The 71,511-nt window shown below is 47.7% G+C and overlaps 1 protein-coding gene and 1 long non-coding RNA gene across 2 annotated transcripts; one reads left to right on the top strand and one right to left on the bottom strand.

Annotated features, from left to right (window-relative positions):
- Positions 1 to 41,150: 41,150 nt before the first annotated feature.
- On the bottom strand, positions 41,151 to 54,137 carry LOC144139469 (uncharacterized). The gene is made up of 2 exons (XR_013316221.1): positions 53,954 to 54,137; positions 41,151 to 41,446 (listed from the first exon to the last, which is right to left on the bottom strand). It is a non-coding gene; the product is annotated as an uncharacterized LOC144139469 (long non-coding RNA).
- Positions 54,138 to 57,307: 3,170 nt separating this feature from the next.
- On the top strand, positions 57,308 to 59,035 carry LOC144139955 (uncharacterized). The gene is made up of 3 exons (XM_077672175.1): positions 57,308 to 57,394; positions 57,876 to 57,984; positions 58,578 to 59,035. Exons 1-3 carry the CDS (start codon positions 57,308 to 57,310, stop codon positions 59,033 to 59,035), a joined length of 654 nt encoding a protein of 217 aa, XP_077528301.1.
- The last annotated feature ends 12,476 nt before the right edge of the window (positions 59,036 to 71,511 follow it).

The following is a 71,511-nucleotide window of genomic DNA, read 5'->3' as shown; positions in this document are numbered from 1 at the left end:
CATGATTCGAACTACGACGCCTTTTTTTTATTTGTACCACGTGATTCCCCTCTTGAAGACCGTAAATTTGATACCCTACACTCCCTAGCGGGGTCACTTCGAATTTTACCCCAATATAAGACTCGCCATGACAATCTAATGGTTATAACCAGGAAGCATTTTTGTATTTCTCCCACGTGATTCGGCTCATCAAGACCATTGATTTGATACCCATCACATCCTAGCGGAATCAATTTGAACGTTAAACCAATCAATGACTAACCATGACTATCTCATGATATAGCCCTACCACATTTTTGTCCCACGTGATTTTCCTTATCGGAACCTTCAATTTGATACCCCGGACACCCAGTGGCATCATTGTGAATTTTAACCTAATTTATGACCCATTTTGACTATGTCATGATAATAATCAGGAAGCACGTGATTACCCTCATCGAGACCTTTAATTTGATACGCCCTAGCGTCATGAACTTGAATTTTAACCGAATCTTTTATTTACCATGACTACGTCATGATATATCCATATCTCATGTTCGTCCGGAATGATTCCCCACATCGAGACCTTGAATTTGATTCCCCACATGCCCTCGCAGCGTCATTTTGAATTTTAACCCAATCTATGACTCATTATGACTGCCTGATGACTACAATCAGGAAGCATTTTTTTTATTTACCCCTCGTGATTCCGTTAATCCGGACCTTTCATTTGATACCTTACACGCCTTAGCCTCATCAGTTTCACTTTTCACCCAATCTAATGTGGTCATTATTCTGTCTTAAGGAGCGCTGCCCAGTCAATTCAGCTAATTCATTTGAAATAGTAGAAAGGACAGCCCCCGCCCCCATTTCCCCCCGGCTCTCACCTCTTCCTTTGTGACCCCTAGTATATCAAGCCGTTAACAGTAGCAGGCGAACAACCAGCACGCCAGCGCCGCCGTGTGCTTTCCCACCACCCTTTCCCACGCTCTTAGTGGATCCGTCAGGAGGAAAAGTTAAGACAACCCTTTTTTATGACCTCACCAGTCAATTATCACTCACGCGCCCAGCCGCGAAAATTAGGTATACAGCAAGTGCTTATGGCCATAAAAATTCAACAAGAAACTAAAAAAAATCAGACACCACCTCCCTCCCAACCGATCATGCAGATCGCGATTGGTGCCATACCCGCAGGTAACTTGAATTCCGAGCCCACAGTGACGCATGAAACTTAACAGCCAACCATAGCTGCCTGCTAGGCTACTCATATGTACTCAAACTCCAAATGGACTTAAAACTCCTATTTACTCTGAACTCAAAATGTACTCAAAACTCAATATGTAATCAAACTCAAAATGTGCTCAAACTCAAAATGTACTCAGAACTCAAAATGGACTCAAACTCAAAATGTACTCAGAACTCAAAATGAACTCAAACTCAAAATGGACTCAAACTCAAAATGTACTCAGAACTCAAAATGAGCTCAAACTCAAATTGTACTCAGAACTCAAAATGAACTCAAACTCAAAATGGACTCAAACTCAAAATGTACTCAGAACTCAAAATGGACTCAAACTCAAAGTGTACTCAGAACTCAAAATGGACTCAAACTCAAAATGTACTCAGAACTCAAAATGGACTCAAACTCAAATTGTACTCAGAACTCAAAATGGACTCAAACTCAAAATGTACTCAGAACTCAAAATGGACTCAAACTCAAAATGTACTCAGAACTCAAAATGGACTCAAACTCAAAATGTACTCAGAACTCAAAGTGGACTCAAACTCAAAATGTACTCAGAACTCAAAATGGACTCAAACTCAAAATGTACTCAGAACTCAAAATGGACTCAAACTCAAAATGTACTCAGAACTCAAAGTGGACTCAAACTCAAAATGTACTCAGAACTCAAAATGGACTCAAACTCAAAATGTACTCAGAACTCAAAATGGACTCAAACTCAATCGGACTCAAACTCAGTCGTGATCACTCGGCTCAAACTCACTCAAGCTCAAACTCACCATGCCACACTAGCCTCGCGCTCACTCAAACTCAAACTCACGCGTGAGTTTGAGTCCAAATGAGTCTGAGTGAGTGGACTCATGAGTGAGTTTGCCGACCTCTGGTCAATACACATGAAGGAAAAACACTCTTTCCGTGGTCTGCGGGACGCATAGATCGCATCACCACCGGAGAGCCTTCTTGATGTGGCTTAGGCAATGTAGTCCAAACCCGCTACTGCTGCCAGTGTATACAATTTTACCTCTCAGCTGTTTCGCTAGTTGTGTAAGTACCACGTCGGACTTTTAAGATTTTCCCAGATGCCCTTATTTACTCGGACCAAGGATGTTTTGATGTGGGCTGAAGGACGTGCAAACAAACCCATAATAGTCTTGTCACAGAGTCTGGTTTTATCAAGCAGGACTGCAGGGGCCATTAGTCTATAATTTATATGGTTCATATTTCTTAGCAAGCCCCGTTGGGATGTCTTTTAACTTTCGTCATCTTCTGTCTCACTCATTTCCTGGAACTCCTTCCGTAAAAATCGGCATGCCACAGTGTAAGTCAGTAAGCTAACAGTAGCGCCACAACCCACATACTTCTGCCTGTCTTGTTCGTCTTTCGCTCTTTTTCCCAAAAAGCCATTTCGAAAATTCATCAATAAACATAGCAGCATTGCGATTCAGTCAGTGAAACAAGTACTAAGTAGCTTTTAATAATTTTGAAATATTTTAAATGCAAGTATATGACTAAGCATGTTCATTGAGATCCGCAGCGTGTTTTGGAATCGAAGATATAGGTGCAAGCAAGTCCGCCTGCTGAAACAAGTATCGCACTTTACTTGCGACTAGTTTTGTTATCCGTATGGCAAAGAGTCATTCATTCAAAAGGAAAAAAATAAATACATACGGTGTCTGTGTTCTGCTTGGCCCACGCGGGAAGAAAGAAGGAATCTGAAGTCATTTGGCTCAGAAAAAACTTGGGCATCCAGCATTACGAAGAAGCAACTTAAAGCTATGATCCCTATGTGAATGCAAGAACGGCGTGACATTTTCAACTGGATGATTTAGAAACGCGGGAATGTGCAGCTAAGTTCTTGTATATTTGAGTACAGGTGCAGCACAACCCTTGTTTTGCTAGTTGGGTTTCTGTGGCCGTTATAAGCTTCTACAATGCATCTTTGTTCGGCCGGTATCTTTGCGCTTCAGCATGAAAAAAGCTTCCATGAACAGTGGCTCTAGGGCTATTTTTAGAGCTGGTTTGTTTTTTTAAACTGATCGATCGATTGCTGTTCGGCGGAGAAAAAGAAAGTTCATTTATTGTTAAGAGTTCTTGCGTGTGCGATTGTGACAGCAGTACAATCTGTCAAGCTATGAGGTTTTCTCAGTCTAATGGGAAATCTGCCGTTATTATGCGATTTGCAGTTTCGATGACGTAATTTAAAGAGCAAATAATGGGGGAAACCAGCGCGTTGGTTTTCAAATTTCTTATGACGCACCGTTCCTCCTCACCATTGTCGGTTCCGTTACGTGCCCAATGACCCCCGCGTTGGGCCAAACCGAACGGCAGCCAAATGGCTGTGGTTTGGCGCGTGTAATGAGGCAACCACTAGGCATGTCGTTCCTAAACCGGATGTGGAGCTCTTCAAAGGAAGCTTCAAAAGTACTTTGTCTTGATGCTCTAGAGTCTGTGATACCTCGTAATCCTCGTAATTCCCGCGATGATGTGCTTTTTTTAAAGTGAATGTTTAGTGTTCTCGCTGATGGCGTCTGTAACGCGAAAATGCCCTGCAGGAAAGCCAACTTTCTCTGGCGAAGATGATAAATGATCGTGGGTAAAGTGAAGGAAAAAAAGCACACCAGTAACCAGTATCGAACCTGGGTCTCTCGCGTTATGAAGCCGGCGTCTGTCGTGTCGCTCCATTTCAAGAAGGTCGAAACTAAGTTCAACCTCGGACGACAACCAAAGAATCCGCCACGAGAAAGCTTCGCAATGAACCATCGTCTTCGTTAGATGGAGGGATGCATGATTCTGGACGAAGCAACTTTCTGTACACGTCAAAAGAACAACACGAAGAAAAGAAAACTATACGACAGAAAAATAGAAAAAAATTTTAACATGTGTTTACCTTAGTGCGCTAAACGAAAATTAGTGCACTCAAATATCACTAATTGTGGCAAGACTATTTTTCAGTAAAAGGGAAGTTGCATGCTGCATTCATCGTCCCTTTTCTCTAAAATTTGGCCATGGTTATACTGAGGTGGTAAGGCACGAAAGGTGCCGGGATCCTCAAAACACGCCCCTCGCCTGAGCCAGTGGGAAAGATGTACCGGTGATGAAGACAGAAGTACAAGTCCACAATACGAAAGAATGATTGTTTTTCTATTAGATAGCTATAAATGTCCATGGCTTCCGAAGATCCTCTTCTTCCTCGTCTTCTTTCTTCCGACGACCGAGGCTGCCAACTTTGGTCCGTCCTCCTCTTCATCTGCGCGTAACCTGCGGCTTAGAATGCAACATCTTCCCCAACCCAGAGATAAATGAAGTTGAGCAGTCACCCTTGAATACTAGAACCTAGAGGCCCTATGAGCATTTGTGCCTGATACAGGTGAACCTACATGCTTTGAGTCCACTATCTTGGCCCTGGTACACCACCAATACTCTGTCTATCTTCGTCGTCTTGTGAAAAAACTGATTGTCCTTGCAACTACCACTTTACGCACACAAAAAGAACGGCGCCTTTCTTGATCTGCTTTCGGTCGCTTGTCCTTGCTTCAACAGCGATCAGTCTCACTGCGATGGCACCTTGCTCTCGGAAGCGGGTATTGTGACTCACTTAGTGATATAGGTTCTTTCCTGCTCTTCTGGTTTCTTTTCCTCCGTTCGCAAGATGAATAAATTGGTTCTAGATTAACTTTGGCTTCAGTAGAATGAGAATAAAATCAGTCTGGCGACGGACAATGAGTCATACTCATCTGGGATTTCTTGTGATTATGTGAGGCAGATACATCTGCATCTGGCCTAGGCCGTGTAGAAACCGAATGGCATTCTTTTGGCAATGTTTTCATGTCTTTTCTTGCCGCTGATGAGACATTTGTTCGCGGAGGTGATTCACGGCTCCAATTTTGGCTCAGTCGCAACACGCTGACATTCGTTGCGACATCTGATAAACCTAGTACAGACAGGGGCCCCTGAAACATCCAACCAAAATAGAGTTGTGGGCGACCATGGTGTTCTTTCTGGGGTGACGGCGCACCTCTTCTATCATGACCTTTCAGATGTGGTCAGCTCCATTCCTCAGGCTAATCCCCGGTACAACAGCCCTGCTTGGGTGAAGCTTGTCCACAATGGGCGGAGGCTCTGCCGCCCATTTCTCTCATAGCTTCGGCTTGCTTTCGTAGGCTATGCTTACTTGAAAGCATGCCTGATTCTGCTTACGAAGACTCGGAGCTCGAGCACCTCCGGTACTCATGGAAGTGCTGTATAAGCCAGTCGCGAGCTTGCGAAGTCACCCTCACTCGCTTTCGCTGTCGCGTGCCAAATTTAAATTATTACTTGCACCGGTCTAATCTGGCCCCCCCGCCGCTATGCGCTTTCTGCAAAGAACCAGAAACGATCGGCCATTTCTTCTTCTCCTGCCGACGGTTCTCCTCTATAAGACGAAGATGTCCAGGAAGCACATGCAGCCGGCTAAACCTTCCGCTGTCTGCTACACTTATTTTGTCATTAGGGGCGAATGAACTGGGATTCTGCCACGGGGATCTTTGCTGTGCGATGCACTCATTCATACTCGAATCAGGCCGTCTGCCGTGTTAGACATCATTTGGCCCGACTGGATTCCCCTGTCAAGCAAACGCGCGCCTAGCTGACTGCTTCGTCTGTACCATATTCTGTCTTCGTGTTTCTTACTTTCAATTTTTATTCAATGGTGTTCGTTTTTACCTTTTTATTTCTTTCTCTAATCTCCTTACTTTTATTTCTGTAGTCATCTACTAATTCATTCTAGTATTTAAATAATTTTCTTTCTCTACAAAAATTACATAATTTCTTTCTGTAGGGCGCCCATTTCCTTGCCAATCCCCCTGAGTGGGTACGCACCATTTTACTGGTACCACCACCACCACCACCACCACTGTCTTAGAGAGATAAAACAAGTGACTCTCCGTAGGTACTTGCACGATGTCCTTGCAAATGAAAGGAACTTCGATCGCTTCAAGAGAAAACAACGCGTCACTGTAATGACTCCGTACAAACACTTGCACAAGGCGGCATTCTCTTTTTGTAGACTCATCCAGCCCGAACGCATGAAGGTGAACGTTTGTCTTCCCTATCTTCAGCCGACGAAGCGTTGGACAAACATCGTTGCGGATGAAAGCACGCTTACTCCCCTCATCCACGATGCCACGGATGTATGCACACTGCTGATTTCCCTGAATTGAGAACCTAGGAGTTGGAGTATTTGCATGTGTACAATAGGTATATTGCTGTAGTGCAGGCTACTGGCATACAATTTACTTATGTTGTCTGTTCTATCAATTCCTCTGTGCTACCAGGTAAGATCCCAAACCGATGCTACATGTCGCCGTTTGCAGTTTCCGCACTTGACATTGCGGCGACACTCGTTAGAAAACTACCCTTTCATAGTGCAACGAAAGCATCGTCTGTCAGTTGCCAGGAAGGAAGGAAGTAAGGAAAAAAGCGAACGGAAAGGCCGAGAGGTTATCTTGGCTTAGTGCCCGGGTTGCTTCCCGGCACTGGGGGAGGGGTGTTAGGGGGTGAAAAAGAGGGCAGGCGAAAAAGAGGGTGTAGGAGTGGGGCCGCGCACACACTTTAGTGCCTTTGTGGTCAGTATAGTCTTTCATGTAATCCTGCGTCCTTGGTTTCCAACTTCTTCAATCTATCCTCATGATAGATGTTCCCATAGAGTAGCCCCGTATGGTGCTGGCCTGAGTTACAGAATAGGAACTTGGTTTTTCTCGAGGCATTAAAACTCAGCACCGCTGGAGTTGGAAGCATGCACAACCTTCCTTGTCACCTTATAATTTCGGGTGAGCTTGCTCTCTTCTGCTGTCAATCCTGCTATGTTCACGGCACTCAACATCGATCATAAGGTGGGACAAAAGCACTTGAAGCACAGCGTCAAAGGTTGTCGGGACGCAGCAACTCCACTAACGGAGGACTCTCCGCCTGAAAGGCCTGACCTGTGCAAACTGTGCGCTATCTGTCGGCGGTAAGCAACTGCGATGTCTGACGGGAAGGCTCTCAGATGCACGTCCGTCATCATTGTGGAGTACGTGTTTGAATAAACCCTCAGGGCTGGCAGTTCACGCAGGCGACACTGCACGTGGACCAGTAGTCGTTGGAGCCCACCAACATCATTCGATGACACCACCAAAGGGAGCAGATATTCCTGCAAATGAAGGGAGCGAATCTGCGCCAAATGTTCCTGTATAATCCGGCGTTTGTTATGGAAGCCACGCGGAAGAATATCTACGGTGTCAGGATAGCATTCTTCCCTCGTTTGCAGCCCACCAGCCGACTTTACGTAGCCGAATTTACGGAGGTCGATTTAAATCGTCCACTGGGATGTTTCTAACCGCAGAAAAAAATTTACGTAGTTGCTAACGTATAATATGAAGGCAAACCTAGTGGGTTAGCCAAGATACAGGAAACGCCAATTAATATTAGTCAATACAGGTCCCATGTCGACATGTCGATCTTTGGTGTACAACTCGAAGGACATCAGTAACGAAAGAAATAAAGCTACTCGCACGGGCCTGTCTTCATACAAAACAATGGCAAGTGCCCACTGAATACCTCTATCGCACGAAAAAAAAGCGTTCACAGAAGATAACAGTGCCGCGCATCACTTTTCAGGAGTTACGAAGCACAGCACTATACTTGGCGTTTCACGCGTGTTGTTTATATAACAAATGCTTACCCCCCCAACACTTGCTTGGCACAGCTGGCACACTAAATTCCAATTCACTGACACCAAGTAGACAGTTTACCAAGCAGTGAAACTAGAAGTCTGAAGCAGCACAAACTAGAACGGCGCAGAGGCCACCACTGCTTGCATACCACCGCACACAAAAATCTCGTAGCACGCATGTTAACGCAAGCGACAGTTTCGTAAAAACGTAATACATTCTTATTAAAAACCTTACGCAATTTAAAAAGAAATCAAAAGTGTCTTGAAAACCAGAAAATTGTACGATATTTCAATTAATGAAGAAGTTCGCTCACTCGAAGAACGCGAGAAAGAGCTTCGCTGGCGTCAGCTTTTAATTTAGACCGGAAGGAAGAGCTACAGGCTATTTTTAATCTTAAGGAATTCCTAAAAACATTATTGGGTGTATTCAACCAGTGGAGGCCTTTTACGCTTGATTAGCCTGCAGAGGACAAGCTTTGTGTGATGCTTGCAGAGCGGATGCGAGAACGCAGTGCCACTCTGCCTTGGTTGGTACAAAACATAAGCGGTGGTGTGTTTGGGCATACGAAATATGTTTGCTCAGGCGTCGAGCTCGCCGTAATGCTTATAATATCTCTCTCTCTCTCTCTGTCTATATATATATATATATATATATATATATATATATATATATATATATATATATATATATATATATATCAAAAAGTAGAGTCCGACGCAAGTCTCAAAAAACAAAAACAAACATGTTTACTAACGTTTCGACTGGTGGTCCAGTCTTGAATTTGGATCTTTCTTTCTTTCCAAATTCTTTATCTATTTCAATGACCTACCACATCCTCCCCTTTGCTTTCCGTGGTTTTCGGGACTGCCAACTCTTATTTCTGTGTTACTTTCAACGAGCCCCTCATTTCCTATTCTGATTCGCTACATGCATAGCGAGGGCCTCTGTTCTGGCAGTCTTGGTGACATAGGAAGCTTAAGAGGGTTTAACGCCGGTCGACCACTCTCGACATGTCGTAGACACTCGAGTCACGGCCCGGAGGTTAAAAAGAAAGTCCCCTTCACCCCGAGTAGTCCGAGTGGCGCTGGCTACCACTCCCAAGCACAGGAAACGAAAATACCTAAACATAAATACCCCAGAAAGTGGAGGGGAAATCGCCCCGCCGGTAGCGTAGTGGTTATCGCACCAGACCGGTATTCTGGAGGTCGTGGGTTCGGAGCTCACCTGGCGGGCATTTTTTCTCCACTTTCATTCTTTCTTTCCAAATTCCCAAATTCTTTATCTATTTCAATGAAATGACCTACCACATCCTCCCCTTTGCTTTCCAAGGTTTTCTTGACTGCCAACTCTTATTTATATATATATATATATATATATATATATATATATATATATATCACGAACACATAAAGTCACGCAGAAAATCCCCTGACGATGACGTGGACGACCGCAGGTTCGGAAAGTTCGGCGGGGATTCTCGCGCGGTGTGTCCGCCTCTCACAATGCAACGGTTTATGAAGCACACGGCGCAATTTCATTACAGTCGTGACCATCCACACAATGTAGCAAGGGTTTATGTGGTTGCACAGGTCAGAGTAACTGGCAATCCGTCCAGCCCCAGCGGATTGCCTAGGCTAGAGCGTGACTTGGCAATGTATACGGGCGTGAATTCAAAAATTTGTCGGCGCCTAACAAAATAATCTGAAACGCGCATATGTTCCCGTGGAGCTGTTTAGAAGGTCAATAGGTAACATTTAAAATTTATTTGGGACAGCATGACCAGGAAGCCCTGATCTCTCGGGCGAGAATGGCATCCGCGGCACGCGGCCTACCGTAATAGGATGGCCACCCATCCGCTACCCCGTCCCTGTTGTTTCAATAAAAGTTTTTTTATCTCTCTCTCTCTCTCTCTCTCTCTCTCTCTCTCTCGCTCCCACCGAAAAGCGCGTAGCGGATGTGACGGCTGCGGGGCCTCGATGTCAGAGACGTCAGTTGCCCCGAAGGCCACGTTCGAGTTGGATAGTGGACGAAGCGCAATATCGCTGCGGGCGCCGCTAGGCACTGACAACAAATCATCCGTAAACAAAGCAAAGAGCGTGGTTCTCGGCAATATTAGAAAGTTTTAGCTGACCGTTCATGACTTTTCCCTGCACTCCGATGGCAAGCGGAAGCGCCATTGCGCATGCGTGGTGCGGTCCGGCGCAAGGAGCGTTACTGGAGCGGAAACACGCTGCGCTAGGTGGGCCCTCTGAGCGGACCGTCGGTGCAAGGTCAAGCGACTGCACGGAATTTTAACATGGCTGCCCCCAGCGAGGAGAGCGATCTACTGCGATTTCTGTTTCTTCTGTTGAAACTTGAGCGACGAAACCGGGAAAGTTTTTCCGCATAAGCAAAGGTGTCACGCACCTCAACAACGTTTACAACGGAAGCGAAAAACGGCGACCGAAGCGGGGGCCCACTTTTATGCAGCTCCCACAAAGAAGCCTTGTTTTGGGTATTCGACAGATGCTCAGATTCTTTCAAATATACAGTAAACTCCCATTTGTACGAACGTCAGTTTATCGAACATTTAAGAATAACAAAGTTTAATAAAATCCCCAGCGGTTTCCTTGGAAATTTAATGAAACTTTTTTCAATGAAAGGAATGTCGGAATTGTGAATACTTCCGTTGAATGAATTGGATCAGTGTACACGCCTCATTCTTGAAATCAATTCAACGAAGTTCTGCCCTGGGTAGCGCTGGCGCAGCCGACGCCCATCCCCGCCGTTGCTGGCGCAATGTAGCTGACGCCTTGGCTGGCGCTGACAGCGCCGTTGAAAGGAGCGTTAAATGAATGGTGGCAGCGCAGCATCACTTGTGCTTACAGGGAGACTACGCAGATTGCTCGTTTTGTTCGTGCATGGTAGTCCAGGGGAAGTGCACAAAACATTCCATCTGGACGGCTCCTTTTTTTTAGCAGCACATAGGGAGCATCAGTACAACTTGAAATCAGAAATTTTTAATAGCAGAGCTGTTTAAGCTTAACTTGGTCCCTTGGCCTTCGAAGAAAGAAAATACTTCCCCTCCTCATAAAAACACTGGGGCGAGGAGCCCGGCACGACCCTCGCCCAGCCGCACAGGCGGAGTCAAGCCTCGCCTAGCTATGACGTCATCGCGCGCGCCAACACCGCTCGCTCGACTTTCGAGAACACTACCCAGCGTTTGTGGCACAATCTCTCGCGTGATGTTCTCGTCGCCAATTCACGTGCTTTTGCGCCCGAAATGGGGAGCACAGACGTCCATTTCGCGATGCCGGTTGCCGCGGGTGCTAGTGAGGGTTAACAGGGTCTACTTTGGGAGATATGTGAAAGCGTGCGGACAAAACGATCCGAGCCTGCCAGTCATGGTGAACTTTCAGAGCTAGTCCATTAGTTTTTCTCGTGTCCTTGTTTCTTTTCGCGCTGTAGAGAGCGAGAGAGAGAGAGAGAGAGAGAGAGAGAGAGAGGAGAGAGAGAGGGTAATTTATTGAAGGGGAGGGAAACAGCAAGGCCGGCCTGTTCATATAGCATCTGTGTCACAAACTCGAGCGTACGACGTCTAAAAGTACCGTATAAATTTTTCATTTTATTGTACAGCGCCTAATTCTTCTTACACTCTTCCGATTCATTCAGTTCGGTTCTATTCGCCCCGAGACAAGGCTGGAACTTTCGCGAACGAAGAGGCGGTAATACGATCACCCGCCGGCTCGCCGGCAAGAAAACAACAAAAATAAAACCCCCGCCGCTCCGGTTTCGTCGAAGCTTCCAGTACTTTCGAGAAGGTGCGCGTGGCCTTGCCAGCTCTAAAGAGCGGCGATGATTCTAGAAGGGAGAAGAGTGAAGTTATACGCTGACGGCGGCGGGCGCATTGTGTGTTTTGCTCTCCCTCTCCACGCCGGCACGGTTATAAAAAGAGAAGCCGCGCCTAAGCAAACCAGCTACGTTTGGACGTCGTGATTGACAACTGCACCTGCCAGTTTGTACATCACACCATCGGCGACCCGCGCACTGGAGGACTCCAACGTGCTCCCGGGCCTCGAATGACCGTGATCGTCTCGGTCGGCCTGGCCTACAGCGAAGCCACGCTTCCCAGGTAGCCGACTCGCCTCCGACAGCGGTGCATCGTCCGGCCCGGTCGGTGAATATGCTGGGACTCTGTCTCTCATATGCATCGAACTGTTCGTTTCTTTTCTTTTGTTAACTGCTCCGATTCGTAATATTCATTTGTTAACGCTCCTGTTTGTATCATTTTGTCGGATTGGACTGTTTCTTGTATTTGAATTCCATCTAAGTTGCCTGTAATCATCGATCCGTTACCTCGTGCTTGTGTTTGTAACTTGCCTGTCTGAATATAAGTCTTTGTGCTGTTTTTTTGTTCAAGGCTCTTGCTCATTCTTGCCGCTCTGGTCGGCGAAAGCCGCACATCAGACGGCCACCCCCTTTGTCACCTGTGCCCTGTGGATTCGGTGGGGTTTGTTGGCTCTCTGGAGTTGACTCCCCATATCTTCTGACAGTGCACCCTAATTTTAAGGAAAGGGGTGACAATTTCTGGCGTCCGCGACAGGACGTCTGATGTGAGCGGTAGGGAGGAGAAAGAGCCTAGAACTTTTTTGGACATAGGCTGCTACTGCCTTTATATGTTGGTGCTCTTGTTAACTTTCTCTGTGTAGATATTCCTAGCTAGAGGCTAGGGTATCGTAACTCGACTGCGATACATTTGCAATCATGGATTTAGAGAAAATCGTAGCGTTGGGCTGTCAGCTGGGCCTGTCAGGGGCCGAACTACGAAAGTGGGTTGCGCAGAAAGAAAAAGAAGAAAACGAGAAGGCTGAGAGAGCAAGGCAGGCAGCCCGAGAAGAGACAGAAAAAGCACGAGAAGAGGCTGAGAGAGCAAGACAGGCAGCACGAGAAGAGGCTGAGAGGGCTGAAAGAGAAAGAGAAAAAGAATTTCAGAGACAACTTCAGTTGGAGCGAGTGAAAGCGGAGCGAGAAGAGAAAGCCCGCCAAGCAGAAGCCGAAAGGGAGCGAGCGAAAGCGGAGCGGGAGGAGAAAGCACGCAAAGCTGAACTCGAGATTCTAAAAAGGCGACTCGAGATACGATGCTTGAAGGCGGAATCCTCATCAGATGAGGAAAATGCGAGCGAAGGGTATAGTGGCCTAAGTGTTAACCCTGAGACGATAAAGGAACGCCAGGATAGCTCCGGAGGCGAAGAGGCGGAAGTATCCGCAATCAGCAAGGAGGAAATACCTCCAGAATTGTGCGAAAGCGCACCACTTCTGACCTGGAAGGGCGATGATCCTACAGGTGATGCGGAGCTTGAGGATGGAGATAACATCCCGGTTGTGGATGTCATCACTACGTCGGGGCCGAACCCTCTAGACGAAGGGATACCCGATAGTGCGGGGAGAGTGCCCGAGGAAACCGTTGTCTTTCCGAAAGACACGGGTAATTGTACGCTCATTGTGCAGGAAGACCCAGTTCGAGACTGCGAACTCTCTGGGCAGACTAGCGCCGCGTGCGTAACTGACAGCTCGAGGAGCAAAGAGACTGACTCTAAGGTCAAGTTTGAAACCCCCGTGCGAAGCGGAGCCGCACTCCACCGAGGGAACTCGCCGTACCTAAGCGTCGGCGACGATTCTCTGACTTCAGCGGTGGGAGGGAAACCACCCACTGTTTCGAAAGAACAACCCCGATTCGATGCCTCGGAGAGAGGCAAAGCCGTGCTCGTCGTAACGCGAGCACCGGCGAAAGCGAAGCTGGCACATTTCCGGCGCCCAAAGTCTTCGGCTCCTGCGATGGAGCCGCACAGAGGGAAAAAAAGTGCCGAAGGTCGTGGAAAGAACAAACGTTGGAAAACCGGCCCTCAGAAACTCGGAAAACAGCCGGGCTGCCGAAACAAAGAGTGCAGGTTTGGGCGCAAGCTTAGGAGCAAACGTGTGGGCCGGCATTGCAGACAGCGGACAGGTGTAAAGAAGCACCGGTCAGTTACTACAGGAGGAAAGGCGAGGGAAAACAGAGTCGCTAGACGCTCCGATGTTCGCCAGAGGAAGGCCCAAACACGGAAGCATTTTCGCAGGCTCGGTATCAGGGCGGACACGAAAGGGTTTGTCGCGAATTCGCGCGACATTTGGAAAGGATCTTCTCCGAATAGAAGAATTCCGCAGGCGCAGTTGCGCAAGCGCCCGATAGACACGGGCTAAGCATGAAGAATGCAAATTTAGGTATGCGCGTGGGATATGAGTGGAATTGTGTAAGACAGAGTTGTATTTCCACGTCGAGTACTGTATACTTGAACGCTGTATTCATTGTTTCTCTGTCGTACTGCACGCGAAACTTGTACTTATTTTGTCACTCTGGCTGTACAGTGTATATTCACGCACTAGTTGCTTCTTGCGTGAACGCTCGTATTACCTATTGTACAGTACATTTGCTGTGTATTATTGGCGTTACTAGTGGGAACATACGTGAACGTTGCGGTTGCATGTTATTGTTTGTGAACAACATATTAGTTATGGTTCTGATGCGTTTTATTGTATCAGTGCACTGTATGTATTTCTGAGTACTGACGTACACACATTGTATTTGAGCCTACGAGACCTTCGCACTGGAATGCACGCTGTATTTTCATGAATTTCGCACTTGTAATGACTACTGGTCAGACGTTTATTAGGGCCCTGGCTTAATTCGAATGCTATAACTTTATTGTTCTTAAACATATTAGTTTTCCCTAGGAAGTGTATTTCTTGAAAAATCTGCGCCAAACCGCTGTTCGGTACGCGAATTCTGTACCTGTCATTATTATTATGATGAACATTGGGCTGTACTTTATTTTGTGTTCGTAGGCACAACCTCTTTTTGTTCACTAAGTGTGAACGACGCGAACGCACGACTTTGTGAGTTTTGAGAATATTATTGCATAATATTCTGAAACTGGGGGGCTGTGTCACAAACTCGAGCGTACGACGTCTAAAAGTACCCTATAAATTTTTCATTTTATTGTACAGCGCCTAATTCTTCTTACACTCTTCCGATTCATTCAGTTCGGTTCTATTCGCCCCGAGACAAGGCTGGAACTTTCGCGAACGAAGAGGCGGTAATACGATCACCCGCCGGCTCGCCGGCAAGAAAACAACAAAAATAAACCCCCGCCGCTCCGGTTTCGTCGAAGCTTCCAGTACTTTCGAGAAGGTGCGCGTGGCCTTGCCAGCTCTAAAGAGCGGCGATGATTCTAGAAGGGAGAAGAGTGAAGTTATACGCTGACGGCGGCGGGCGCGTTGTGTGTTGTGCTCTCCCTCTCCACGCCGGCACGGTTATAAAAAGAGAAGCCGCGCCTAAGCAAACCAGCTACGTTTGGACGTCGTGATTGACAACTGCACCTGCCAGTTTGTACATCACACCATCGGCGACCCGCGCCCTGGAGGACTCCAACGTGCTCCCGGGCCTCGAATGACCGTGATCGTCTCGGACGGCCTGGCCTACAGCGAAGCCACGCTTCCCAGGTAGCCGACTCGCCTCCGACAGCGGTGCATCGTCTGGCCCGGTCGGTGAATATTCTGGGACTCTGTCTCGCATATGCATCGAACTGTTCGTTTCTTTTCTTTTGTTAACTGCTCCGATTCGTAATATTCATTTGTTAACGCTCCTGTTTGTATCATTTTGTCGGATTGGACTGTTTCTTGTATTTGAATTCCATCTAAGTTGCCTGTAATCATCGATCCGTTACCTCGTGCTTGTGTTTGTAACTTCCCTGTCTGAATATAAGTCTTTGTGCTGTTTTTTTGTTCAAGGCTCTTGCTCATTCTTGCCGCTCTGGTCGGCGAAAGCCGCACATCAGACGGCCACCCCCTTTGTCACCTGTGCCCTGTGGATTCGGTGGGGTTTGTTGGCTCTCTGGAGTCGACTCCCCATATCTTCTGACAGTGCACCCTAATTTTAAGGAAAGGGGTGACAATCTGTCTTGCTGCTCTGTGGGGGGGGGTGGAGGAAGGGGAAAAAGCATGGATAAAGAGAGTGACAGGTATGATGATGGACATAGAGGTCATAGTATAAGTATATACGAAATGCCTATGCCATGTACTGTACATGTTCAATTGTTCACCACAACGGAATTGGGCTACAACCTAGCTGCCAAAACGCTGCTTTTTAAGAATGCGAGCACTGCCTTGAAGGCCTTGTTTGAACATTGCGGTTCGGGCCAGGGTCACAGCACGACGTCCTCAGATAATGCCCGATTGTCTAACCGTGCAAACGACGTGAGTAACTTTCCAAGGCAATGCACGTAGCAGAGACAGTTGCACAGTACACGCTCAGTAGCCTCCAATATGTGACAAAATTCAGTCAGGGTCACTCGAACCACCGATGAGGTGTTGGTAGCGATGAGTAAAAGCTAATCCGAGCCACAGTCGATGGAAAAGTGACAAGTAGGTTTCATGATTCCCTGGGGGCATTTGGAACCTGCAATGAAGGTCCAGTCGATGGAGCCTTCAATGGCGGTGGCCATGGTGGGCCCACTAATTCGTCGTGGCGTCGCGGAGAACAACGGTGACCAGAGCAGTGGTGTCTGGTCTTGCGAAGGGACGGCGCACGAATACTGCGCCTGCTGAAACCCATTTCGCCTCCGCGTCAGCCCATTGAGTGCCCGCCAACCCACAGCGGTCTGGGACCCACTGAATCAGAAATACATGGCCTTGCTGCACCGCAAAAAAGCATAGCCCCGCCACTCCTCCAGCAAGTGCATAATACGGTCCTTACCTCATAACACTATTGAGCACCTGGAGCGCTGGCTTGGCAGTACAAAGTAGGGTCCAAGCTTGAGGTGATTCACAGGAGACTAAAGCAAAAGCCTCCCTTATGGCAAACAGTTCTTTAGCAGCAGAGGTTGCCTTGTGGTCGAGTGCGCAAGGTCGGGTTGCTCCCAGGCATTGAATCACCACAGCCGTGGTTGACCTGGACTCAGTCACAGAAGCATCGCTGTAGAAGTGTAGTTATGCCATATGTGCTTGTCAAAAACGCTGAAGTCCACTGCTTGAGAGCCACTTTGGGATAACAAGACTTATTGATAATTTCTCGGATGGAAAGGCAGATTGAGGTCTTGATAGAACCACAGAGGATTCTTTGAAACCCCCATTGGGGCGTAACCAGAGGGAATTACGCTTTGATGACAGGCGATTGCTGCCGCAAAACTGCTTCTGGAGCACGTGGCGGAAAGAAGCGATAATGGATGGCGTGCATGCTTCGTCAGACACCGGAGGTAGACGTGGAGTGGTGCGCACAAAAGGAGTATATCTATCGGATAGACACATGCTTCGGCAATATTACCCAGAGTAGATGTACATCGCGGTAGACCGAGACATGCCTGTAGGGCTTTTACTTGCACGCTTTCTAATGCGCGTGTACATGAAGCGGGCAAGTTGGAGATTGCTTGCAGGCTATAATGATGGCACTAAAAAAAGTTCGGTATATCTTCAGAAGGGTTCTCTCAGATGGGCCCCATCTCATTTCTGCCACGAAACGGTGAACGTGCACAAAGCTTGCAAGTTTTGTCTTTAGCATCGTGATATGTGTTCTCCATGAGAGCCCGCTGTCTGAAACAACGCCCAGAAATCTGTCGTGCGCAATGTACGTTTTTAAAATGGCATCAGTAGTGATGTGGTATTGGACCATTGACTTTCTGGTGAAGGGAAGACCAGCGCATTTTGCTGGAGACAAGCTGAGTCATTGATGGTACAAATACCGCGATGTGTTCATTGCAGCTCGCTCTAGATTCGTTCGCAACCGTGGTCGAGTTACACCAGAAGCTCAGATGCATATATAGTGAGCGTACGACGTTACTCTGAAGAATTTCAGCATTTGGTCCACGAGGCCGATAAGTGTAACGTTAAATAGGGTAGGCTCAGTGCTCCACTCTGCGAGACACCCCGACTGATCTGGTGGGGCCCTGTCTTGCCAGAAGCCGGGGACATGATGATTGTGCGGCCAGTGAGGTAACTCGAGCTCCACTTGTAGAGTCGGCTGCCCACACCCATGGTTTCTAAAGTATACTTAATAGCATCGTGGATAACATTGTCATAGGCACCTTTGATGTCGAAAAACAGGGCTCATAGACACATTTGATGTCGAAAAACAGAGCACCAACAATTCGGCAACGGCCTTTTTCTTGCTCTACAGATGACAACAGCTCGAGGGCACTGTCTATGGAAGATCGGCCCCTTCGGAACCTGTCATGATATTCGGACAAATATTATTTTTCACCACAAATCATTCGTTGGACCAGCTCCATTCTGCCAATCATCTTTTCAATGCAGCTTGCCGATGCAATCGGTCTGTATGAGGAGAGCTCCAAGGCGGATTTTCCTGGCTTCAGTAAGGCAACTACACGACTGCATTTCCAGTAGTTTGCAACACAGCCAGATGTCCTCGTTGCCTTGCACTATGATAGGAGGGCTTATCGCTCTTCACTGAGAAGGCTTCGCAAAACGCAGTATTGGGCGCCATCAGGCCGGTAGCAGATCAACGGCGGTGGCATGAAAGGGCGTATCAAGCTCTTGTATCTTGAAAAGAACGTTTAGACGGTTGTCTATTGTATGCAGCGTGGGCCTTTTACTGGTGTCAACGGCGTGGGATGCATCAACAAGCATTTTATAGTATGCCTAGAATACTTCCTCTTCCATTTCGGCCAAAATGGAGCGCCGCACCCTGAAATGGGTAAAATTGTTTCGGGTTATGCTGAAGACCTCGCTCCACTTGCTAGATCCTTGGAAGGAGCTTGCGCGGATCTAACTACAAGCAAACCGCCGCTAACACTCTCTTCGTAGTTTTTCTAAGTGACGTCGTATTTTCCACTGGGAGCGGCGACATTCTGGTAGATCAGCTGCAGCTTGAGTCATTCATTACATTCTATCTGCGCACCGTCGTATGGCACGTAGTCGTTCGAAGAAGGTATCAACGGGTGTTCGGTTGTTGAAATACTGACAGACCTAATGCTGGTCCTCATTGCAGAAAACATTGTCATGGGACATGGCTGACAGTGCCCTATGGGGTCCTGACCCCCCATCCGCGACAACGACGACGACGACGACGACGACGACGAAGGAGTGGCTGGTGGGCAGCCTACGTGCGCTCTGTCATCGCCACTTGTACATAATGTAAATAAATCATCCATCATCTGCCATGGTTCCTCTCGTTTGTGTCCTGCCGCCACGTAACATTTTGGTGGGGTGCTGGGTGTCGATCTCCATCCTGGCCCTAGACTCGCCTGGCCTCGGCTCTTAACACGAAGAGACCAGGACTCTTGGGAAACGTCAATCCGCCCCAGCTCCGCTGAGCCATGGACGTGATTATCCCCAGCCAATGATCCGTCGAGACCTGGAGACATGACCAGCCCGTAACAACAAGCCGATGCCGATCCCCTGCCCAATTCTCTGGCGTGACTACAGGAATGTAGGTGTCAATGACCGAAGCGACCCGACGCTTGTGCGTTAGAGACACAGAGGTATATTCATTTCGGGCATGCGCGGAAACCGTATGTCTGACGTGGAATGTGCCCCGACGTACGCACATTAGTACCTTGTTGGGTATTCCACCTTTCTGCGACAACTTCTGAACATAACCGGAGAGACGAAACGGGGAAGAAATGTTTGGCTCACGTATCACAACAACCCGGAATTTGTACTTAAACATACGCTGCCGAAATTCAGAGATATTTCCTCGTAGTCCTTTTGCGTGCCCCTGCGTCTCAAAGAAATTGCGGAGTCTCTCCTCAGATAATTCTGGGCTTGTTTGTCGCGCCATGAGAACCCACTGAAGTACCTGAATGAGGGGCTCCAATGCATTTAGCACGTGCATGACGATTCTGGCAGGTTGGCTTTGCAAACTAGAGATCAAGCTTCACCGCATAGTATTTCATCACCACCACCACCACCACCACCACCACCACCACCACCACCACCATCATCATCATCATCATCATCACCATAATCATCATCATCATCATCATCACCATTATTATTATTATTATTATTATTATTATTAAGCTCCACCCTGGCATGGTGCACAGCTGTGAAACTTCTGAGAATGACCAGTAAGAACGACACTCTAGACATCTATTATCAAAATGCTCGGGGTCTACGTACTAAGTCCTCCGAATTTCTTAGAAATGTTGTGTGCTCCAAATTTTCTACTATTGTTATAACTGAAACTTGGCTTTGCGATGATATCTCATCTTCCGACTATTTTCCTCCGACCTATGAAATTTTTAGAAGTGACAGAAAGTTAACTGGGCCTAAGCAAAAGGGTGGCGGTGTTCTCATTGCCATCGATCGCTCAGTGCAATGCGTGCGGCGTGCAGACCTCGAGACTGAGGAATCAGTCTGGCTTGAGGTAGGCCTCAAGAGGGGCGAGAAGCTGCTCATCGGTGCATTCTATATAACCCCGGATATCTTACCTGCTGAATATAATCTCAAGCTCACATCTATTGAAAATGTTTCCAATTCACACTCCAACCATAAGCTAATTATACTTGGGGACTTCAACACCCCAGGTATTCACTGGAACAGTCTTTCATTTCAGCATAAAAACCATTATGCAGCGCAGAAATGCACCATGTTATTAGATTTTCAATCATTCACCTCCTTGCAGCAGTTCTGCCACATAGAAAACTTCTGTGGTAATGTCCTAGATGTGTGCTTCTCGAACTTGAAAAACGTACAAGTGTGTGCCTCCGAAGTATCTCTTGTACGCCCCGACAAGTTTCACCCCCCTCTTATTGTCTCTATCTCTGTCGCTGCCCAGCATTGCTATGGTGGTGTTGACGATTGTGCAGTCCCGCGATATGCTTTCAAGCGTGGAGATTATGTTGGGCTCTATCACTTTTATTCATCTGCTGAATGGTCTAGTGTTTTTGATGTCAATGATGTTGACGAACAGGTTCGACGTTTTACCGAAATTGTCAGGAGTGGCATGGAAAAGTACATCCCTTTTTATAAGCCTGTTCATTCCAAATTTCCCCACTGGTTCTCTAAAGAACTTCGAAGTTCGCTTAAACTTAAGGACAGTGCCCACAAAAAGGCCAAGCGGTCTGGGCTTGACAAGTGGAAAGCGGATTTTAGTCGGTATCGCTCACTTTGTAAAAGCCTCTACCGGCGTGACCACCAGCTCTATATAGAGTCGTTAGAGGCTTCTGCGTCTCAGAAACCGGCTGACTTCTGGAGGTATGTACGCGGCCGTTCTAAGGCGTCTAAAGAACACATTAGTCTGATTAATTCCGATGGGGAACAGGTTGAGGATGTCGCCACGAGCTTTGCTCAGTACTTTCATTCTGTCTTTCAACTGCCAGATGGTCCCGATGAACGCCTATCGTTTAATTATATGTCTAATTTTAGTACACTTATGTTCGATGAAAAACTTGTCAATGATAGCCTTAAACGGATGAAACCGTCATTTTCCTGTGGTGCAGACGGAATTCCAGCAGCCCTCATGAAGGCTTACGGCAACATTTTTGTGCCTGTCTTAACTTCCATTTATAATAACTGTTTGCTTTTCGGCAAATTTCCTCGTGCATGGAAGATTGCTCGAATTTTTCCAATATTTAAGTCTGGTGATAAGTCAGCGGTTACCAACTATCGCCCAATCTCACTCCTTTGTGTCGCCTCAAAACTCTTTGAGTCAGCTCTGCACAACGTTCTTGCTGCCTGCGTCAAGAACGTTCTGATACCAAATCAGCACGGCTTTTTCTCGGGTCGATCGACGGTTACAAATCTTGCAAGCTTCATGACTCAGGCTTCGGCTGCAGTTTGTGAAAACGGCCAGTTGGATGTAATTTATTTTGACCTCAGTAAGGCGTTTGATGTAGTGAACCATAAATTATTAATTAAAAAGCTTACTATGTCCGGTGTTGATGCAAGTCTTGTTGCCTTGTTGTCCAACTATCTCCTTGACCGGTCCTTTTACGTAGATGTAAACTTCAAAAGGTCTAGTGTTTACACTGCAACGAGTGGTGTACCTCAGGGTTCTGTGCTGGGTCCACTATTGTTTTCTATCTTTATCAATGATGTGTCTACAGTGTTAACAAAATCTTCATTTCTTCTCTATGCTGATGATGTCAAACTATTTAGGCACATTAGCAGTTTTCAGGACTGCTGTGCCTTGCAGAGGGATGTGTCGGAATTATCGGTCTGGTGCAGCAAAAACTGTCTAATTTTAAATCCAGCTAAAACAAAGGTTGTCACGTACAGCCGGAAAACCCATCGTCTACTGTTTTCCTACAGTATAGCGGGAGCTCCGTTGCAAAGGGTTGAGGAGATTAGGGACCTCGGGGTTCTTTTCGACAGTACCCTCTCTTTTTCTTCTCATATTAGGCTCATCACCCGGCGAGCGCTCCGAAGTCTTGGAAATGTGTGTCGGATTACAAAGGAATTCTCTTCTCCAGATCCATTTCTAATGCTATACAATGCAATATGTATCCCCCAGTTAGAATATGCTTCTGTTGCCTGGAACGGCATCTCCAAATCTAGTAGTGAATTAATAGAACGTGTGCAGAAGAAGTTTTTATCCATATTTAAGCACCGTCATCACAATCACAGTTCGGGTCCTGATTCTGACTTACCCATAGTTCCTTCCATTCCTTCGTTGACCTGCAGACGTATGCGTGCAGACCTTACATTTCTTCACAAAATTGTTCATGGTGACCTTTCTTGCGCAGACCTGCTTAACTGTTTAGAGTTTAGTGTTCCACAGAGACCCACCAGGTCGCATCGCCCTTTCTTGACCGCTGCGCGCAACTCCAATCATTCTCCTGTGCGCAGAATACAGAATTGCTACAACCGCTTCTCTGAACGCCTTGACTTCTTTCAAAGCTCCTTTACAATTTACCGTACTGCTTTGTTGAACACAGTATGTTAAACATCTATGATATCTCTGTCGTTCGTTTTTCTTTTTTTTTATTGCTGAAATTTGGTTTCTCTGTGGTTCTGTTTAACCAATATAGTTGCCTGTTTTTGAAACTGTTTACTTATCATGCTTGTCTTATCATTTGTCTCTATACTTTGTCATTGTTTTTGTCGTCTTACTGTTAAACTTTGTTCTCTGCTTGTTGTGTATTCATTACAATAAGCTGAGCCACAAAGGCATCTTCTTTTTCTTTTTTACCTGTACCCAGGCTCCGCCTGTGCTTTATTTCTGTAATTTTCGCTACTTCAATTTAAGTGTGTGTTGTCGCTTGTTTGTTTCTTTCAATATGTTTCTTGTATTTTGTTTTCATGTAACTATCCGTGCGCCAGCACCCAGGCCTCTGGCTGTTCCTGGGCACGTAAATAAACATGATTGATTGATTGATTGATTGATTGATTGATTATTATTATTATTATTATTTTTATTTTTATCATCATCATCATCATCATCATCATGATGGTGATGATGATCATCATCACCACCACCATCGCCATTGTCATCTTTATAATCATCATCACCATCATCATCACACCCTTTCCACGCCCACTGCAGGGCGAAGGCCTCTCCCATGGATCTCCAATTATACCGGTACTGTGCTAACTACCACAAATTTATCCCCGCAAACTTCTTGATCTCATCTGCTCATCTAACTTTCTGCCGCCCCCCGCCACGCTTGCATTTTCTAGGGATCCACTGTGTTGCCCTCAATGACCAACGATTATCTTGCCTTCGCATTACATGCTCTGCCCACACCCATTTCTTCTTAATTTCTACGAATATGTCGTTAACACGGGTTTGTCCCCTGACCCCCTCCACCTCTTCTCGTCGCTTAATGTTACACCTATCATTTTCCGTTCCACTGCTCGCTGAGTCGTCCACAATTTAAGTTGAACCCTTTTAGTGTGCCTCCAGGTTTTTGCCCCATAGGTAAGTACCGGTAAGACGTATCTCTCATACGCTTTCTTCTTCAGGGACAATGTTAGGCTGCCATTCACTATCTGATAATTTTTGCCTAATACACTCCACCCCATTCTTACCCTTTTAATTATCTCTGCCTCATGGTTGGGATCCGGGGTCACTACTTGGCCTAAGTAGATATATTCGTTTACCAGTTCCACTGCCTCGCCACCTACCTCAAGTTGCTGTACTCTCCTAAGGTTATTTATTTCTTTAAGAAATACTGTAGGCCATAACCCCGAGCAGGAAGAGTACATACATCACGCGCGCGCGCACGCGCACGCACGCACGCACGCACGCACGCACGCACGCACGCACGCACGCACACGCACACGCACACGGACACGCGCACACGCGCACGCGCACACGCGCACGCGCACACGCGCACGCGCACACGCGCACACGCGCACGCGCACACGCGCACACGCACACGCGCGTGCACGCACACACACGCACACACACACACATACACACATGCACACACGCACGCATGCACACACACACACATACACACATGCACACACGCACGCATGCACACACACACACACACACACACACACACACACACACACACACACACACACACACACACACACACACACAAAACAGCAAAAACATCTTGTGTACATACAGAAAAGTACACAAAATGAGCCAAAACATCAATAGTATCAGTAACTCACTGACAAAACATGAGAAACAACAATGGGACAGAACAGTGAAGAAATGCAACAAAGTGGTCAGTAAACAATACGCAGAAAAGCGGTTATGAATGCATGACAGGTATCCATTTTAAACATTGGGTTCAGAGCGCTCTACTGATAGCAGGTCCTCTACAGAAGTGTTATTCCAATCGTTGACTGTCCGCGGGAAGAAGGAAAATTTGAATAAATCGGTCCGAGGAAAAAACGACGGGAGAGATAACGCATGTGAATGACGAGTTCGCCGCGTTGATAGAGGGGTTACGAAGTGGGAGGGGTGAATACCGAACCTGTGGTTAGTGAGAGAATAAAGAAACGTAAGGCGAATAGACTTTCGTTGTGATTCCAAGGTAACAATCCCACGGTTTTGCATTGTTTTAGTAACTGAGACATTTCTACCATATAATGAATATATGAAGTGCACTACACGTCTCTTAATTTTCTCAAGTGAGTTAATGTTCTTTTTTGTATGGGGGTCCCAGACAACGCACGCGTATTTAATTTCCAGCCATATGAGTGTGTTGCACGCTAACAGCTTGACCTGATGTGGAACTTCTCTACGTTTATGCCTTAAAAGGCACAATTTGCGAAAAGCGGAGGATGCTACATTATCAATGTGTGTATTCCAGCTCAGGATGTTTGTTACCGTTATCCCAAGGTATTAATATACATTACTTCAATTAAAGGATGATTTGAAACGGAATATTGAAACGGAAGGGGCTTTTTTTGTTTCAAATTCTACGAAAGACCGATTTGTCCAAGTTAAGTTCCATGCCCTATTTACTACACCACGCAAGAACATTGCTAAGCGCCGTGTTTAGAGCGAGCTGATTATTTTGGGATTGAATGTTATAAAAAAGAATGCTATCGTCAGCAAAAAGACGGATTTGGAATGAGTCATGTGTACCATCCACTATATCATTACAATAAATTAAAAAAAGCAAGGGCCCCAGTACACTACCCTGCGGGATTCCGGAATTTACAGGAGGAAGGTCGGAAGATCGCGCGTTTACGTCAACATACTGTCTACGGTCCCTTAAGTAAGCCGCTACCCATGCAATTAGGTAATATGGAAGTCCGGTGAGCTTCAGTTTGTGAATAAATTCATCATGGGGAACACGGTCGAAAGGCTTGCGGAAATCTAAAAATATCACGTCAACCTGACCAGCCTTATCAAGGACAGATGCAAAGAAATGAACAACAGTTGAGTGACGGCAGAAAACTCTTTTATGAAACCATGCTGAAATGGTGATAAGATGTGATGTTCATCAGAAAGTTAGTAATGCATGTTGCAATTATATGTTCCAACATTCTACAGCAGGAGGAGGTCAAAGAATTCGGTCGATAGTTCGGAATAAGTTGCGGGTCCCCCTTTTTTAAAATCGGCAAAACACGACCCAATTTCCAATCAATTTGCAAGAATGCTGATTTGATGTAACATTGAAATACCACGACTAGAAGCTTAGCCAGAGTTTCTGCATAGCGCCACAAAAACGCATTTGGTATGTTGTCTGGGCCAGGTGAGGATTTGACTTTAAGTCGCAGGAGCAAATTGAGCACACCATCCTGGGAAATGAAACTAACGTCTGGAGATGGACAGCGAATTCCCGTGGTTTGGGGGCAGGAAGAAGAGGAAAAAACACTATGGAAATGTTCATTAATTGTTATGGAATAGCGTCCGGTTTCAATATCATGCTGTCGTTCACGCGGGCGCAATCCAACATTATCTGGCATGAACTGTTGACTGTTGCTACAGGTTGTCGCATTCGCGTACGCAATCGTACTACAACTATTGTAGGTACGTTTGCATATAATTGACACAAAGATTGAAAACATAGCCGTGTTTCAATTGCTAGTGGCAGCCTTCTCTATCAGCTGTTGACAAACAAGTTCGAGTGCCTTGACGATCATGGGGCAGCACTGGTACGTTTTGAAAAAGGCAGACACGTCGGCGAGCATGGCGGGGTCATGTCATAGAGGATTGTTTTATCAAGCTGGACTGCAGGTGCTTTACCCTATTGCTAACATATCCCCTTCCCATTTCTGAGCCACTCTGGTAGAGATGTCTTCTAATTTGTGTCTTTTCATATCCCATTGACTCCTGCATACGAACGTTTTTGTAAATGATGTAAGTGAGAATAAACCAGCTATTAGCCGCGGCCGGTCGCACATACATTTGCGGGCCATTTGTAAAGTTATTTAAAAAGAAGTAGAACGAAAGTATGGTTTTTATTAGGCGAATAAGCAGCTTGACTGAAACACGTATGATCGTTCAGAAATCGCTCAAATCCACTGGTTGAAGGAGAAGCTTCCTGTACGTGTTACTAGTTTTGTGATGCGTTTGGCGTAGAGCGTTTCATAAAAATCAAAATAAAATGCACATACACACGATGTCTGCGTTCGACTTGGCCCACGCCATTTCGTAGAAAGAATACTAATTGATTGATTGATTGATTGATTGATTGATTGTGGGGTTTAACGCGCCGACGCAACGCAGGCGATGAGGCGCGCCGTAGTGGAGGGCTCCGGATTAATTTTGACCACCTGGGGATCTTTAACGTGCGCCGAAATCTCGTACACACGGGCGTTTTTGCTTTTCGCCTCCATCAGAAAAGCGGCCGCCGCGGCCGGGAATCGAACCCGCGACCTTGTGCTCAGCAGAAAGAATACTAATGAGTCCGCCGAAGTTATAACTTAAGCATTCAGCCCTGCGATGACAAAACTTACAGCTATAAGACCTGGGACAATGAAAATTTGGCTTGACATTTTGAACGACTGCAGGTCTTCGAAAGAGTGGAGTCTCGAGGGGATTTATTTATACATTTCTTGAGAAGTCTAGTTCAGCCCTCTGCTTGCTAGTTCGGTGTCTGCGGCCCACCGGTGTCCCCAATGTTTCTTGGTTCTGCAGGGAGCTTTGCGCTTCTGCGAGGGAGGCTTTCCCTCGAACAGTAGCTCTTGGGCTACTTTTAGACTTGCGGCAATTTTCAGTCAACTTGATTGATACACAGTTTTTTTAATGAGAGAAAAAAAAAAAAGCCCATGTATCGTTTTAAAACGAAGCTCGAATAGACACCTGAGTCTGCTTGCATGTGGGATTGCGACACTAGTGCAATTTGCCAAGCTTTGCGCCCGTCTGTTTCTAATGGCAGGGCTGCCGTGATTATGCCAGCTTCTGTTGCGACGATGGCATGCGAAGAGCAAGTAGCGTGCGGAAAGCAGCGCGCTCATTTTTGTGCGCAGAAGACGTCGCACACTTCCTCCCCATTGGCGGTGCGTCAAGTGTACGATGACGCCCACATTGGGGCACACACGAAGTCAGCCATTTGATTGCGATGGGCCGAAAGGTCAAAACCGTGAAAAAAAAATTATGTCTGAATCCCAGTAATTGTGTCGTGCATGCAAGAACAGACCTAAAGCCAGGTTGAGCTTGAGTGATGTAGTTATTATTTTAGAGGTGCTTCACTGTAGAGCTGTAAATGGTATGTTTTAGCATTTGGCAGCATACGCTTGTGGGCGATATTGGCCTGTATTTGAGAGGTATGCTTTTCGAACCATTTTTAAGAATTAGGACTGTGTTTGAAATTTTACTTTCCCAGGCAAAATACCCGTGCGCGACGATTTCGTAAAAAGGGAGACCGTATAGTGAACTAACTCCTCGGTACAAGCTTTCAATACGTGGGAGGGAATTTCGTCCGCACTGATTGCTGATCGAACATTAAGCCCATGAAGGAGGTTGAGAACACCGTCGTAAGTGATAACGAGGGGTGGCATCGCTGTAGTAATATTTTCGGTGATTTATAAAATGGGCCTCGGTGAGTAGGGTTAAAGAAAGATTCAAAGTCTAAATTAAAACAACATGCATTTTCGTATTCATCGTTTAGTTGGACGCCCTCGAAATATAGCGTTGCAACACCGACCTGTTATCGATTAATCGATTTTAGAAACTTCCGCAGTTCCTTCGCGTTACTCGGTTTTTTTACCTAGCGAGGCAAGGAATTCCATTTCGGTTATTTTGAGTTTAGTTTGAATTTCACTCGAAGAGGCTTTCATTTTCGCCAACACACGTCTGCTATAACCAGTGAATAAATACTACTGACGTGCCTTTTGACCAGTTTCTTATTATGGCTGTACACATGTTATAGAAATAAACTATCCTGGACAGGCACGTCGAATCAACGGTATGCTCGAAGTCTCACTTTAGACAAATGATAATTACCTCGGAATAATTTCATCCCTGTCTAGTATAGCGTTCTGATTCGATTCTCATCATTCCAATCTTATTAGCCGGAGTTACCGTCTTCAATCTCGCTAAGTGACTTGTAAGGAAACAGATCGTCCCAACGGGCAATGGAAAGAGGAATGCTAGGCGTCACAGTTAGGGATGAGAGAACAGCTGCGGGGTTTACAGAAGGCATTTTAACTAAAATTAGGCGACGAAAATGGGCATGGGAGATTCACGTCATGCGCAGGAGGGACAACAGGTCGACCTTGCGTCTTACGGAGTCTCTGCGACTAGATCGAAAACGTAATAGCGTCGGCCAAGTACTCGATGGAGGGGTGAGCTGTCAATATTTGGAGGGAAAGGTTGAACTCAGCTAGGAGTTGGTTGACGTAGCTGGAGATCTGTCGAAGAGGCCTTCGTCCTGCAGAAGACACAACCTGGGTGATAATGTTGATGACGGTACGTTTAGTGAGTATTATGACAAAAATTCAAAGCACATTTCCACTTGAGAAGTGTTGTTTTTGTTGCGGCGGCCAGGAAAATCCGTTGCGTGCGCACCCATTTCTTTTTGGCCCCGTGCGCCTTGGTGCTCTTCCCCTCTCCCCCCTTCTGTGTAACCCTCTCTTGATGCCAAGAGTTAAAGGGACCTTGCAACACTCTTTGAGCAGTGGAAGTAAACCTGCGCGACGTTTAGATTACACTGCCAGGAATACCTGAGCCAAATATTACACGTGCACGTGAAGCGGTGAGCGCGCAAATCGATGTGAAAGACGCGGAAAAACCAACCGCTCTTTCTTCAGTTGTCCTCATTATGCATGGCCTAAGGGACGTCACATAGGCCATGGCTGCCCGATCGGCTGTCACTGGTCAACTTCGCGGCTAGGTTCTCCCATTTCCGTCGTCGTCATCGCTGTGTACGAACCTCTTCTATGCCTGAACCTGTAGGCACAGTTTGCCGTTTCTTTTGTGTTTTGAGTTCGCGCGGAGTTTGAGTGATGAGCTCAATACTTCCTTTTCAACGGGAACACTCGACTACAAACGTTTATTGCTTCAAAAACGCCCTACGAGCCCGAGCGCGCACTTGCGAGCAGGCACCCATGCCTGCTTTTTTGTGGCACCAGACCGGAAATAGGCCCCTACGCGTTGCGGAGAAAAGGGGAAAACTACCCGGCATGTGATATATCGAAGGCCGCCGAAGAGAACGCCGCGAGCCGCCCCCTCTCCGGGAGAGAGCGCGCAGCTTTCGTCGCGTTCCGCGGTCGAGTTGAGAGGGAACGATTATGCGCGATTTCTCATCGCGCGTAGTTTCGTTAATTGTGAACGGATTTTCATAATTCTTGCGGGAGGGGATTTCTGGGACAATAGACTTTATCCCAAAACACATTACTAGTATTCGATGGCAAGTGTTGCAGGGTCCCTTAAAATACGCCCGTGTCGCAATAAACGTTGTTCTTCTCTGCCCGACCCTCGTCCATGCTGCTGCGCCGTGCGCGCTCGAAATGCTACAGTAAAGCAAATCACCATGGTAGTCCATCAGCGAAGAGAAAAGACTGTGTGTGCGGCGAGTAGCTTGCGGAGGTTCTGCTCATGGCTGACATTACGAATATGGATCACTTCACCGTCTACCAAGGTTCGCTCTATTCATTGTGCCGCCATATATATTCTTTGCGGCCGTCCCGGTCGACGCCATGGCTGTCCCGGCCTAAGCAGCGAGAATAAAAGATGAGATCAGGAGAACCACGGAAGTCCTTGCGCCACGGATGATGGTAATCGGCTGGATGAACAAGGGCCCCGGAACAACGATGTCTGCCAGTGCAGCTGCGAAGATCCGAGGGCCATTGGAGAAATGGCGGAATACTGGGCAGGGGGAAGCGGTACAGTCGTATGTTCTGAAAACGGCGTGTATCGGCACGGCTGGTCTTGACGGGGCATCGCTTGGGAACACGGGGCTGGAAAAATACTGATGACCTGCGTCATTTCGTTAGACCTACATCAGGGGTCATAGCGGAAGTTCGTAACTTTACAAAAGTCCCAGGGCCGCACGCGCAGGCAACACAATCCCTTTAAAGAATATGTAATGCAGTAACTACCTCTGGCCCTGCCTGAAAGCTACCACAAAATCAGGAAGTTTCCTTTAAAGGGACCATACACAAGTTTGGTTCATTAGAAAGACTGCTCTGTCGTGATAACAATGATTCCGATTTCATCGCAAACTTCAGAAAAATAACGGATATATTAAAGAAAATGCGTGGAGGAGTGGCGACTCGCTAGCCAGTTTCCGGCAACTTTCTATGACGTCACAGTATCTTGTTTGGGCAATTGACGGCGGCCGAACTTATCAATCACCAGGACACATGACTGGACAATTGTAGTGGGCCACTAGTTCCGATTGATCGAATCACTTGAATGCTAACCTGCAGTTAAGACACTGGAAATTATGTTTTTAGTGCTGGCCCATATGACGTCACTCGTGCCAATAACACGTCACTGTGGCGCGAAATTTGAAAGTTCTGAAGTATTTCCTGCGTTTTTATCGGTTAAAAAACGTTTTTCGTGGCCGGAATGGAGCTGAGTGAGGTACTGAAGTCTAACTCTTTCAAGTTAACCAAAGTTGTATTTTGTCTTCATGGACCCTTTAAATGACGGAATCCACAACCTGCCTAAATTCAGAATGGAGGCACGCAAAACCCATCATGAATAAAGAGCCTACAGAGTTAACTAAACTGTGCAAAAAGCCGGATGGTATTACAGTGGGGTAAATACAGCGGGAATAGAGTGCTTGCGGTTCCAATGGTGCCCCCCGAAAGATTATGGGACCGCAGCTAATGTTCTCACCGCTCAACTTGGATGTCAGGGAGGAAAAGGTGGGCGCAGGGACAAGACAACCGCAAGGGAACTAAATCTGTGACGCCGTGCGTAAACAAGAGAGAAAAGAAGAGAAAACGGACGAGGGGTGGGCGACAGGTGTTCCGCGTGGTATTTGAAACCAAAGAAAAAGAAACGACAGTGTAATGGGTTTAGGTGCCCAGGAAGGACGATTATTAACCATGACAATCATAATGCCTAAGCAAACGGGCTTGAACTCTGAAATAACGTACGATTCCTGAATTAGTCAATTGTGGTGAGAGCAACACCCAGATTCTGATGTCGTAGCTCTCAGGATGTCAAAATAGTGCTCGCGAATATTAATAAGTTTTAGGGGGAATATGGGGAATATGACAGGGATTTGGAAAGTGACTTATGATTATTAAGCTATGTTCTGAGCGGCTTCTCAGTTCACACGATGTATTAAACGTGGAAAATCATGCACTCGAGTAAATACTTCCGCGGACCATGCGTTGGGTTTCTTTATTTATGTTTTGTTTTAACAGACCGGCTCTGTTAGGCTGTGTTATTTGTATTATCCGGGGGCCATGTGAAACACATGTTCCATTCTTTATTTTTATGCCGCGCATATTCCAACAAACGTCACCAGCATAGAATAATCTTCTTTGATCTACAGTGTTCTGGGTGTAATTCGATGGTTCGAGAAACACTCGCGCAAAGAGATAAGTGCCAAGAGAGCAGACGCCGCGTATTTGATTCATCGACACGAGTCCCCGCACGTCACTTTGTCGACTGCTGTTTCGCCGCCTGTGTATTCTTCCAGTTGCTAGGGGAGCAAAAGCTTGCTCCAATAAACTTGTTTCTTTCTTCAAGACAGCTGCGTCGTCTTTGACATCATGACATCTGGTGAGGTGCGGGGTACATGCACTCTAAACCGCATGTACCCTCCACCAAGCAAATCGCCAAGCAAGCCCCACTCGTACCAGCCGCCGACAGCAAGGCCTCCCACCTGAGCAGCTAGGTCTACTACTGAAGAAAGTTAAGAAGGAAGACGTCGCTGCCAGCGCCATGGTCAACCAAGCCAATCCTCCCCTCGTTCTGCAGCAAGAGAGCCCCCATCATTTCGAGGATTCCTTGGTGAAGACCCGAAGGATTGCTGGAGAAGCTGGTGCGCGTCCGAAATTTCAACCGATGGGATGATGACGAAACCTTGAGGCAAGTGTTTTTCTACCTGCGATACTCGGCTCGAGTCTGGTTTTAAAATCACGAGGACTCGCTAACATCATGGAGCATCTTAAAAATAAAATGTTTTAAAACGTTCCCAACTGCTGTGCGTAAAGAAAAAGCTGAGCTATTGTTACAGACGCGAATCAAACACCCTAGCAAAGGTGTGGTGGTGTTTGTTGAGGAGATGAAGATGCTGTTCCGACGAGCTGACCCCGAAATTGCAGAAGCAGCTGCGGTTTTTGATGCGGGGCGTTAAACAAGAGCACTTTGCTGTACTCATTCGCAACCCCCCAAAACCATCGCTGAGTTCCTGACCGAGGATTTCACGATCGAGAGGACCCTGGGCATGCGTTCGCGGCAGTACGATCGACCACTCAACGCGCTTTTGGCGAACCCTGTGTACGCCACTGTGTACGCCCTGTGTACGCCACTGTGTACGCCCCTATGTACGCGACGGAATACTTACGGGAAACAATCCGCGCCGTGGTTAGCGAAGAACTGAGGCAACGTTTCCAAACAAGTTCGCTCCAATAAACTTGTTTTTTCCTTCAACACAGCTGCGTCGATATTGTCATCGTGACAATATATCACATTGGAAGTACCACACTTGAGACGAAAGTCAGGAGCTCAACTGTCTCTTTAATGGTCATGCATGAGTTGAGGTAATGTGGTCACATATTTGGCATCGAGGCTTCTTGCAAGGGCTGCAGCCGCTTGTCGGCACAGTTTTTATTTTCAATGGAGTTAGGGCACCCCTAATGTGTTTAATTTGCCTGTACACAACCCGCGGGTTCTCTGGAAAAATACGTTTTAGGTTACTCACTTTGGGTGAGAGCATTGTAATGTTTTTAGTATAGAAGAAACTGTAAAATAATACGGAGTGTTTTAGGACTAAATTCGTTGGAGGGGCGTCATAAAAGATTTTGGTGCCTTTATTTCCGTGAGGACAAAGGGTGAGAGCGTTGTAGTGTTCTTAGTAAAGAAGAAACTGGAAAATAATACGGAGTGTTTTAGGACTAAATTCGTTGGAGGGGAGTCATAAAAGATTTTGGTGCCTTTATTTCCGTGAGGACAAAGAAGTGATCCCAGATTTCAGTAGAAGAGGACGATTAGGAATGATGGCGGCGACTAGACGTGTTCTGGTTGTGATGTTATCTAAATAAAGTTCTTTTTTCTTAACGAAGGCGTTGTAGTCGTGACATAGTGGTGCCGAAACCCCGCGGGATCAACGTACGATGGTGTGTACCTCAACGGTTGCGACCAATGCCTGAAAAGAACTTAAACCGCTTTTTTCATGACAGAATCGCGAACGAAGCCTACTGGAGATCAGCTATACAGAAAACGAAGTGTTCAACGCTCTACTATAACGAGACTGATCTTGCAAGCGAAGGCTGACAATTTCAAAGCGGAAACAACGGATGAAGAAATTTGCGCCTCAAGCCAACGCCTTGACTACGAGTCCGGACAATTACGAAACACCGACCATGACATCAAACCATTTCTGACTGGCAACTACGATGAGCAAGAGGTTATGGACACTTTTGAGTTTCGTGACATCATCGTCACATGGCAACCGATTTTGAAGCAAGCAATGCAGTGTCCACGAAGCGAGCTTTGGAGTGCTTGTCTCAGATATTGCAAAGTAGCTTCGCAGTTTCTCGCCCGCACCAAATCATGCAACTTCAATTGCCCTAGTGACGCATCAAGGGTCAACACACTTCTTCAAGCCTCAAGCGACTGCATGAATACATCCACCGGAATAGAGGACTCTACAGAAAACACCGAGATGCATAGAAAAACGCCGACAGCTATCGTTCAACCTGAACTGGGAGCTCAAGGTATGCCTGCAGAGAAAGGTGCATATCTTGAAGCTGTGCTTTGCCTCGATGGACAAACCAACAGAGAACAGAATTCATCAACGAGTAACACCCCAGCCCAAACGGGAGACGTTGCAGCTAACGACGTGTCCCCAACGCAGTTGTGGCTTCCATCTGAGCTAAAAGTGGGCGCATCGAATGAAGCGGACCACCCCGCCAAAAAGAACGGGGGTGAATGAAATACGAAAAAACTCTCACCTCCCCTCGCGGGAACCCCTGTGTAGATGCGACGCATAGGGGGTTCACGTTGCCGCGTTGGACAGCGGAGGAACGGCGCTGGAACGATGGAGTGAAGCGGCGCAGGCACCGCGTTTTATAGCGCGCATAACGGTGAGGGGACGCGCCGGCGCCAGTGCGTCCGCCGCTGACGCAACACAATCCAACACAATCCACTTTAATCCAATCCAATCCAATCCAATCCAATCCAAGATAAGCCAAGCCAAGCCAATCCAAGCCAAAGCCAATCCAAGCCAATCCAATCGAATCCAATCCAATGCCCCTCGCGAGAGAGTGTTCGCTATCGGAGAGGAGAGGGGTGAGCGGCGGAGAGCGCAGCTGACGCGGCGAGGAGAATGGGGGAGGGGCGGACGCCGACGACGCCGGATGCAGGGACAAGGCGGGTGAATGAGATGCGGTCGCATCTAAAAGACAAGAGGAGGCATAACAACGACATTGATGCCGTCGCAAGATTTACTTTTAAGCTCTCTCTGCACCGATACACGAACATGAAGCCAAGAACTCGCGTCATACATGGCGTGTTCGGCAGACATCGGGGTCATCACGACCATGACAGCTTCCATTCTCCAATAAAGAAGTGCAACAACCGAATGAAGGCTTGTCCTGCTTTTTGACATACCTGGAAATACCGGCGTAAGAACCACCAGCGAGGCGACCGTTTGCCCTGGATGACTGGAAACGGACCACCCAGGCAAAGACGGCGGTGTTGAACGTACAGACGCAAAGCCGGGTGCTAGGACTATCCCCATCGAGTCACTGTTTATTCGCCGCGGGGGAGGTTGTTGGAACTTTATTTCCGCGAGAACAAAGAAGTGATCCCAGATGTCAATAGAAGAAGACGAAAAGGCATGATGGCAGCGATCGGACGTGTTCTGGTTGTTAAGTGATGGAATTATAGTTTTCTTCCCCTTACCGAACGTGTTGTATTTGCGACAGTATGGCGTTATGAATTATGTCTGCGGGGTATTTTGTTTTAAATAGCGCACTTCGTAGCTGCTACTAATTAAATGTGAAGTTTTTTCCTCTGAGGACATCTGTCGAAAACGATTGGCGTGGTTAACGATGGAGATAGAGAGAGAGAAAGAGACAGAGAGAGAGAGAGAGAACTTTATCATCTAAGCAGCCATTGTCCGAAAAATCGTGTCACAGTCCCTTTACTGGGACCGGGCCGGTGCATAGGATCTCCCAGTCCCTCACTAATCCAGAGGCAGTAGGAAGGAAGGAGTGCTTGCATCGACCTTACGTCCACGCAAGGACCCGGGTTCGTGCAGTGTTCCCACGAAGGGATGCGGGAACGCTGGTGTGGCGGGAGGTCGGGGGAATGACACTATCTGTAAAAATTTTGTATTCATGGGTGGGGAAAGAAGTTCAGTGAAGGGCAAGTTGGGCGTGACAGGATTTATAGTGTATAAAGGATATGGGGCGGAGTAAGTACAGGGTGGAGTGCGAAGAAAGGGAGTTTGTTCTTTTCTAACCTCAGAGGCTGCTTCACGGGAGCAGGTAGAATGGGGGACTCGGAAACACTGCCTACTGCGCGGAGCGCGCAGAGATGCTGTCGACGTGCCTGATGATCTAAAACCCTCATACCACTGACACCCTATACTGCTATTGTTGGAGAAAATATTTGGAAACAATTTTCGGAGCCCAATGAAGCTCATTATCCTGAACTACCCCTGACCTCATCTCTGCTGTAACTTGCTTTTATGGAACTAGTGACCACCTACTGCAGCTTAACTTTCATTTAAAAAATGCCGTACCCGAACGCTCCAGAAAGTGCAAAACTGTTTTGGCTACAACAGAGCGAACGTTAACGCGATAGGTACTAAACTCGATGCATTTACAGACGTCTTCTTGAGGAACTTCGACAATACGTCACTACAATCCAACTGGGACGCATTCGAAAACAAAGTGCATCAGCTAATAGAAAAATATATGCCAAATCGTGTCATTACCACGCATTCTAACGCACCATGGTATAACATTCATCGTGGCCTCCGCGATCTGCTGCCGGTGGCGCGCCGTTGCTCCGGGCTTCCCATTCGGCGTGGAGCCAGGAGGAGAGGTGTAATTTTGTTAAGCCCAATTCCCGCCGCGAGGTGGCGGCCTTAGCCTAAGGGTGAAGAGACGCTCGTCTTGCCGACGCTGCAGTGCTTTGAGTTGTAAATCAGCCTTCGTTGTCGCGTTTTCATGCCAGAAAACCCTCAGTATGTGGTATATGTGTTTTGACTCGACCATACTACTGCAAAAGGGTTCAACTTACGTTGTTTAACACCCACGATTGCCTTTGCACGCAGCTATAGTGGTCGTTCGTTTGAAATCCGAATGTCATGGCCGAGGGTTCTGTCAGGTCAGGCAGAGTGAATGCCAGCGTGCTGAATTCTTTTTTTTTTACTGCCACAGCATTTGCGCGCAATATCGCTGCGCAAAAATAGTTTTTTTTGCCTTTGAAGTTGTTTCGAACGCTCTGGGTATCCGTTGTGTGTGTGTGTGTGCGTGCGTGTGCATGTGTGTGTGTGTGTGTGTGTGTGTGCGCGTGTGTGCCCGTATAAATCATTTTTTTGCGTTTTATTTTAATATGCTTCGAGGTCTGAAGTACCTACTGCAATCTAGCTACCGAATTATTTGCCGTGTGTGAAAAGGTCACGGTTTTCCGGGATGCACTTCACACCGCTATCGACTCTACATGCGTGTTTTCTCGAAAGAATGGTTCTGAATTTCTAGATTTGCTGGGGCAATACTCTGCACATAATATGTTGGCATGAAATATTAGCGGTATTATTTTTTGGTGACCAGTTAAGGTGGTGACTAATATATGCGCGCACAACATCGGCCGTACGTAAGTTGTTCGGGATATTAGTTACGAACTCCCCAAGTGGAGAACTAGCAATCGTACCTCGGGTAAAGATTTTTATGACATTACTTAGACCACGTCCATTTGTGGTGGACTGGAAGTCTCTGTGTGTGTTTGTGTATGCATGCATGCTTCCCAATAAACGGCACTAGCACGTTTACCCCGCCTATTGAGGAAGAAATACTGAGGCATTTGGAGAGTATACACTTCTGATGCTGAAGTATAACACATATCTGTAAATAGTATGGCGGTAAAAGTTGTGCCAAACTTTTCAAGTAGTATTGCCATGTCATTTACTTTATCTGTCAAAGACCACATGTTTAAAGAAGACAAAAGGAAACAATAGGTGGTATTTTGGTGTTTCCTAAAGGTTGGATTTCGGTAGGTTGAATCCCCATAATATAGTTCCTGCTCGGAACGCATGGAACATGCGTTCCGTGCGCTCCAAACAACGAGATTTTCGGAAATAAATCCGAAAAATGTGTTATTTTGGAACCATGCGTGACTACAAAAAGGAATACTGCTGTGCAACGAATTCACTTATGCGTCAACCCGGGCGTAGTCTACGTAGAAAATTCAAAAGCACCAGTAACTACCCTAATGGCACCAGTAACTACTTCTTGGTGTGCGGTAACTTGTTTTATGAAACGTCGCACACAGGATGTGAAGGCTGAGTTTTCATCCCCTGCACCCGCCCGCGCTGGGGAAAGCGACCTTAGGCTACGCGCGCCGCGGTGCGGCGAAAAACGCGGCCACGCCCCCTTTTCAACTTACGCTCTCTCCGGGCGATTGCGAAGGCTGGAGCAACGGCGCGCCGCCGGTAGCTGATCGCGGAGGCCACGCATTCATAATAAACGGTTATCGTACAGGAACAAACGTCTCTACTTGGCAGCTAAACGTTCATCTTCCAGCTTTCGTTGGAAGACTGCAACTGAAGCATATCTTGCAGCTATCAAAACGGCGAAAGAAAATTTTCTATCGTACGTCCTCCCGTCGATGCTTGGTTCAAATGTAAAAAAAAATTTGGCGGACCATTAACCCTCCCCCTCATGACACTATTGCCTTGCATGATTTTTCTGACAAAGCAATCCCCAACAAACTCTGTGCTGCACTTCTCAAGGAAACATTTATCAGCAATTTTCGTTCTGATTCTTCAGAGGGAATTCCTCCAACACAAGAACTGTATTATGCATCTACGCCTCCAGTACGAATAGATGTGTCTGGTGTCGCTAAGCTTATCGACGGGTTGAATTACTCGTGATCTCCCGGTTTCGACTGCATTAACACCAAATTACTGAAAAAAAAACTAGTGGATATTCTTCAGGTGCTATAACAAAAATATTTCAACAGTCTTTAGACATGGGTACGCTTCCTAAACAATGGAAAATAGGGAAGGTGATTCCACTCTTTAAATAAGGCAGCAAAAACTCTCCTTTAAATTATCGCCCTATTTCTCCCACCAGTAACTGTTGCAAAATATTAGAACGCATTATATACAGTAATTTGGTTAAATTTCTTAAGTCGAACTCATTTTTTTCCGCAGCTCAACATGGTTTCCGTAAGTCATACTCGTGTGAAACCCAACTAATATGTTTTACTCACAAGTTGCACCAAATCTTAGATCGATCATCTCATGCCGATTGCATCGTCTTAGATTTTTCACGAGCGTTTGAGAGGGCTTCACATAGTTTGCTGCTTCATAAACTACACGGCTTAAATCTGGACGATATTTTTCTTACTAATCGTTCTCAATATGTTGTTGCTAATCAGTGTTGCTCTGGCCTCACGCAAGTGTTCCACAGGAATCGGTTCTTGGGCCGCTATTGTTCCTTATTTATGTAAATGTCTTGCCTACTCTTAAACTCGAATGTTTTTGTATTTGCAGACGATTGTGTTATTTTTCGTGAAACAATTAGGGACAGTGACACCACCATACTACAATCTCACCTTAATGCTGTTGCTAACTGGTCCAAAGCCTTGTCAATGGAACTGAGCGTTAAGAAATATAAAGTAATACGTATTTCCGCACCAAGACTGTCCCAACACCCTTTTATCTTGACAGTGCCCAATTAGATTAAGTTACATGTTATAAATACCTTGGCATCCATATTACTAATGATTTAACCTGGAACCCTCATACCGAATATGTAATTAGCAACGCAAACCACATGTTAGGTTACTCAGGACGTAATTTTTTATCAGGTGCCATCGCAACTTAAACTAATGCTCTACAAAACACTAATACGTTCCAAATTGGAATACGCAAGCTCAGTATGGGACCCAAGTCGGGATAAACTTAAAAATGCCCTAGAACGTGTTCAAAATAGCTCAGTTAGGTTTATTCTGTCCAACTACAATCGAACAGCAAGAATTACTGCCACGAAATCTAACCTTGCTCTCCCACCCTGCCAGCACGCCGTCAAATTTCCCGACTAACTCTTTTTCACAAACTGTATCATCACCCTGTTCTGCACGACCAGTTTATCGCTACACCCCGTTATCGATCTGATCGTATCGACCACAGTCACAAAGTTGGAACTGACATTTGACAAACCCAGCATTTCTTTCACTCTTTCTTGTCCAAGCCTAGTAGGGAATGGAATTGCCTTCTTTCTAGTGCTGTAGCTATTAATGATAACCAACAGTTCCGTAATTTTCTATCTCCAATTCTATGAATAGGAGTTCTGTAACATCTGTTTTCTTGCGATGTCTGAGCTGTTTTTTCTCTCTGTGATGAAACTAATATTGTATAATGCTTATATTGTAATTTATTTTTTCCTTGTCTGTTTACTTGTATTCTACCCCCACTCCCGTCTGTAATGCCTTTGACCCTGGTGATATCATCAATAAACAAATAAATTAGCAGTTATTGTTTTTTAACGCATTGTTTTTTTGATAACTTCTAAACAGACGTATGTTTCCAGTACATGTTTGGCAGTGTAAGAGGTCAGACGCTGTGTACACTTACGACCCTTTCGGTCTAAGTTATATTGACTGGCAGTCAAAATTCATCGAGGGGACTTAAGACAGTAGAATAAGTTACTTCAGTTCATCAAAAAATATAGTATGAATTTTCCACGAGATCCCAACCGACAATGTTACGAAATATATATTTGGGAAGCAGAGTCAATTGCGTCGTCCGTCCCCGTTTTACAAGGGCAATGGCTTTCGCACGCACCACGCGCCAATTTGAGGTCTGTCTCAAATGGCCAATTTTTTATTCAATAAATGCAAAAAAGCAACAAAAGGACACTTTCTGTATGGTAGAAAAAGCAATACGCACCCAAACATTGGTCTCAGGGAACTTACTGAACGACGAAAAGCTTATTCGTGTTATTCGGAGTAAATATATTGCCTGAGTAAGCGCAGTGCACTGTTGCCTTCAATGACATTGATATTTATTAAACATTTGTGTAGCTGTAGCAGCAATCAAACTTATAAACTACTCTGCACGGCTTGAACCTCTTCGCAAGCCGTCTCTGTGACGTAGGCACCAGAACCAGCTTACGCACTTTCCGTGGCTGTTTCTGAACCACGGCCAGCGGCAGAAGCAGTCAGAACGACAGTCGCTGGTACAAACGTTTCGCGTTGCAGGGTAAAATATATGGTAACATTTAGCTTCGCCACAGGTGCTGCTTTGACATTCTTTCCACACCTCACGTGCTGGGCATCCTGCACAGAACAAAAACAAAAAAAGGCTAGAATTAGCCGCGATTTTCCGGACACACTTGAGCAAACGTTAAATATATTAAAGGAGGCAGGTTAAGAAGAGTGCAGATGGCCATTAAAACAATTAAGCCCGTTTGTGAAGAAGGGCTTGTTACTCCTTTTATAGGCATCCTCTTGCGTCTTGAAATGCCTTTACAGAGGGGCGGCCGGATAAAACTTGCGAACAAGAATCAAACTTGAAACCGTAGGGTGACTTGCCTCAACATTTGCGAATACAAAATATGTCATTGGAATGAAATGTCGTTACAAAAATCAAGGGCTAAAAAAGCAATTAAAATAAAATGACAGGCAAACTGCAATCATTAAAGGGGCGGATACGTAGTTAACATGATCGTTCATGGCACTAAAACACATTAAATTTCTGTTGGTGGCGTAGCGGTTCACCAAGTATATATCTTGTTAGCGAGTTGTAACGACTTTTATGTGTGCATTCATTGCACCACGGCACGTGCTTCTAAACAGGATAGTTTTTGTTTGACTACATATAAGCGGACATTTTGCACCGTCTGTCTGTACCCCGACTAGGCTTTCCAGCATGAAGTAGAAACGTTTCGTCAAAAAAGTATATTGAGGGAGAGTCGCTCGTTCCAAACTTTTAAAACTGCTGGTGTAAGTCTTACATGTCCCCACTGCTAGCGCTAAAAGAAATGTACGCGCACATGATGCAAAATGCACCAAAGTTATCTTTGATACGAATTCAAGATGGGTTGCTTTTTACGAGAGAAAGTGAAAAACAACTCCACCTTGTACTACATAAAAGTAAACACACAACAACTGACTTGTCATTCGAGCTGTTCCGTAGATGAGAAAGACAGTTCAAAGATGCACGCCGTGCCATGAGATGTCGCGTTAGCGGAAGAAAGGCGGGAAAACTGAATTGAATTGAACAAACCTGCGTTTATTCTATTAGATGAGCTTGTAGCACACTGAACAGAAAAGCGGAGACGGTGTTATGTTGCAAGGGGTGGGGGACAACTATTGTTTTCTATGACACTCGCATTTAAACAAGCAGAGTGCTGCCCTTCCAGATAATGCGTTCCTGAAAAGCAGGTAGACATGAAAAAAATGCCGCATGCAGACCTAATATATCCGTTTGGGTGGTTATGAGAGTCGCGGTCAGCATAGACCGCAATGAATTAATAAGAGCATGGCGGGTGGCAGGGAATTGGCAGGCCCGCAAACCTATGCGGACAGGCCACCATTAAACCGCCTTCGACGGTGGTGATTGCGAAATAAAGCAAGAAAGGCGGTCGCAAGCTACGGCAAAGACTTCTGTGGTTATAAAAATACCCAGACCCAGAAATAAATGGCCATTCCGGGTTCTAGTCTGAACACCCGTAAGTCTTCAAGCTTCTGTGTGTTCTTTTGTATCTTCTACTCTGACTTTATACTACTTATGAGTGCGGCCAGACAGCGTGATCATGCGCTGGATCCCCAGTTTAGCTTTCTCCAGTTCATTGCTATTTCTTCGTTTCTTGTTTGAATAGTATGGCACCCGGCCTGTCTCCATTGAACACACAGAAACTAATAAGAATCCCCTTAATTTTGCCCAAGCATCACGACTACACAAGGATGCGCAGTGGGCAGAATGGGGCGAACAATGACGACGGAAATGCACTACCACAAGTCACAAGATATTGAATTTTCTAGAGAGGAGCACGAAATCAATAAGTAATCTTAAAAAAGCTAGTTGAAAAAAAATACACGTGAATAGCGGCTTATGGTATCTGAGAATATGGGTATCTAAGATTTTTTGCTTCTTGAAGCTAGAAACCGTCGTAGGAGAATGTTGTGCTTTTATTTAGATACGATGGTTGGTGTTATCACGACGCACCCGTCCGCTTCTTGGATCATGTGGATAGCTTCATTGATCTTTAGTGATATGTTTGGACCAGGCCAACAAGTTGATGTGGTAGAGCTCCGGTTAGCACTAGCACGTTTTTCAGTTGGTTGACAGATTGGTCTATGCTTTGGGCCCCATCATGATTAGACTTCATTGACGTTTCATTAGCGCTTGGCCCTGTTTACCGCTTTCCTTTTTAAAGACGATAGTTTGATACAAGTACTGAATGAGAAATATATTGGTCTGTGGGTCTGTCTCTCTCTCTGCCTGTCGGTTCCTCGGTTCAGCCTGCCTACCAAGAGTTGAAAAGTTCTCGGACAAGACGTTTTTATAGGAAAACGCCTCCAAACTACTAAATCTACAGGATACCACATACTTGCAAACATTTTTGAGCAAAAAGAAAAAAAAACATTAGGCATAATTCAAGCAAAACTATAGTGCGTAACTGATGCCAGATGTGATACTTTGTTGAGAAAGAAACAAAAGAATTTTTTTGCGAAAGCGAGAACCCCCCTGTCTCGCCCCCCCCCCAAAAAAAAAAAAAACACGCGTTTAAAACAATATTGTAAGCACCATATACAAAACCGTCTTGCGCTCAAGCCTCGAGTACGTGGTTCGGGAGCCAACTCAATTGTAACAAAAGGTCCCACCCGGGAAAATTGAATTTAGAAAAGCTGTACGCTTATCACGGGATAACCGAGAGAAGTGGAGAATAGCGTGTGAGGTGGACGGGGGAGAAAGGAGAGACGATGCCGAGCAGAGGATCAAGCACACTATTGTTTTCGAACATTAGGAAAGAAGCGCGCAGATACCCGGGCTATTTTTTGTTGTCATAACATTTAACAGCTTTGCAGATGGTGTGGCACCAAATAGCCCCATTTTTTATCCTTTTTAGCTGACAAGAGGGGTTGGGCCCTCAGTTTTATTACGAAAGCCGTAAAGGGCCCCTGTGCAACAAAGCCGGTGTACGGCGTCGTCGTCCGGGATAGAAGAGCGAGCTTTGCAATAGAATAAACACACTTGTTGAGGACCGTGCGGCTAAACAAGGAAGAATCAAGAAGAAAGCTCAGTGTTGCAGCTGTGGTGGTTGAAGTGGTGTTTCGTGGAATAAAAGGACCCGTCCTAAGCGTTTCACATATGTTGAATCATTGGAAAACAGGGTGCTTGTCTAGTCAGAAACAAAAGGCAATAAGAAATCAATACATCTGAGAAACAGGTCGCAATAAAAGCGGTAATACCGTTAGAGAAATGGGACACCATTTTTTAATTTCTAGGCCTGCCAGAAATTCCAAATCATCGCATGCATGACTTCCGATTATATTGAGCATACGAAAAACATGCCGATTCTTACATTGCAACTTCTTGAAGAGAGACACTCCGACACTGTAAAAAGAGCCTATCTTAACAAATTTGATACCCCTCGTTCGGAAAAATGTATCTGCTTCGGTCATGCCTCGGCGCGTCATACTCCGTATGAGTTTTTTATTGCCACAATGCCGTACGCACGAAACGTGTCACCAGGGCAGTTAAAAATATTGGTAAACTGATCCTAAGAAATGCTCACGATTGAACTAACATGTCTAGAGTTAATACGGAAGTATAAAATTTGTATCTGCAAAACATCTTGCACCCGTCTGTCTAGTGACGACGATGGTTGAACGTGAAGCTTCCCCGAGGTTGTGGAATCTCCAACCCCGCCGAATACCACGCATGTGTTCCGAAGTGTGGCCTGTGCGGAGGCAAACACCTGACCGCAGACAAGGCCTGCAAAGCCCGCGTCAAGACGCCCTACGTCGTCCGCCGGCGGCGCTGGGAACGGCGCCGAGCGGAGGAAGAAGACGCTGGGAGAAGGAACCGAGACAAAAGAGGTCCTGCAGGCTGACCCCGCCGTAGCGCCTCCAAACAACGGGGCCGGTGGCAAACGCCGGTCCGCAGCAGCAGCAACAGTAACGGCGAAAGCAACCGCCAGAGTCGCACCCGATCGAAGTCACGATCCGGGGGTGGCGACGGCGGCGGCAACCGCCGCTGGGAGACGGAGAACCCCTGTTCGAGCGGGAGATCCGGATCCCGGACCACGTCCCGTTCGAAATCCAGGGCTGCCTCGGGGTCCCGGGTCAGTTCGAGACACCGGACCAGTTCGAGCTACCGGGCTAGTTCGAAGTCCCGGAACGAGTCAACCGGACGCCGACGGATCGCCGAGAAAAAGGTGGGCTGGACCAACAGGTCTCTCGTCGCTCGAACCAGCGACACCACATTCCCACTCCTCTCCACCTCCCAGCACCTTAACTCACAAGCGAGTCTGCAAAAGGACAGCAGCGGCGTGGCAGAGCTTAAGATGATCATAGAGCGCCAAATGCTCAGATCCAGGCGCAGAATGCCCAAATACGGGCGCTTATGAGCAAGATTGAAACGCTGGCGAGTAACGGCAGCTCGGGAAATGCAATACTCCAAAACAACACCACGGCGACAAACAACGCCGGAGGCTTGTGCAAGGTGGCGCGGAGGGATCCCCCTCGCCCCGCCAAGGGCGGACGGCAGGAGCGGCTGGGTCCAGCAACGTGCATCCAACAATCAAGAGGCGATGGACGTCGAAGAGGGTCCCGCGAGCGGAGAGGAAGCGGCGGCCGCAGAGACCGCGGCCACGGCAACGACACAGATCGCACGAGGAGAAGAGCTTACGGCCATTTTGTCCGCAATTACCCAAATTAACGAAAGGGTAGGCAAAATTGACGCCCGACTCGAAGCTGTCGAGAGTCAGCTTCACACGCTCTTGGTGAAGCACGAGCGCCTAGCGCTAAAAATAGCCACAACGTCGGTGAGGAACCGGTTCAGGTCCCTGAAAAAGGAGCGGGCCGAAGGAATAGAAGTAGCCACAAACCATTTTGCATCCCTAAAAAAGGAGCGCTCCGAGAGAATCAAAGATGCGATCGCGAAAAGGCGCGGTCGACTCGAGACGTCCGAGGAGAATGACGCAGAGGCCAAGTAAGAAGCACAGGAAGAAGACCGGGGGAGACACCACCGTAATTTACCAATGGAACTGCCGCGGAATTCGCAACAAAGAAGCGGAACTACTGTTACACACTGACGGGCAAGAAAACAAGCAACATATAATAGCTCTGCAGGAAACAAACGGGAAACCAAGACTCCCGGGGTACGTCACTTACACAGACCCCATGGAGAACAGAACGGCGGTGCTCGTCCGCAGCAACGTGGCGGCAACACAACACGTCACGGTGCAGGGCGGGTGCGAGCACACGCTGGTCGAAATTCATGCAAGAGAAATTGGCAACTCGTGCAATCTATTCGTCATGAGCGCGTACTGCCGGCCGTCACAACGGCAGTACGAGTCTGACCGTATCGTGAGCCAGGCGAAAGGGTTGGCGGGGACGAGGCCGCTCCTGATCCTCGGCGACTTTAACGCCCCTCACACAACGTGGGGATATAAGTTCCAGTCTAAGAGAGGAAAATCGTTGGCCAAGGCGATGGAGGATCACGAAATGGCAATCCTGAATGAGTCGGACGTACCTACCAGAAGAGGCAACAGTGCCGCGAGGGACACTACGCCATACCTGTCGTGGCTCATCGGGCACGCTAGACGTCACCTGGAGGAGCGAAGAAGCGGACCTGGGGTCTGACCAGAGCGTGATCCGCATCACGATCTGAGGCTCCCGATATCGGGCTGTGCTGGGGACGGCGCGGATCACGGATTGGGACAAGGTGAGGAAGTATACCCAAGAACAAGACGCGGCGTCCGAGGAAGAGTTGGCACAAGCCGAAAGAAAACAAACCTACACCGAATGGGCGAGGGACCATAAGAAGGTCCTCCAAAAATTCACCCAGGAAATCACAACGACGGCGCAGGTACCGTACGTGGACGCCAGACTGACCCACATGTGGGCGGCTCGGCTCTCCTTAACGCAGTGGTGGAAGCGTCAGAGACATAACAGAAAGCCGTCCAAACGCATTGCGGTCTTGAACAAACAGATCGCCGAGCACGCGGCCAAGCTATGCAGGGAAAATTGGCTGAAGACTTGCGACGGCCTGCAGGGCAAGCTCTCGATCTCGGCGCGGAAGACGTGATGTCTCTTGAGGCATTTGATCGACTCGCTGAGTACCAAAACTGCGACCAATCACAACCTCACCAAAGTATTGAACACGTACAAGCTGCTGGCTCCTGCTGCAGGCTCCTAGAAAACCTGAAGGCGAGGTACCTAAAGGAGGAGAAGGGCCAGTACCCGGTGCCCGAGACGTGCGAAGGACCCGACAACGACGAGCTGGACAGGCTGTTTACCACGACGGAATTTTGGACAGCGATAGACGAAAGCAATAAGAGAAGGGCCCCCGGGAGGGACGCCATAACTTACAAACTGCTCGGTAACATGAGCGGTGCAGCGGCCCGCGGCCTCCTAGAGGACATCAACGAAACCTGGGAGAGCTCGCGGTTGCCGAAGGAATGGAAGGAAGCCGAGGTGCACTTCATTCCAAAGCCCGGCAAAGCCCTCACGATAGACAACATGCTGCCCATTTCCCTCACGTCCTGCGCGGGGAAGGTGATGGAGCGCATGGTTCTTCGCCGGCTGCAGAAGCACCTCGAAGAAACATATCAGATGCCGGAGATGATGTACGGCTTTAGACACCATCTCAGCACCCAAGATGTGATGGTCCAACTCCACGAGCTGGTCGTCAAGCAGGCAAGGAGGCACGCGCCGCGCGGGATACTTGCCCTCGACCTGAATGGAGCGTTTGACAACGTGTCCCACGCAAGCGTGTTGCAGAATCTGAATAAGACCAGGTGCGGCCGCAAGACATTCGGCTACATAAAAGATTTTCTGTTAAACCGAACGGCGACCATCGGGATAGGGGAGGAGAAGTCGGACCCTGTCGAGCTCGGCGATAGGGGCACCCCTCAGGGGTCGGTCTTGTCGCCCCTGCTCTTCAATCTGGCCCTCCTGCCCCTGCCCGATCTACTCAAGCAAATGGAAGGCGTGGACCACGCGTTCTACTTCGACGACATTACGGTGTGGACGGCCCGAGCCGGGTCCGATGCGTGGGTGGAAGAAGCCTTGCAGCGGACGGAAACGACCGTGCACGAGTACGCCAAGTCGTGCGGACTGAGCTGTGCTCCCCAGAAATCTGAGCTGCTCATGATCAAACCGGGGAAACCTAAGAAGGAGCCGCTGCCGAACATGACCTTCACCATCGACGGAACGGCCATCAAGCCAACTCAGCAGATTCGGATTCTCGGCCTACTACTTCAGAGTGACGGGAAGGCACACGCCGCCGCCAAAAATATGAAGACTACATCCGAACAGATATTCAGTGTGATCCGCAGGGTATCTAACAGACACCGAGAACTGAAAGAGGACGATGCCATGCGCCTGGTACGCTCGTTCGTCGTGTCGCGGGTTACCTACTCCGCCCCGTACCTTTAGCTATCGAAGGCGAATAGGGACACCCTAAACACGATGCTTCGCAAGGCAATGAAGCAAGCACTCGGCATTCCCATATACTCGTCCACGCAAAGGCTGCTAGACATGGGCGCCCACAACACGGTGGAGGAGCTCACCGAAGCCCACCTTTCGAATCAAAGAATCCGGCTCAGTCACACGGAGCACGGACGAGCCGTCCTACGCAAGATAGGTTGGCAGATCGAGCCAGTACCTATCAAGGCAGCCCTTACGGAAGACTGGAAGATGAGCATTCAGACCAAGCCCCTTCCCCGGAACATGACGCCAGGCATGGACGATGAGAGGCGCACCGCGCGGGCAAAAGCAATGGCCCGGAAGATGGAAGAGAACCCCAGGGTCCTCTACGCGGATGCCTCGCTCCGAAAACACAGCGACCGTGCAGCGGCGGTAGTTACGTCCAGAGACCGCCTGATCGTCAGCGCGTCCCTGAAGACAACAGACCCCGCAGTTGCTGAGGGAGTGGCCGTGGCCCTGGCACTCGCACAGCCGTGCGTGGACACCGTGGTCACCGACTCAATGACAGCGTACGGAAGCTTCAGCAGGGGGGTAATCTCCTCCGCGGCCCGAGCCCTTCTATCCAAGTGCAAGCTACCGGGAAGAGCCACAAAGCTCGTGTGGGTCCCGCCTCACTCGCGGGTAGCAGGCATCACCATCGCCGACTACCATGCCCGAGAAATGTCAATTCGGGCCGAGCACGAGCGGGAAGAGCTACCGCACCCGGTTACCAGCTTTCGGGACATTACCCGGATGTACCGAGAGGAGAGGTGCAGACTGCCGGAACCGCACCCCAAACTGACTAGGCAACAACAGACGATCCTGCGTCGAGCGCAGGCGGGAACGCTTGCGCGTCCCGTACTGATGAATCGCATGTACCCTGCGGAACACGATACGCTCTGTCCGTTTTGCAAAAGAGAGAGGGGCACCCTGCCGCTCATCTAGACAGAGTGTACAAAACTCAAGACCCCCCCCCCCCTCCTTCCTTCCCTTCCCCACAACATCCCCAATCCCCAACCCCTTGAGCGATGGGAGACCTCGTTGACCAGCCCCGCCCTGCCGACTCAGCTAGCACTGACAACAGGACAGGGGCCAGGAGCTGCTGGGAACATATGGGTCCCGTAACTAGGGAACCACCCCGTCTTGTGCCAGCGTGCTCTACCGATTTTGTTTTGGGCTCAGTAAAAGTTGATTCGTCCTGCTCTCGTGATGGATTCTTTGGTTGGCCAACCCCAAACTGCGAGTATGTGCTACTCTAGAGGTACGCACCACTTTTCCAAAATACCCGCAGCAAATCTCGGGAGTGCTCTCCGTAAGCCTAACGTTTGGGTTTGGGGTGTACGGCGCGAATGGTTACCTGCTGCTTGGTGTTCAGAGATCAATTTTTAGTGGGTGCCGGTTTGAGGTGTTAAACTCGAAGGTGGGACGTTAGGCCAAACATCCTAAACCTTAAACTGGGAGGTCAGGCCTAACGATTTACTAACAGCCTTACAGTAAGCAGAGCAACGCAATTCTTCTCGTTACCGGTTTCTGGGGTTGTCGTCTGCGCTTTCCAAGCCGCTTCCACAATGTCAAGATGGAGCAATAGGATTGACGCCGGCTTCATAACGCGAGGGAGCCAGGTTCGATTCCGATCACAGGAGCCGTTTTTGTCTTTCACTTCATCCAGGGTCAGTCCTCATCATCGTCACTAAAAGTTTGCTTTCCTGCAGGGCATTTTGGCGAACGACGGCATCAGTGAAGACGCTAAAACTGCTCTTTAAAAATTATATCGGTTCGTACTTAGCATCCAGATAAACTGCACCCTGCATCGTTCAACAGCCCTACAATCCCGCGCAGTAAACGTTGCTGCTGTTTTTATGGTTTGCAGACACTTATTGCGCTTACAGTCTTCTCTAATTATAGCCTGTAAAGCTTCGCGTCTACGGCGAGTGGTTCGCCCTTCTGCTACATGGAATCCGAATTTATATTCAGTGACGTATCGAGCGTTTAGTTTCGAATGCTCCGGGTTTCTAGATTTAATTTCTCCCTGTTCAGCCGTTGCACATGTAATTTACAAAAAAAGCATTACCGGGACAGTGGCTGGGCAATACCTTGAAAAACTCTGGCTTTGATGCCGTGAAGAAGGGGGCTGACAGCAGGCTTGCGTCTGAAAACCGCTGGTTACACTTTGATGTTACTGCCTTCCGTGGCAAAGGATTGTTTTAAGGAGCGTTGCGAAAATCATGCCAACAATTCCGGCAGAAGGGAAGGAGAACAAATAAACTGTGAGCTTTGCCATGCACTCGAGCATTTCGCACATACTAAACATTTCACAACGCGAAAACATGAGCGCTGTCGAGTCCACTCTATTGTTGTGCCCAGCGCCCGGCCCGAACCGCCCGCGCAGAAGTTCCCCACCTCGAAGTCGCCGCAGAGTCGCCTCTTTTTTTCCCTTCTCAACCGCTGGGCCGAATCATGTCTCGGACGAACGGCCCGCGGCAGACGAGCGGCGACATGCCTGGAGGCCGTGCCGCTGTGTCGCCTTCCCTTTCCGCGTCGGGGCGGCTCGGCTGACGCAACCGTTTCGCCTCCATTCATCGGATTCAAACTTCGGCTAGCCAAAGCCCTGATTGAAGCGATTCAAACCGCTCGCGGCTGCAACGGACCCCGGGGGTATAAAACCAGCCCGGATGAACAGCGAGCGCGGTACGTTTAGGAGGCATTGAGTGGAGACGTGCTGTCGCCTTTGTGCGAGCCATGTAAAGTTTTTGTTACCCTTGTACATACTTTATATAAACGTTGCATCAACTTTTCGTCGGCTTGAGAACTTCATCGCTCTGCGCCGCATCGATAGTGGACGGAGCAAGGCAACTTCGCTACACCAGTGGCTGCAATTGGATGGCCAGTCGCCACAGTATACAGTTTCCTAACGAAGAACAATTCCAACCAAACATAGCACCATAAAAGTAGTGCAAAACGTCTGAAGGCACGTGAACAGTTCTGAGTTGTTAATGACAAACCCTTATTGTTTATTTGAACTGCGCATATAGTGTCGACATGCAATTGTCGCAGCCAATTGCATGGAGGAATTGGGAGTTTCTGACGACAGTTATCATGTCCCTGCTAATGCGCCTGTTGCGTACGTGTGGCAATGTGACACCTGTTTTCGTACGTTTGCTTACGTCGTTAAGGCTGTGCTAAATGACATTCCAGGCAAAATTAAAAGCAATGCACATCGAACTGTGTGTACAAGTTGTCGATGTTTTCCCACAAGGAAGGCCACAACGCATTCGCTGCGTACTTCATTAGAGTACGGAAACCATTGACCTGAATTAGCGTCGGAGATGCATGCCTGACTTTCATTCGATGCGTTGGGTTCTATTCACATCGAGTCCAAATACTTTCGCGTCTACAAGTGCAGTACAGCGGCTCTTCTGCTCATCAGGAACCACTTCCCTTGTCTCTAAAAGCAACAAAGCTCCCATTATATTCACTGTTTGGTGGTCATTATGTACTCAATTGCGCCGCTGTGTGGCAGGCAGATTGGTACTGGCTGCTTGGGGTTTGCTTTGACCATGTCGAAATGCAGCCATCGGATAGACACCGGCTTCATAACGCCAGGGACGCAGGTTAGATACCGGCCACGCGAAGCCTTTTTTTTTCTTTTACTTCACCGACGATCACTCATCATCGTGACAGAAAGGTAGCCTATTAGCGTACAACGCCATCGGTGAGGGCGCTAAAGCGCCGCTTTATTACCGCTAAGATAGCTGGTGTATACGGTCTGGTTTAAAGAAAAACCTTTTTGCCGTTACTGGTCATGTACGCTGTACTTTACTCACGCCAGCAATGTCAGTGGATGTAGCGATGAAATAATTATGAAAGGTATTACAACTCATAGCCCTTGGCATGTGGATTTGGTGTTCTTTATCCCTGTTGTGATACAGTTGATGAATCAAAGGTGCTTTTTTGGCAACAGCACTACTTTCAGCAAGGTTCAGCAAGTCATTGCACTCCGTCGGTCATTTATATATTAGGCATGGCCTTTTTCCCGCTTGTTTTTATTTGTATGTGCGACGCATGCCTCCGCAAAAGTTTGCAGGAATTTTTGTCGATCTTTCGGCTTGGACTTTTTTTTGCGTTGTGATTTCCGCGTAGTCCCATTTATTAAAACGGAAGCTGTCTTAGTGGGACCGATACGTAAAAAACCTAATGCTGCATTTTCCCATAGACTGGTTGGTCGGTCGAAAAGCTCTGATAAGTTCTCTGGACAAACGGTGCGTGCCTGAAAGCGGGCTTCCATTGTGTCAAAATGCTTACATAAAAGATTGCAAAAAAGGAACGGCGCTACATAAACCTATACATGCATCGATCATGTAGAAAGAGTACAATAAGTTTATACCTGTATCTCATAAAGCCCGTATCGGTACACATTTATAGTTCCTAGACGCGTTTACGGCGATCGCGAAAAATGGTCACATAGGTTAGCTCTTCGATTACGATTTGTGTCTCCGAAGGTTTGGCGATCGATTGTACGCACTTTGAGCGAAAGTTTTAACGCGCTTTTCACGCATTTTATGTTACAACGCTTTCACGCATCTCTCGACGTTCTTTCGGTAAGGATGGTCACTTTTTTGTAGGCATTTTACAGCAGGCTTCATTTTGCAATGAATTACTTATACGCTTAGCGTCGCAAGAGTGCACCTTTAGATGAAATCCCTTTGAATATATGTCTTTTTCAGTGATTCTTCGGCACGGTTTCCGCGCAACTCAGGATGTTACAGTCCTTAGCACGGAATTATTGAGCTGCTTGTTGCGCCGGGTCATATGTGCCTCGCTGTATCCTTTTTTTTGTTTACGTACTTTTACTTATCCATTGTCCAAACCAAAAAATAGCAAAATTTTATCTATAAACGTTGCCTTATTACCTTCCAAGCTGTAAAGTAGAGCTCAGACATTCTTTGCTACTTTAGAAACATTTCAAACAGTTTCGGTTTTTCACTAAACGAGTAGGTTTATGCAGGCACACACGTTAGGTCAGAATAGAAGATTAGTGCACGTCAACCTTACTGACAAAGCGAGTTGCTTGCTGCACTTCCGATTACTTTTCGGGAGCGCTTGGCTAAGACTGTATCCTTAAAATTAGAAAAAAAGTATGCTTACGGCGCCTGTTTCCGTTTTGCCCAGGGCGCCTTGGTAGAAGAAATGTAAGGTCGTCTCCTTGACTTGAATCACCACCAGGAAAAGACTGGGCATGCAGCCCCACAATTACCGAACATAGCGCTATAAGCCCCAGGAGAATGAAAGTGTAGCTCGACATTTTTGCAAGACTGAAGAACTCCGAAACGCAGGTGTCTTATTACGGGTTCTCTTTATATGTATCCGAAGAAGTTCGCAAAAATGACTGTTTATTTCATGCGTTTCTGTTGCCCATTTGCGTCCACAATGCTTCTTTGTTCGGCAGGCAGCTGTACCAGTCACCAAGGACAACGCCCTGCCTCCAGCAGTAGCTCGTGGCCATTTTTTTCGGATTTGCTTTACGGCGCAGTCGAATCGTTTGACTGGTCATCTGCTCCGTGCAGAATAAGACCGCTGATGTATAGTTTATAATTTACAGCATCGTACGATATTTTTTGTTAATGCTGATATGACTTGACTAGGAAAACGGCAATTCGCTTGTGTTCGCAGACGCAAGTTTGAGAAATGGCTGCGATCAGACTACATGGTGGTAGGTTTTTAATTTTCAGAGAGCGGTTACAGCTGAAATGCCCAAAAACCTATGCAGTTTAGCGACGCTTGCCGCGAACGTTCGGTAATGCACTACTGACCTGATGAATGTGTCTACAATGTTTTAACGTGCGTGGAAGCCTTGGAATTGCGTATGCTTATATAAAAAGAACGCGTAGAAATGCGCCGCGCATCGAATAAATTGATCATGTTTTCGGTGGAGGTCAATGGGAGAGGCCTTGTTCCTCCAGTGGACGTAAATATCTGTTACTGTTGCTTATGATGATGAGGATAGAAAATCTGACTGTGCCTGAAACTTCCAACAGTACCAAGAAAATTCAAAGTCAAAAGCACACCATAGCGCCCACTAATAAAAAATGGCATAACGGAGCTGAAAGAAATGTGGCGACGCAAAGCGGCGCTTCTGTGTGCGGTGCAGAGAGCGCATGCGCCCGCACGAGAAAGTTATCTTCGAGACGAAGGATGATAATAAAAGTTCAGTTGTTGTTTGGGACGCGAGTTGTTCACTTGCGAAGCTCTGCCGAGCGACGCGTCCCAACATTGGTGACCCGGAATACAGACACAGCGACCGGAGTGTCGAACCAGCCGCAATATGGATTCAACGTCCACGACCGACGCCCCTCCGACAGTCTCCTCAGTCGACGGTAAGCTGCCCCCTTTTTGGACTGCGGACCCCGCACTTTGGTTCATACAAGTGGAATCTCAGTTCGCAGCCAGACGAATCACCGCAGACCTTACGAAATACCACTACGTAGTCAGCAGTCTGCCGCCCGCCATAGCCAGTGAAATCAGGGATCTGTTGCTCGCACCACCTGTCGAAAACGCATATGCAACGCTAAAAGAAACCCTTGTTCGCCGAGTTACGCCCTCCGAACCACAACGACTGCAGCAATTGCTTCGCGGCACGGAACTCGGCGACCGTACTCCTAGTCAGCTTTTGCGGCACATGCAACAATTGCTCGGCGAGACATCAACCACGATAGATGGAGCATTGCTCCGAGAACTTTTTTTGCAAAAGTTGCCTTCAGGCGTCCGCATGGTCGTCGCGGCCTCAGAGCACAAGGATTTAACCGCAGCCGCCGAACTTGCTGACAAACTGGTAGCGATGACCCCGCCCACACCCATGGCTGCCGTGCAAGCGCAACAGCCTCTAAACGAACTTCAAGAGATGCGTGAGGAGATTTCTCGACTTGCCGAAAAAGTATCAGCTTTGCACGCAAGCAGGAGGGCGCAAACGATAACCGAGCCTAACACGCCGCTATCGCAAAAGCAGCACGAGCATATCTGCTGGTATCATCGGAGGTTCGGAAGTAGTGCGCGTAAATGTGTCCCACCGTGCGCGCACTCGGGAAACAGCCGCGGCAGGCACTGAGGGCGACCAGTGCTACTACGTTGCCTCCAAGTCGTCCCTCGGTATTCTTCGTTACCGACCGCAACAACGGAGTACGTTTCTTAGTTGACACAGGCGCCGAGGTGAGCGTTATACCGGCGTCACAAGCTGAAAGAAAGAAACCTAGTGCATCGCCCTTGCAAGCTGTCAATAACACGGTGATAACAACATATGGCCATCGTTCACTGTCGCTGAACTTCGGTTTCGGCAGAACGTTTAGCTGGGTTTTCATAGCTGCTGATGTCAAATTCGCCATACTAGGCGCAGACTTTCTCCAGTTCTTCGGTCTGTTGGTCGACGTCCGCAACAAACGGCTTCAAGATCCTGTTTCTCGGGGAGCGGTACAAGGCACGCCGTGTTGGCACCCCCCTATCAGCCCGGCCTTGCTTAGTCCGGCTGGAGAAGCGTACTTCACCGCAATACTACAAGAGTTCCCAGAGCTGACGCGACAGCCACAGGCATTTCCAGAAGTAAAGCACGGCGTCCTGCATCACATCGAAACCACAGGCCCACCGGTCTATGCGCGACCACGGCGCCTGTCACCCGAGAAGCTGCGGTTGGCTCGACAGGCGTTTGCCCACATGATGGAACTCAGGATAGTACGTCCTTCATCCAGCCCATATGCGTCACCTCTTCACATGGTCCCAAAATCAACAGACGGTGATTGGCGCCCTTGCGGGGACTATCGAGCGCTGAATCGGGTAACCGTGCCAGACCGTTACCCAGTCCCGCACATTCATGACATGACCTCCTTCCTGCATGGTGCTACCATTTTCTCTAAAATAGATCTAGTGCGAGCATATCATCAGATACCCGTAGCACCGGAGGATATTCCCAAGACCGCAATAACAACGCCGTTCGGAATGTTCGAGTTCCTACGCATGCCTTTCGGCTTACGCAACGCCGGCCAAACTTTTCAACGGTTCATGGATGGCGTTGTCCGTGGCCTCGACTTTTGCAAGGTATACCTCGATGATCTTCTGATTGCTAGCAGCACTCCTGAAGAGCACGAGCGGCATCTGCGCTACGTACTTCAGCGACTGACAGAGAACGGCATCGTTATCAATACGGCAAAGTGCGTGCTTGGGGTACCGACACTATCATTTTTGGGCCACAGCATTTCAAGTGCCGGAGTACAGCCCCAGAAGGACAAGGTGGAAGCAGTACGGCAGTTTCCACAGCCGAAAAACCTCCGCCAGCTTCGAGAGTTCCTGGGACTCGTGAATTTCTACCGTAGGTTTATCCCGAAATGCGCCAACATCCTTCACCCTCTCCACAGCCTACTTGCGGCATCTGGATCTAAGGCAACTGCCATTCAGTGGAACGACCAATCCACACAAGCATTCCGGATGATTAAGGAAGCTCTCGCAAATGCTACCATGCTCACGTACCCGCAGCCTGGTGTTCCTCAATGCGTCATGGTGGACGCCTCCGATGCAGCGATTGGAGCCGTGTTGCAGCAGAGGGTGAGCGGAGTGTGGCGACCAATTTCCTTCTTCTCCAGAAAACTGAGCCCGTCCGAACGAAGGTACAGCACCTTTGGTAGGGAGCTCCTGGCCATATACGCGGCTATCCGGCATTTCCGGCATTATGTGGAAGGACAAGAATTTTTTGTGCTCACGGATCACAAGCCACTCACCTACGCATTGCGCGCGAACTCCGATTCTGGTGCGCACGTGGCACGGGAGCTCCGCCAAATGTCGTACATCGCAGAATTCACGACAGATATACGCCATGTTAGTGGCACGGATAATGCTGCTGCCGACGCTCTTTCGCGCGGTCCAGTGAATGCCATCAGCCTGCCGAGCGGCGTGGACTTCACCACACTTACGACGGCTCAACGCAGTGATGGAGAATTGAAGCGTCTACTGACGTCTTCAACCAGCGCCTTGAAGCTGCAATGGTTGGCAGAACCCACAGGATCCGTATGCTGCGACATGTCTACAGGCAGGGCCCGACCGTTCGTCCCCTCGAACCTCCGTCGCAGCATTTTTGACTTGCTGCACAGCCTGGCGCATCCCGGGATTCGAGCCACGCAACGGCTATGCACAGCGAGGTTCGTGTGGCCAGGAATAAACCGGGATGTCCGACACTGGACACGAGAGTGCCTCGCATGCCAGCGCTCCAAAGTTCAGCGACATACTGTGACCCCCTTGGGATCCTTCCCTCTGCCGGACTGTCGATTTGCCCATGTGCATGTTGACATTGTGGGACCACTGCCGTTGTGTCAGGGGCAAAGCTACTTGCTAACCTGCATCGATCGCTTCACGCGATGGCCGGAGGTCGTGCCCATTCCAGACATGACTGCTGATACCGTCGCTCGCGCATTTATCTTCCACTGGGTGGCCCGCTTCGGAGTGCCGGCAACCGTGACTACGGATCGCGGAACACAGTTTGAGTCCGCCCTATTCGCAAGCGTCACCCGGCTCTTGGGTACTTCCCGCATCAGAACAACTGCCTACCATCCGATAAGCAACGGTATAGTGGAAAGGTTCCATCGTCATCTGAAGACGAGCCTGACGGCTACTGCGAGTCACAGTTGGGTAGAGGCACTGCCGTTTGTTCTGTTGGGCGTTAGGACGGCTCTGAAAGCAGATATTGGATGCTGCTCTGCTGAACTGGTGTACGGAACAACGCTTCGCCTCCCAGGGGAGTTTTTCGCTACCAGTAAGGACGAGAACGTGTACGCGAACGCGGACTACGCCGTGCGACTGCGAGACATCATGAGCAAGCTACGCGCTGTTCCTCCGCGTCCGCCCGCAGCCCGGCCAGTCTACGTGGACCGGGAACTCTCCTCCTGCTCTCACGTGTTTGTGAGGCACGACGCCGTACAGCGTCCACTCCGGCCCCCGTACGACGGGCCTTTCAAGGTGCTGCGACGGGCAGACAAGCACATTACAATCGACAGAGGTGGTCGTCACGACGTGGTTTCTCTAGACCGCGTAAAACCAGCACACGTGGACTCCGACAGCGAAGCACCTGCACCACCTCGAGCTCCATCTTCGCAGGCACCCCCGGCAGACCACGTAGCGCAGCCCCAACAAATCCTCAAACGGTTCACGCGGAGTGGACGGTGGACGAGACCCCCGGTGCGCATGAACTTATGAACCGCAGTGGGTCGTCCGAGTGCGACCGTTGTGCGCGCACTCACTAGGGGGGGAGTACTGTGGCGACGCAAAGCGGCGCTTCTGTGTGCGGTGCAGAGAGCGCATGCGCCCGCACGAGAAAGTTATCTTCGAGACGAAGGATGATAATAAAAGTTCAGTTGTTGTTTGGGACGCGAGTTGTTCACTTGCGAAGCTCTGCCGAGCGACGCGTCCCAACAGAAACATTTGTTTCAAAAAGGAATTGTAGCAGCTGCAACATTCTGAAAGCTCAATTTAATTTCCAAAACATTTCACCGTCGGCTGTTCCGAGAGCCGCAACAGAGAACGAGACAGCGCGCTAGTGCGGAGGCGCTGCTTTCGCTCCGCCGCCGCCTTTACTATGCGGACGTCAAATCGAAGAGCATCTCGGCTGATGAGCTGGTCACGTGGCACTTGGATTGGTATTGCCATTCATTTTGCAAAATGATGTGTGCAACCAATGCAGGGCGGAAAAAAGAAAGGAAAAGGAGCGGTGGCGACAAAATGCTGATAAAAGAAGCAACAGGCAGCCAATGCCACTGCTAAAACGAGCAGACGTTACCACTGAGGCGGTTTGAAAGCCAACCACGGTTGGCACGGTGCACCAGGCAGGAAAAAGACCTGCCGTGCTGCGGACTTCTAAAGCCTGAGCAAAGAGGGTGTGTCGGGCTGAACTTGAACTTCGCGATGGGGAGTGGCGAGATGCTTACGTCTTCCTTAAATTCCACTGATATATCTTTATTGATTGTGTAAATAAAAGACTCCTTTAAGCTTCTGGCTGCAGCGTCTAGCGTTATGAGAACAAGCACCAAAAAATGCCGAGCACACGTGATCATGCACCTCGTGAATAGTGCCCAGCATCGGCCAGCTCGACCTTCGAAGCCCAGCTTTCGTGGCATGATCTCTCTCTTGCTCTTATGTTCGGCAGTTTACGTGCACCGGAAGTAGAGCCCACAGACGCTGTGTTTTCGCTTTAGGCGCCAAGTTCGCGAAGCTGGTCGCCGTGGGTTCTAGCTCTGCTAACGCGGTCCACTTGGGGAGAAATTAGACATCATGCGGACAAATCCATCCGGGCCTGCCATTCATAGAGAACTTCCAGCGGAAAGTTCATAACCCCAGGTGATTTGCAAAAGCCGGGTCTCCGACAAAGGGACAGGAGCCGCCAGATCTGCTGTTTTTCCCGCGTTGCACCAACAGTGGAAGCTGCGCCTGTTTTGTTTCGAAAGTTTTCTTCACCTTAAGATAATCATACGCTGATTATCATAGAAGCAAACTCCAATCTTTGAAAGTGGGTCATAGAGTGATATGCGTGTTTAAGGCGGCAGCTTTAAGGGCCCCATTCCGCGAAAAAACCGTCGTTGTGGTCTGGTCAAGAAAATGGCCGCTGCAGCGAAGAGTAAATAAAAACATGTGTTCTATTGAGATTTAAACCCGGGGCTTTACGATAGCAATTGGATGCGTAACCACTGTGCTATCACTTCCCTTCACCTTAATTAAGCGTAATCAGATTGGTTGTGGTCACTGTTGTTCCTTTGTGGCACATAGCCACTATGGCGATTCAACAGGAATCAAGACTTTAAAGAGACAACGGGCCCACTTAACAAAACTCGTGAAGCTCTTATTTGAAAAGGGAGTTGCTTTAGAATAGCGCGTGCCGCGTTACACCTAAACTTGATTGCACGTAAGCGAAAACGTGCACACCAGCCGCGCAGAAGTCTGGTTCCAGGGTAGCTGTGGCCTTCGCTAGTGTTTTAGCTGCCAAAGTTAGCACCTTTAAGATGAAAAGAACAAACAAAGGGGTGCTAACACGGTGTAGCAGAAAATCTCCAGCCGAATTAATTCGCGTGAAATTACAAAAAACGTAATCGACGCAATATACATCATCATGAAATAGCAGGAGCAGGAGGAAAAAAAGTTTTATTGCTTTTTTTGAATGGGAAGAAAGGAGCGCGGGATGGTTCTCCGTCATTCATGGTGGGTGGCGTCAGACGTCAGGGTTGCCATGGCCAGCTGCAGCTCGAATGGCCCTGGTCATCAGGCCATGCTGATTTTCCAGGACATCGCTTGTGAGCAGGACCTCCCACTGCTCCGGTGTCGGTGTGATGACTCCTTGTAGTTCGGTGACATCTTTGCACTCCCACAACATGGGGTACAGGGTGTTGGGCGTCCCAGAGCAGAAGTTGCAGTAGAAGCTGAAGGGCGTGGGGTGTATATTGGACAGCTATGTGGCGTGCGGAAACGAGTTTGTCTGCAGTCTCCAGCATTCTGTGGCTGCTTTGGTTAGCTTCGGGTGGGGCGGCGGGTATCCTCTTTTTGATAGCCTGTTGTACTCGAGTATGTCTCTGCTGCGCTTGGGGATGGACGAGTGGTTGTCGACAGAGTGGTGAGTGCCTATGAGGGTTGAAGCCCGGTGTGAGTGGCCTCGGGCTGCGGTATCTGCCGCTTCATTACCTTCTAAGCGCTCGTAACCTGGTATCCAAATGGTATATAGGTCCAAAGGAGATTTCCATGCTTTTGAAGTTTTATATAGTCGAGAAAACGTCATCACTGAGGTACGGTTATTTTGAAAATTTCTGGAGCCCGCTTGGCAGTCAGTGATGACGGTCACCCGGCCTTGGGTATCTGGTACTGTGGTGGTGGCAAGCACGACTGGTGTCTCCTCCGCAGAGTCAGTGTCTTCTGTATCGACCGTTGCTGAGCACAAGTCAGCTTCTTTACTGTTTGTCACACTAACCCCGTACGCCCACTTGGTTCTTGCCGGGTACCTCGCAGCGTCGACATAACTGATTGAGCTGTCCTTGCTGTAGGCTTTTCGCAAGGCTTTGACCCTGGCTTCCCTTCGCCCCTTTGTGGTAAACCGGGTGCACATTACATGGGACGTTTTCAACGATGATGTATTCCCTCAAGGCAGGGGGGATGCGTCGTTTTTGGTTTTGGGGTCCCACGTTTGGCTTGTAACCGAGGCGGTACGAGGTAGCTCGGCCGGTGGGGGTAAGCTTGAACAGCTCCATTTGGCTGGCTCTATGCGCCTGCATGAGTTCTTGCCACGTGTTGTTGATTCCCAACTGAACAAGTTTCTCTGTGGAGGTATGCGCTGGCAGTCCCAGTGCTAATTTGTAGATTTGATGAATTAAAATCTGGGCCTTCTTTATTTCAGCAATTTGTACCCCCAAGTAAGGGGTGCGGTACGTGATTGTACTAATTACTAGGACCTGTAGCATTCTGATTGAGTACTCTTCTTTCAACCCGTGTTTTTTGCTTGTTACTCGCCTGATTAGGTGGGTTAACTGGGTGATAGTGTTTTGTAGTTTCTGGAGGGTGGCAGCCCCTGCCCCGTCATTTTGAAAAGTCAGACCCAATACTCGGAGTGTATGGACGTTTGGGATGGTAGAACCATGAAGCGTCACCTCTGGGTCGGGGGTCTCGGGCGGGGGGTCTACCTTTTGTTCGCTTCTTGAGTATGAGAATTTCAGATTTTTCTGGTGCAATAGAAAGCCCACATCTTTTCAGACAGGTTTCCGTACAGTTAGGGGCTTCCTGCAGGGCGTCCTGTTGTGTGCCTGCTGGGTCTTTGTTAGTCCAAAAGGTCACGTCGTCGACGTATATGCCATGCCTGAGACATGGGATGGCATTTAGCTAGTTAGGTAGGTGCATCATTGATAAATTGAATAGTAATGGCGAGATGACTGAACCCTGCGGAGTGCCCTTTGCGGTGACATCAAATTTGTCGCTCCGTAATTTGCGCAGTCCCACCGTTGCCGTGCGATGTGAGAAAAAGTCCCTGATGTAATTATAGGCTTTCTCTCCGCATTGGATAGTCCTCAGGGTTTCAAGTATGGCCGCGTGCGACACGTTGTCAAAAGCCCTTTTGGCATCCAAGGCGAGGATGGCGCTGTTTGTGAGGTGGTTAGGTTGTCGATGACCTCTTCTTTTATTTGTAAGAGGATGCCCTGAGTGCACAAGTTGGGGCGGAACCCATACATGGTGTCCGGGAATCCTATCTATCCGTCTGCGTGCTCCTCTATGTGAGATGTGAACCTGTCTAGCACCATGTGTTCCATTAGTTTGACTGCGCACGAAGTCAGAGATATTGGCCTGAGGTTAAATAGCCCCAAGGGTTTGTTGGGTTTTGGAAGCATGGTGACATCTAAGTGTTTTCACATCGTCGGCAGTCTGCCGCTGTCCGAAATCCAGTCCATTTTCCCCAGGATATCAACCTTCATCCTTTCGCTGGGTTCCGTAACATCTTGTTTGTTATTCTCTGTCTTCCTGGGGTGGTGTTCTTTCGCGAGCTTGGCCAGTGCAGCATCAAGTTCTGCCATCGTCAACGACTGATCAAGTTCTGGGTAGGGGTTTCCACCGAAGTCAGGGTGGGTGACGGCTGTTGACGTGTTTTTCCCCCAAAATTTCTTCTTTATTGCTTCGAGGATGTCTTTCGCTGTGCCGGGGTAATTGTAAATTAGTCGTTCCACGTTTTGTCTGGTCATGGGCTCCGACTCCGTATTGTGTGGAATGAGTGACCTCAAAATGTTCCACGTTGCCCGAGTGCTCAGGGTTTCTTGTAATTTATCACCCAGTTGACTCCAATGTTGTTTTTCTGATAGATTTGCGTACTCTGCTGCTTCATTTGTTACTAGGGCAATGCGACCTTGTAATTTCTTCGTTAGTTGAATTTCTTCTGTAGGTTTTTGGCCTTTTCAACCTATCGGATGGTCTATTCTTCGAGATAAAATAACTGATCGTCCTCTTCTATCTCCTCTTGTTCTCTGAAGCCTTTCCAATTCGTGATTCTCGCCTTCCCCACCCTGGTAAGTGTCCGGGTATGGTGGTGGTGAATGGGTAATTGGATAATATAGTGATCCCTTCCAGGTGTTTCATCCAACCTTGTCCACTCTGTGTAGGGTATTCCCCTAAAAAAGCAGGTCCGGAGTAGTGTCTGTAAACACACTGTTCTGTTTCTGGTCGGGTACTGGACATCATTCCACAGGGTCAGGTGGTGTTGCTTGGCAGAGTTATGAACTTGCTCTCCTTTAATTAGTGTTCTAGCATATCCCCACGCTACGTGAGGAGCATTAAAATCGCCCGCAACAACAATCAATGCCCTTTGGTCACCTTCAAGACCGAATGGAAGGATCCGTACAAGTCTCATAAGTTGTCGGCGGGTGGACTGTATATGTTGAGTATGAAGATTCTCTGCAGATTTTTTTCGCCGGTATTATTTCAACGAGCAGGGTTTCGATTCTGAGTTTGATCAGGTGCTGTTGCGTCGTTAAGCTCTACGAGGTGAGGGTGGCAGTGCGGGTCTTGCCTTCGGCTATGTGGGTATCGTAACCTCTGAAGTTAAGGGTTATCGTTTAGGTTCCCTGCATGGCCAGAATGTCTTATTTCTATTTCTCGCTGAAATGCAACAAATTCTGTTTCTTCTCCTTAATGGTCCTGGTAAAGTTTTTTAGTAAGCATCACTTCCCTTGGAGCAGGCAATCAGACTTAGGTGTGCCGAGGAATTAGCGTTATTTTGATGGCTTTATTTTGCTGTGTTTGGGAACGTGTTCAATTAAAAACTCGTATTGTCAAAAAGCGGGCTAGTCGTCCAGAAAGACAACTGTACACTGCATGACTGGCTCGCTTAGGTATGAATTTATATTTTCATTTTTTAGCGGCTTTGTTTCAGTCTTTTGCGGGGACGTGTCTTCGCTTCCAGAAACTCCCTTTCTTTGAGGTCAATAGCTCTTATTTTCATAGAAGTTATCGCTCGAATCCCGTCTGAATATAGCGTCTGCTGTTTATTCTTCGGATTTTGTTTGTCTTCTTTCGTGTTTTTGTTGAGTACGAAGTCATTTTTAAAACTTCACATTGTTCGATTTCAAGTGGGCTCATTTCTATGGAAGCGCAAACGCAACGGGGAAACTCCGGCATCCAATAGCCTGTATTTTATCCACGGTTAATTTTAGCCGTTATACTTTGTTCGAGGTTGCAAAAGGTTTGTTTTTTAAAGATGAAATTCTTAGATACCCAGCGCTCGTTCCTCGAACCAGTCAGTACAGGTATACATACAATTTAATCCCTGTTGGCAAGTAGGCAAGCTCAGCAAGAATCCAAAAGTTGAGTAGACCGCGTTTGAGACAAAAAAAACGTTTATGTGCGAAGATTACAAGTTGTTGCATGAGAACCGGCTTCTCGTTACATTTCAATTCGCGCCACCTTGTCGCCCCGGTTACCTCTCCCATCTTGACATTCATTTTCTGGGCGGCAAGCGTTGGCTGGCCGGACCTAGCTCTCCTCGTGAGTTTCCATTTCGTTTTTCCAGTCGTTCCACCCGAAATGACGAGTGTCGTTTTCTTTTATGGTTACGTTACTACCAACAGAAGCAATATAGTTGTAACGGTCTTTTGAGTGTTCACCGAAGGGCCATTTTCAGGAGGCAACACCGGATCTCCCCACCTCGTCCTGGTAACACTTTTTGGAGACTTGGAATAGTCTATTACTGCGCACGTAGTTGAGATAGTCGAAGAAAAACCAAGTCCTCAACCCCGAGGGTTATACGTTGGCGTTATTTTCTGTGGTGGAGATTTCGTAGCTCTTCGATGTATTCTTTAGTCAATATACAGCAGAAGACTAGAATGGCTTGCGGTACTAGGATCAAAAGCTTGTGGAGATTGATGTCAACATTCCTGTCACTGATCCGTATACTTGACACGGTTGCCAAGCCTTTGCCTCTAGAGAAAAAGGAAGGATGTAGTGGTTACGGTTCCCGCGCCTCATCATTGAGGTGAGTCAATGGTCTGAAGTTCTTGCTCAGTCTGAAGTTCTAACCTCTACTTCTAGCTCATCATCAACCCCATCATCATCATCATCATCATCATCATCATCATCATCATCATCATCATAATAATAATCATCATCATCATCATCATCATCATCATCATAATCATAATCATCATCACCATCATCACCACCACCATCATCACATATCTACGCCAACTGCGGGGCAAAGGCATCTCCCACGGATCTCCAATTATCCCTGTCCTGTGCTAACTGCGACCCCTTATCCCCGCAAATTTCTTGACTTCATCTGCCTACCTAACCTAAAGCCACCCACTGCCATGAGAGCCTTCTCTAGTGATCTACTCTATTAAACGTAATGGCCTTCGGTTATCTTACCTTCGCATTACATTCCCTGCTCACACATAATTCTTCTTAAATTCTGCTAATATCTTCTTTACACATGTTTGTTCCCGACCCACTCTGCTCTCTTGTTCCTTAATGTTACACCTATCATTTTCCGTTCCATTTCTCACTGAATGGTCCCTTACTTAAGTTTAACCCTCTTAGTGAGCCCCAAACTTTGTGACCCGTAAGTGAGTACCGGTAAAATGCAGCTGTGATACACTTTCTTCTTCAGGAACAATGGTACGGTGCCATTCATAGTCTCAGAAGGCCTGCCGCAAGCACTCCCCTTCATTCTTATCCTTCTAATTATGTCTACCTCATGGTTGGAATCCAGGCTGACTACTTGGCCTAACTAGATATATTATCTTACCACTTGCCCTACCATGCCACTAATCCCAAACCCCTGTGCTCTGCCGAGGTTATGAAGCATTGCTTCAGTTTTTTTGCATATTAATTTCAAGACCCATGATTCTACTCTGCTTTTAGAGTGTGGTAATAATACCTTGCATTTCGGCCCCCGAATTACTTAGAAAGGCAGCATCACCAGCTAATCTGAGACAACTGAGGTCATCATCATCATCACCAGCCTATCTACGCCCACTGCAGGGCAAAGGCCTCTCCCATTATTCTTCAATTATCTCGGTCCTGTGCCAATTGTGACCAATTTATCCCCGCAAACTTCTTGATCTCATCTGCCCATCTAACTTTCTGCCGCCCCCTGCAACGCTTACCTTCTCTAGGGATCCGCTCTGTTACCCTTAATGACCAGCGGTTATCTTGCCTTCGCATTACATGCCCTGCCCACGTCCATTTCTTTTTCTTAATTTCTACTAATATGTCTTTAACACCAGTTTGCTCCCTGACCCACTCCGCTCTCTTCTTGTGCCTTAATGTTACAACTATAATTTTCCGCTCCATTGGCCGCTGAGTCGTTCTCAATTAAGTTGAACCCTCTTAGTGAGCCTCCAAGTTTCTGCCCCGTAGGTGAGTACCGGTAAGATGCAGCTGCCATACACTTTCTTCTTCAGCGACAATGGTAGGCTGCTATTCATTATCTGAGAATGTCTGCCATACGCACCCCACTCCATTCTGATCCTTCTAATTATCTCTGCCTCATGGATGGGATCTGGGGTTACAACTTGGCATAAGTAGATATATTCGCTTACCACTTCCACTGCCTCGCCACCTATCTCAAACTGCTGTGCTGTCCCGAGGTTATTGATCATTACTTTAGTTTTCTGCACATTAATTTTCAGGCCCATGGTTCTACTCAGTTCGCCCAGTGCGGAAAGCATGCTTTGCAATTCGTCCCCCGAGTTACTTAGCAAGGCAACGTCATAAGGAAATCTGAGGTTACTGAGGTATTCTACATTAACCCTTACTCCCACCTGTTCCCAATCCAACGTTCTGAATACTTCTTGTAAGCATGCTGTGAATAACATTAGAGAGATTGTGTCTCCTTGTCTGACACCCTTTCTTATAGGTATTTTACTGCTCTCCCTATGGAGGATGATGGTAGCTGTAGACCCATTGTAGATATCCTCTAGTATTCTTACATAATGCTCATCTACCCTCTGGTTCCGTAATGCCTGAATGACTGCTAGGGTTTCGACCGAGTCAAATGCTTTCTCGTAGTCTATGAAGGCTATATATATAGGGGTTCAGTATATGCTGCGCACTTCTCTGTCACCTGATTGATCGTGTGAATATGGTCCATTGTTGAATAACCTTTACGGAACCCTGCTTGTTGTTTAGGTTGACTGAAATCTAAGGTTCCAGAGATTCGGTTAGCGATTACCTTGGTAAATACCTTGTAGACGACTGACAGTAAGCTGATCGGCCTGTAATTTTTCAAGTCCTTCATGTCGCCTTTCTTATGGATTAGGATTCCAAGATTCCGGTACCATTGCGGTCATTAGGCATTGCGTATACAGGTTTGCCAGTTTTTCAAGTACAATTTCTCCGCCATCCTTCAAGAGGTCTGCTGTTATCTGATCCTCACCAGGTGCTTTGCCCCCTTTAATTTCTTTCAAAGCCTTCCTTACTTCTTCGGTCGTTACTGGTGGGATGTCTATCGCCTCTGAACCACTGTCTCGTTCGGCATTATCCTGTATGTCCCGCCTACTGTACAGATCCCTATAGAACTCCTCGGCCACTGTGACTATATTGTCCCTATTTGGGATGACATTGCCTTGCTTATCCTTAAGTGCATAAATCTGATTTTTCTCCACGCCAAGACGCCTCTTCACTGCTTTCAGGCTACCTCCGTTCTTTACAGCGTATTCGATCCTCTCCATATTATACTTCCGTATGTCAGCTGTCTTACGCTTATTGATTAACTTCGAGAGCTCGGCTAGTACTATTCTGTCAGCTGCGGTAGAGATTCTCATGGTTTGCCGTTTCCTGATTAGAACTTTCGTCTCCTGTGAAAGTTTACCAGTATCCTGTCTAGCCATACTGCCCCCGACTTCTACTGCACACTCCGTGATAATGTGTGTAAGGTTGTCGCTGGCTTCCTGTGTCGTAAGCGCGGCTTCTTCGTTAACGGCGGAATATCGGTTCTGCAGCGCGATCCTGAATTCTTCTACTTTACGTCTTACTGTTAGCTCATTTATCGGATTCTTTTGTACTAGCTTGTTGCGGTCCCTCCTCAAATCTAGCCTAATTCGAGATCTTACCATACGGTGGTCACTACACCTTACCCTTCCGAGCACTTCCACATCCTGCACGACGCCAGGGTTATCGCATAATATGAAGTCTATTTCATTTTTGTGCTCCCCATTCTGGCTCCTCCAGGTCCACTTCCTACTCTCCCGTTTACAGAAGAAGGTATTCATTATGCGTAGGTTATTCCGTTCTGCAAACTCAACTAGTAGGTCCCCCCTGCTATTTCTACAGCCCAGACCATACTTCCCAACTGCCTTGTCTCCAGCCTGATTCTTGCCTACTTTAGCATTGAAGTCCCCCATAACTACGGTATACTGGGTTTTTACTTTAGCCATTGCCGATTCCACATCTTCATAGAAGCTTTCCACTACTTGGTCGTCGTGGCTGGATGTGGGCGCGTATCCCTGCACCACCTTGAGCTTGTACCTCTTATTGAGCCTAATTACAAGACCTGCTGCCCTTTCGTTAATGCTATAGTATTCGTCTATGTTGCCAGCTATGCTTTTATTGACTAGCAATCCCACTCCCAGTTCTCTTCTGTCCTCTAGACCGCAGTAACATAGGACGTGTCCATTTGTCAGCACCGTAAAGGCTTCGCATCCCTCCTAACCTCCTAGGGCTTAGCAACTGAGGTATGATCCATTAACCTTACGCCCACCTGCTCTCAGAGTAATGCTCTGAATACCTCTCGTAAACATACCGTGAATATCATTGGGGATATTGTGTCTCCTTGGCTGACACCCTTTTTTATAATTATACTTCTCTCCGTATGGTGGACGATGGTAGCTGTGGATCCGTTGTAGATATCCTCTAGAATGCTTACTTGGTGCTCGTCCACGCACTGGCTCCGCAATTTCTGAATGACTGCTGAGGTTTGGATATAGTCAAATTCTTCCTCATAATCTATGAAGGCTATATATACGGGTTAAGGATATTTCGCGCATTTCTCTATTACCTCATTGCCGTGTGAATATGGTACATTGTAGGATAGCCTTTAAGAAACCCTGCTTGTTTGTTAGGTTGACCGAAATCAAGGTGGCAGAAATTCTGTTATCAATAACCTTGGTAAGTACTCTGTAGACGACCAACAGTAAGCTGATCGGCCTGTAATTTTTCAAGTCCTCCATATGGTCTTTCTTTTGAATAAGGGTGATGTTGGCGTTCCTCCAAGGTTTCGCTACACTCGCAGTCATTAGGTATTGCGTATGGAGTTTTGCCAGTTTTTGTAGTACAATTTGCCCGCAATCGTTCAAGAGTCTGCTGTTATCTGACCCTCACCAGGTGTTTTGCCCCCTTGCATTTCTGTTAATCCCTTCTTTACTTTCTTTGTCGTTACTGGTGGGATGTCTATCTCCTCTGAACTACTTTCTTGTAAGGTATTATAATACCTTACTAATAGCTCATCATAAGGTAAACCTCTATAGTCAATTACTTTGTTTAGTACAAGTTTGGTAGACGCGACCAGCCGCTCGTAGAATTCACCCCAATGGCACACACTCAAGTATGAATGAGTGTGCTTGAAATGAAGTAAAGTGTTGCGGGATTATGTATTGACTTCCAGATCTGCGAAAGTTCTTTGAGTGATCTTTTGAAAGACATGGCGAAGTCCCTGTAACTGACTCGGGGTAAACGTCTTGCAGTCATGAAGCGCATGAGGGCAGTCAAGAACGATTCAGTGGAAATGCTCCTTGAGAGCTCTAGATGAACTTCTCAGGTAACGGCAGAAGTGAACAATGTCACACACAGCTTGTGCATTGCGTGTTCTCCTTCAACCAAAAGAAATCCCGCAAAGTCCACAACCGGGACCTCAAACGGTTGTGCCTCAGTGAATTGGTCCCGCAGAAGCAGTGAGATCACCTCTGTGGCTGGACGAACATTGTACATCTCCGAGGTTATGCATGACTGCTACTTGATTATTCTTTACACCAGCTGGCGAGCACGCAACATCTAGAATTTCTTTCACAGCTGTAGGACAGTGTCCCCCCCTCCGTCGTGCAGTACTTGCAGGTGAGATCGTTGACATTTAGTTGCCTTAACTGGCGACCGCATATCAACGCGATGGTACGCTTCTAGTTATTGGATTGTCACTTTGTTATAGTCTCCCCGCGATCCGAAGCACCGTGCCATTTTCCATGAACACGAGAATACCCCAGAGAGGAGAGTATGCGGGAAAACGTCTGCCGTTTTCTGTGCACTGAATTTCTGGCGGTAGATCTTCACGTTGTGCTTGCCCTTCAAGTAATTTCAGCTTCATCCTGTTCGACTGCCATTTGAGCCAAATGCATTCCTGGTATGGCGTAACTTCTGAACGTATCTCAGAATACATGTTGTTACACACAAAGTTATCCTTGCTTCACTGCACTGTATTACGTCCAACGCTACCTCTGCTGTCTAATTCATAGCCTGAAGAACAGCCGGGACCCTTCTTTTTCTATAGCCGCTGAGGTGTTGCTGGGTGGCTAGTTATTTTGCCAAAAGCTTTCGGGCGTCAACGAACACACACGTCCTTTCCAAGAGAGGGTACTCTCGAAATTGTGCTCAATTCTGATGCCTTGGGTGGGGCTGTATGATGAATGTCTGGATCCAGAACAGGATCTCTAAAATGCAGCATTATTAATGCG

This window comes from Haemaphysalis longicornis, unplaced genomic scaffold (genome assembly GCF_048455015.1).
Source record: "Haemaphysalis longicornis isolate Haplotype H1 unplaced genomic scaffold, Haemaphysalis longicornis Haplotype H1 scaffold_5, whole genome shotgun sequence".
NCBI classification, from domain to species: Eukaryota; Metazoa; Arthropoda; class Arachnida; order Ixodida; family Ixodidae; genus Haemaphysalis; species Haemaphysalis longicornis.
The sequence above is the reverse complement of the archived record's forward strand: the minus strand, read 5'-3'. Positions and strand labels throughout refer to the sequence as shown.

Excerpts from the sequence above, each read along its gene's own strand:
- LOC144139955 (XM_077672175.1), top strand. The coding sequence starts at position 57,308 with ATGCTCACGTACCCGCAGCCTGGTGTTCCTCAATGCGTCATGGTGGAC. Across the intron at positions 57,395-57,875 it reads GAGCCGTGTTGCAGCAGAGG|GCAGGGCCCGACCGTTCGTC; the intron begins GTGAGCGGAGTG and ends ACATGTCTACAG. Across the intron at positions 57,985-58,577 it reads CAACGGCTATGCACAGCGAG|GGGAGTTTTTCGCTACCAGT; the intron begins GTTCGTGTGGCC and ends TTCGCCTCCCAG.